Source organism: Budorcas taxicolor, chromosome 6 (genome assembly GCF_023091745.1).
Source record: "Budorcas taxicolor isolate Tak-1 chromosome 6, Takin1.1, whole genome shotgun sequence".
NCBI classification, from domain to species: Eukaryota; Metazoa; Chordata; class Mammalia; order Artiodactyla; family Bovidae; genus Budorcas; species Budorcas taxicolor.
Window position 1 is genome coordinate 85055732 of NC_068915.1, and position 72089 is coordinate 85127820.

Genomic DNA, 72089 nt, shown 5'->3' on the forward strand with positions numbered 1-72089 from the left:
GATATTTAAGAAATATTCAACCTGATCAGTATGGAAATAGGATTTATCATTATGTTCCTGAGGCCTCACCAGCATCTCAACTGGTTGAACTGAAAGCAATGAATAAAGGACAGCACTAAACTTTAATTGTAACAATTTCCATGTTTTTATTCATTTGTCGTATCTTTGTAAAAAATAGATTATTTTAAACCTTCATTCGGAATGAAGTGAGTCTTTGATCTTTGTCTTGATAAGTTGAAGACTGGATAAGAACCCAGATGAACAGAAAAGAAATCTTTTCTAATCAGTGACTGGATTATTCAGATGGACTCTGTCAAGTTTTCCATCCCAATTATTTAAAAAAAGCAGAAGAAACTACTCTCTCTTTTTCTTCTTTGCTGTCTTACCAAACTTCCAACAACAAAACAGGCAACATTTAGTGACCAGGAACGCAACAGTTGCCGCACAAGCTAGCAGGAAGCCAATCACATCCAAAGAGTGGTGCTGGAACCAGGTGAGGTCATGGAAAGCTGGTCGAAGGTGCTTGGCTCCTTTGTGGCGCATGACAAACTCAACCCAGAAGACTGCTCGGTTCAGGGGTTTTACAGGTTGATCATGGTGAATTCTTGATAACTTCATAGCATTCTCTTTATAGCTAAAATTGAATATATATAAATAACAACCTGTAGAGTTTGTTAAGGACATGATATACCTAAAACAGATATATATTATTAAAAATACATTGCATAATTAATTATATAAGTTGTGTCATAATTAATATCACCAAGAATATAAAAAGTTTAAGAAAATTTGTTTCCTCTTGAGATATTTCTAGATATGATGGTCCATTGGCTGGTATATGTTGGATGCTTTAGAGTCTCAGCAATTATTGGAGGTAGGAGAGAAAATAATTTCCAATTGAAAATAGCATTCTCAAAGTACACAAATAAGAATGGATTAATAGAATACGTAGCTTGAGAATACAGAATTTTGATCTAACTTGCTGAGTGTGGTATTGGGAACATAATAGTGTAGGAAGCAGCATGGAAGGGAAGGTCTATGAAAAAGGAATCCTTTCCTCACTCCTTCACTCTTCCCCAGGTTTGGTCTGGAGTGTCAGTATTAATGAGACTTCAGAAGTAACAGGAAATGATTTCAGTATGTGATCTTCATGGTCCTGACATTTCAGATGAAAGCAAGAAAGCTTCATGTGATCCTCTAGGCAAGAAATAGGGTCTGAGACTGAATAGATGCCGGCATTTTTGCCTCAGGCTAAAGAGGGCTGTGTGTTGAAAAGCAGAAACATTACTCTGCCAACAAAGGTCTGAATAGTCAAGGCTATGGTCTTGCTAGTGGTCCCATACCATTGTGAGAGCTGGACCATAAAGAAGTCAGAATGCCAAATAACTGATTCCTTCAACTGTGGTGCTAGAGAAGACTCCTGAAAGTCCCCTGGACAGCAAGGAGGTCAAACCAGACAATCATAAGGGAGATCAACCCTGAATATTTACTGGAAGGAATATACTGATGTTGAAGCTGAAGCTCCAGTATTTTGGTCGTCTGATGAGAATAGACAACTCAATGGGAAAGTCCATAGTGCTGGGAAATACTGAGGGAAGAAAGAGAAGAGGGCATCAGAGGATGAGACGGTTGGATGGCATCACTGAAAATGAACATGAACTTGGGCAAACTCTGGGAGATAGTGAGGGACAGGGAGGCCTGGTGTGCTGCATTTCATGGAGTTACAAAGAGTAGACATAACTGAGAAACTGTACAACAACAACAGAGGGCTGCACCTGCAGTGGTGAGATGGAAGGATGGCAATAGCTAGAACACTAACTCTTCTAACTTCTATCAAGGAACAGAAGACCGAACCATGGTTTTGGCTTAAGGCTTTGAATGGCTGACTTAGAAGCAAGATTTCCTTGGGTTTGTGAAGGAGGGAGGTTATTCTCCCACACCAAAGTGCAATCATCATTGATAAAGAATACAGAACATTAAATAGTAGAAAATCATGGGAAAGCATGCAAAAACTATTGAGGATGAGAACTATAAACCTGAAAAAAGTAAACAAAGCTCTGTTGCCCTTTGGTTTAAAGAACCAAGGCAGGCTTTTTTTAATACACAAGAATTTAAGGAATAAGTACCTCTGAATACATCTCAGGAAAACAAACAATAGCAACAGAAATTCCAAAACAGACACAGAAAGTATTGATCAGATAAAAAGTCAAAAAACTACTCTATTAAAACACAAGTTGGAAAAAATAAAAAAAATAAAAAAATAAAACACAAGTTGGTTCATTAAATCCATATAAATATGAAATTAATGCTAAATGATATTGGAAATTGTGGCCTTGGGCAAGATGCATATGTTGTAAGCTTTGACAACATTGTACTGATAATATAGCAAAGAAATCTAAGATGTGATGTTTAAGAGACACTGATGGAACCCACAGCCTGTTTTACAGAGTGAAGTAAGTCAGAAGGAGAAAAACAAATATCATATATTAATATTGTAACCTAGGGAAAAAAAAAACTGTACTCATAACCCCATTAGTAAGGTAGGAATATAAATGCAGATGTAGAGGACAGACTTGTGTACACAGCAAGGGATGGGACACAGTTGGACAAATTGGGGAAGTAGCACTGACTTATAGATACTATCATGTGTAGAGTAGATAGCCATTAGAATTTGCTGTATAACACAGAGAGCTCAGCCTGGTACTCTGGGGCTTCCTAGGTGGTTCAGTGCTAAAGAATCTCCCTGCCAATGCAGGAAAGCAGGAGATCCACGTTTGATCCCTGGATCAATGAGATCCTCTGGAGAAGCAAATGACAATGCATGCCAGTATTAATCCCTGGTAAGTCCTATCAACAGAGGAGACTAGCAGGCTACAGTCCATGGGGTCGAAAAGACTTGAATATACCCAAGAGATTGCCACAAAACACAAAAGAGTGGGATGGGGTGGAGGTAAGAGGAAGACTCAAAAGGAGGGGATTATATATATATATACTTATGGAGGATTCACATTGTTGTACTGGAGAAGGGAATGGCAAACCACTTCAGCATTCTGCCTTGAGAATCTCATGAACAGTATGAAAAGGCAAAAAGATATGACACCAAAAGATGCACCATCCAGGTCAGTAGGTGTCCAAAATGTTACTGGAGAAGAGCAGAGAAATAGCCCTAGAAAGAATGAAGAATCTGGCCCAAAGCGGAAACTACGCCCATTTATGGATGTCTCTGGTGGTGAAAGTAAAGTCTGACGCTATAAAGAGCAATATAGCATAGGAACCTGGAATGTTAGATCCATGAATGAAGGCAAATTGGAAGTGGTCAGACAGGAGATGGCAAGAGTGAATATCGACATTCTAGGAATCAGCGAACTAAAATGGACTGGAATGTGAAAATTTAATTCAGATGACCATTACATCTAATACTATGGGCAAGAATCCCTTAGAAGAAACGGAGTAGCCCTCACAGTCAGTAAAAGCGTCCAAAATGCAGCACTTGGGAGCAATCTCAAAAATGACAGAATGATCTCTATTCCTTTCCAAGGCAAACCACTCAACATCACAGCAATCCAAATCTTTGCCCCAGCCACTAATGCTGAAGAGACTGAAGTTGAATGGCTCTGTGAAAACCTACAAGACTTTCTAGGACTAACACCAAAGAAAGATGTCCGTTTCATCATAGGGGATTGGAATGCAAAAATAGGAAGTCAAGAAACACCTGGAGTAACAGGTAACTTTGGCCTTGGGGTACAAAATGAAGCATGGCAAAGGCTAACATTTTTGTCAAGAACACGCACTGGTCATAGCAAACACCACCCTCCTCCAACAACACAAGAAATGACTATGCGTGGTCAATGTGTAAAGATAGTCAATCCCAGAATCAGATTGATTATATTCTTTGAAGCTGAGGGTGAAGAAACTATACAGTTCAGTTCAGTTCAGTTCAGTTCAGTCGCTCAGTCGTGTCCGACTCTTTGCGACCCCACAAATCGCAGCACGCCAGGCCTCCCTGTCCATCACCAAGCCTCAGAGTTCACTCAAACTCACGTCCATCGAGTCAGTGATGCCATCCAGCCATCTCATCCTCGGTCGTCCCCTTCTCCTCCTTCCCTCAATCCCTCCCAGCATCAGAGTCTTTTCCAATGAGTCAACTCTTTGCATGAGGTGGCCAAAGTACTGGAGTTTCAGCTTTAGCATCATTCCTTCCAAAGAAATCCCAGGGCTGATCTCCTTCAGAATGGACTGGTTGGATCTCCTTGCAGTCCAAGGGACTCTCAAGAGTCTTCTCCAACACCACAGTTCAAAAGCATCAATTCTTTGGTGCTCTGCCTTAGTCAGCAAAAACAAGACTAGGAGCTGACTCTGGTCAGATCATGAACTCCTTATTGACAAATTCAGATTTACATTAAATAAGGAGGGAAAAGCAGTAGACCACTCAGATATGACCTAAATCAAATCCCTTACAATTATACATTGGAAGTGACCAATGAATTCAAGGGATTAGATCAGATAGACAGAGTGCATGAAGAACTATAGACAGAGGTTTATGACATTGTACAGGAGGCCATGATCAAAACCAACCCCAAGAAAAAGAACTGTAGAAGGGAAAATGGTTGTCTGAGGAAGCCTTACAAATAGCTGAGAAAAGAAGAGAAGCAAAACAAGTACATCAAGAGAAATGCCAGGCTGGATGAAGTCAAAGGTGGAATCAAGGTTGCCAGGAGAAATATCAAGAGCCTCAGATATGCAAGTGACTCTGCCCTTATGGAAGAAAGCAAAGAGGAACTGAAGAGCCTCTTGATGAAGGTGAAAGAAAGTGAAAAAGCTGGCTTGAAACTCAACATTGGAAAACACTAAGAATATGGTATCCTGTCCCATCACTTTGTGACAAATAGATGTGGAAACAGTGACAGACTTTATTTTCTTGGGCTCCAAAATCACACTGGAGAGCAATTGCAGTCATGAAATTAAAAGGCTCTTGCTCCTTGGAAGAAAAACTATGACAAACACAGACAGCATATTAAAAAGCAGAGACATTACTTTGCTGACAAATATCCCTATAGTCAAGGCTATGGTTTTTCCAGCAATCATGTGAGAGTTGGACGATAAAGAAGGCTGAGCATTGAAGAATTGATGCTTTCTAATTCTGGTGCTGAAGAAGACTTGAGAGTCCCTTGGACAGTAAGGAGATCAAACCAGTCAATCCTAAAGGAAATCAACCCTGAATTTCATGGAAGGACTGATGCTAAAGCTGAAGCTTCAATACTTTGGCCACTTGATGCGAAGAGCTGACTCACTGCAAAAGAACTTACTGCTGTCAGGTTGAAGGGAGAAAGAAAATTGGGCAGCGGAGGATGAGATGGTTAGATAGCATCACCACCTCAATGGACATGTATTTGAGCAAACTCCAGGAGATAGTTGAGGACAAGGTAGCCTGGCATGCTGTAGTCAATGGGGTCACAGAGTCAGCCACAATTTAGTGACTGAACAACAACAACAACAATTCTAATAAGTGTGAGGTGGCAAAGGTGAGGTTTTTATTTGCATTTTATGATGCTTAGTGGTGTCAAGCCCCTTTTCATGTACCTGCTGGCCGTTATACATCTTTTTGGGGCCAATATCCATTCAGTAACTCCATTCATTTTTTTAAAAATTTTGCTATTAAGTAATATGAGTTACTTATATCTTTTGTATATTAGTTTCTTATCAGATGTGTTATTTTCAAAATGTTCTCCAATTTTGTATGTTGCTTTTCGTTTTGTAGGTCATTTCTTTTGCTGTACAGAAGCTTTTGAGCTTAATATAGCCTCACTTTTGTTTTGCATTGGTTCCTTGTATTGTTGGTGTCATATCCCAAAATTTGTTGCCAATACCCTTGTCAAGAAACTTTTCCTCCTGTTTGATCATAGGAGTTCTATGGTTTCAGGTCTTATGTTTAAGTCTTTAGTCCATTTCTAGTCATCTTTTGTAAGTAACATAATATACAGCTCCAAATTCTATTCTCCTGTATATAATTATCTAGTTTCCTTAGCACTACTCATTGAAGGGATAATGCTTTTCCTATTGAGTATTCTTCACTTTTTGAAAAATATTATTCAGCTTTATATATGAAGGTTTGTTTCAGGGCTCTCAGTCCTGTCCATTGGTCTGTATGTCTATTTTTATGACAATATCATCTGTTTAAAATTACTATAACTTTATAGTACAGTTTGAAATAAAAAGTGGGATGCCTTCAATGTCATAATTTCTTGGGACTGCTTTGGCTGTTTGAGATCTCTTGTGGCTTCATACAAATTTAGAATTTGTTTTTCTATTTCTGTGTCCCAGAAGGCCTTAGAAATTGATCACTCAGTTCATTCTTCTTTTTCTACCAAGGGACTCTTTCTAGCTGAGAGTTGTCTCTTGGTGCTGAGCAATGCTGGCTTGAGGATGATGCTGGTAAAATAAAGCTGTCATCATTTTGTTCTTGTGTGATTTATCTCAGGCTCTTTTGTTTTGGTTGTTGTTCTACTGTGTTGCTAAAATTTCATACATGGACTTTAGAGCACTCCCAGAAACTATTTTGTTCATAGATAGTGTCTAATTGTTATTTCCTACTGGGGAACAAGAAGGCTAGGGTCTTCTCTGCCTCCATTTGGATCTCTCAATTTTGCTTCATTCTCTTTCTCTAGTTTTAATTTAAAATATACCAACATAAAATATGTTAAATTAACAATTATAACTATTTTTACAAATATATTTCTATTACTTTCTATTTATAAATGAGCACAAGCAAATAGCAGAAGTTTCTAAACTGGTATTGGTTATAACTACATGAGGAAAGCTGAGTAGTTATGTTTTTATGATTTTGTTACATTTCCTAAATTCTTTAGAGTGATAATATCTGCAATTTTTAAGAAATAAAAAGTACTATTGTTAATTAAAAAGTTTATATCTTTTCAACAGTAGATAATTTTCTTTAAATAAATGTAGTATTTCTTTGAGGTTGTAATCTATCACTCAGTAGTGGTAGGTGACAAAATAATTTCCCAAAATTTAAGAAGTATAAAATAATCTTATTTGATATTAGCTATGCACTGGTTATTATATAAAAGTTATCAATTTATAATTGTATAAAACTGATTATTCCTTCAAAAACAAGAGGCTCCTTAAAAATGTATATATTCTCTACTCACAAAGGGTTGTTAATAACTGCTTTCAAAGCATTAAGCAGATCTTCACTTGTCATTCTTTGCAAGTCTACTTCAACAGCTGCCCCTTTGGCTTTCATACGAACAACATTATCATGCTGATCACCAAACACAGGAATTCCAACCATAGGAACCCCATGGTAAATAGCTTCATAGATTCCATTGGTTCCACAGTGAGTGATAAAAGCCCTGGTTTTGGGATGTCCTAAAAATTAAAACAACAAAAAAAAGAAACATTATTATTCTAAATTGTAAGAGAGTCAGAAACAGAAAATCATGACACCTACATAAGCCAATTCTATTAAGTAACATCTATATAATTATGTGCCATGAGAACACATATAAATCCTTATAGGCTCTGAAGAAAGTAGCAATTAATTACTCCAGGCTAAGTATAATTAGTGATTCCAGCAATTAAGTCATTCCACAGACAACTGAGAAGTTTCCTGCAGAATATATGATGGAGAGTACTTGCCATTTGACAAATTATTGCAGGAAGAATATATCAATAAAAACGAATGGAAGGACTGTAGAAACCAAATATTTTTGAAGATGGGAAAAGGAAGGTGAGATGTGCAGGATTTCAACATGAGAACGTTGGCATAACAGGCTAGAAAGATAGGTTACATCAAGTTTATGATGTTCTCTGTTAAGAAAATAGGATTTGCGCTTGACTTTATACTAATATGCAGCCATTTATGTTATATATGAAATATAGGTGAAATGGCTTGCCAGATTTTTTTTTTCCTGTAGAGAAGAAAGGTAGGAGAAAATGGATGAAGAGCGTCAGGAGTGTGTTACAATATTCTATATGAAAGTTAATGAGAACCTGATCTAAAAGTACTTTCTCTTACATTGATCCTGAGGAGGGAGAGATTAATCATAAATTAAAGATTTATAAACTTGATATTTATGCTAAAGTTTGACAAAGATCCTTGACCAAGATCTAGTTAGGTTCCTCTGAACTCTTCTCAACTAGAATTTGATTTTGTGGCTCCACTATCTCTGCATTGCCCAATTTTAGCAAGCATTTACTAGGTCAGTTGAACTCTTTGTAATTTTTCATCCAATGAACTTCCATTATGTTCTTTGGGGAAAAATTCCCCTTTCCTTTCTGTATACAGAGTTGTGTCCAAACTCTCTGTCTTATTGTAAAAGTCCATTGCACTAATAACTATATTTATCATGATGGTCTTGAATAAAGTGTGCCTTAATTTTTAAAATGTGTCATGAATAATCCTTTTTTACACAAACTCCTGAAGAAATGTGAAAAACACATTAAAATTTCTTTTTTTTCTTATTTTAAATATAAATTTGTAAGATATCTGTTACTGAATAGTAATTCAGATTAAACGTCATTCAGCTCTGTTTATTTTTCTTCTCTTTGGTCTTACCAAGAAGATCATTTTGTGGAATCCATTTATATAGTCGGGTATTGGCTCCTAGTGTTTTTGGTTTCTTTCCTGTGTATCGCCACAGAACCTATTAAGATGAATGTCTTTATTAGAAGATTTTTAGAATCACATCCTCTCAGAAGTTAACCTATGATTAATCAGATTTGATGCCTCTAGGCATCACACATGAGTGTTTATAAACCATTACACTACCAACAGTACAACCATGTTTTCAAAGGCTTGCAATGATCCTAGTCAACAGCCTTTCATCTTCGGGTTAATTCTAACTTAACCGGATGAAGAAAAATGATGAAGATGTAGATGAAGAAAAATGACAATCTGCATCTGAAAGAACTACATATTGGTGTTACTAGACCACTCTGGTAAAGAAGATTTTTGAAACAAAGATTTCAGAGGCAAAGGGGAGGGATGTTATTTACTCTTTTGAGCTTATTTTTTTACATACTTACCAGTAACATAGACGCATACAGTAAAATATTCATAATTATATTTATTATTTTAAAGTATTGTTAGTCTAGAGTTTGATGACACTAAAAACATCTACAATGTTGTGTAACCATCAACTATATGGCATGGCATCCAGTTGCACAGTCGTGTCTGACTCTTTGAGACCCCATGGACTGCAGCCTGCCAGGCTCCTCTGTCCATGGGGATTCTCCAGGTAAGATTACTGGAGTGGGTTGCCATGCCTTGCTCCAGGGCATCTTCCTGACCCATTGGATAGGACTCAGGTCTCCCACATTGCAAGAGGATTATTTACCAACTAAGGCACCAGGGAAGAAAGCTGAGTGCCAAAGAACTGATGCTTTTGAACTGCGGTGTTGGAGAAGACTCTTGAGAATCCCTTGGACTGCAAGAAGATCCAACCAGTCCATCCTAAAGGAGTTCAGTCCTGGGTATTCTATGGAGGAACTGATGCTAAAGCTGCAACTCCAGTACTTTGGCCACCTCATGCAAACAGTTGACTCATTGGAAAAATCTCTGATGCTGGGAGAGATTGGGGGCAGGAGGAGAAGGGGACGACAGAGGATGAGATGGCTGGATGGCATCACCGACTCGATGGACATGAGTTTGAGTGAACTCCGGGAGTTGGTGATGGACAGGGAGGCCTGGCGTGCTGCAATTCATGGGGTCGCAAAGAGTCAGGCACGACTGAGTGACTGAATTGAACTGAAGGCACCAGGGAAGTCCAATCAGCTCTATGTTTACCTCAAATATTTTCATCATCTATAACATCAACTCTGTATCATTAAATAACTCCCTATAGCTCTCATTCCTTAGCCCCTGATAATCTCTGCCCTACTTTCCATCTCTGTAAAATTGGACTACTCTAGGTAACAGGGACAAGTGGAAGCATACATTATTTGTATACATAAATCATACAGTATTTGTCTTCTGACTTATCATTTTATTTCAGGGTTCACACTTGTTTCAACATATCATAACTTCCTTTCTTTTTAAGGTTGAATAATACTTCACTATATACACATATGTATACATATATATGTGTGTGTGTGTGTATATATATATATATATATATATATATATATATATATGAATGTATGTAAATAAATTGCAAAGCAGAAATACAGGAACAGGTATAGAAAACAGGTGTATGGATACCAAGGGGGAAGGCAGGTGGGATGAAATGGGAGATAGGGATTGATATATATACACTACTGATACCATGTTTAAAGTAGATAACTAATGAGAACCTGCTGTAAAGTACAGGGAACTCTACTCAATGCTCTGGAGTGATGTATATCTGAAGGAAATCCACCAAAATGTGATATATGTATACATATAGCTGATTCACTTTGCTGTATAGTAGAAACTAATACAACATTGTAAAGTAACTATACTTAAACAGAACTAAAAACTATTAACCCTCCAAAAATATTTAAAAAATAAATAAACAAAACAAATTCTTTATCCATCATTTTTCTGACCTGAAAATTGTTGCTCTGACTTGTTCAGTTGCTCAGTTGTGTCCAACTCTTTACAACCACATGGATTGCAGCATGCCAGGCTTCCTGTCCTTTACCATTTCCCAGAGTTTGCTAAAACTAATGTCAATTGAGACAGTGAAGCCCTCCAGCCATCTCATCCTCTGTTTCCCCCTTCTTATCCAGCCTTCAATCGTTTCCAGCATCAGGGTCTTTTCTAATGAGTCAGCTCTTCACATCAGATGGCCAAAATATTGGAACTTCAGCTTCAGCATCATCCTTGCAATGAATATTCAGGACTGATTTCCTTTAGGATTGACTGGTTTGATCCCCTTGCAATCCAAGGGACTCTCAAGAGTCTTCTCCAACACCACAGTTCCAAAGCATCAGTTTGTCAATGCTCAGCTTTCTTTATGGTCCAACTCTGACATCCATACATGACCCCTAGAAACACCATAGCTTCGACTATAGGGACCTTTGTCAGTAATGTATCTTCTTTTAATGTGCTGTCTATGTTTGTTATAGCTTTTCCTCCAAGGAGCAGGAATCTTTTCATTTCATGGCTGCAGTCAATATCAGCAATGATTTTGGAGCCCAAGAAAATAATGTCTGTCACTGTTTCCATTTTTTCCCCATCCATTTGCCATGAAGCAATGGGACTGAATGCCACGATCTTTGTTTTTTGAATGTTGAGTTTTAAGCCAGCTTTTTCACTCTCCTCTTTCAACTTCATCAAGAGGTTCTTTAGTTCTTCTTCACTTTCTGCCATAAGGGTGGTGTCATCTGCATATCTGAAGTTATTGATATTTCTCCCAGCAGTCTTGATTCCAGCTTGTGCTTCTTCCAGCCCAGTGTTTCTCATGATGTACCCTGTGTATAATTTAAATAACCAAGGTAACAATATGCAGCCTTGACATACTCCTTTCCCAATTTTGAATCAGTCCATTGTTCCAGGTCTGGTTCTAACTGCTGTTGCTTGACTTGCATACAGGTTTCTCAGGAGGCAGGTAAAGTGATCTGGTATTCCCACCTCTTGTAGAGTTTTCCACAGTTTGTTGTAATCCACACAAAGGTTTTAGCATAGTCAATAAAGCAGAAGTAGATATTTTTCTGGAATTCTCTTGGTTTTTCTAGGATCCAAGGGATGTTAGCATTTTGATCTCTGGTTCCTCTTCCTTTTTAAAATCCAGCTTGAATATCTGAAAGTTTTTGGTTCACATACTGTTTAAGCCTATCTTGGAGATTTTGAGCATGACCTTGCTATTATGTGAAATGAGTGCAATTGTGTGGTAGCTTGAACAATCTTTGGCATTGCCTTTCTTTGGGATTGGAATGAAAACTGACCTTTTCCATTCCTGTGTTCAGTGATGAGTTTTCCATATTTGCTGGCATATTGAGTGCAGCACTTTAACAGCATCGTATTTTAGTATTAGAAATAGCTTAGCTGGAATTCCATCACTTGACTAACTTTGTTCATAGTGATGTTTCTTAAGGGCCACTTGACTTTGCACTCCAAGATGTCTGGTTCTAGAAGAGTGATCACATCATCATGATTATCTGACTCATTAAGTTACTATGCCTGCTGCTGCTGCTGCTGCTGCTACTAAGTCACTTCAGTCATGTCCAATTCTGTGTGACTCCATAGATGGCAGCCCACCAGGCTCCACCTACAAATATGTGTTTTAATCACTGATTTCTATTCCTTTCAATATACAGCCAAGAGAGAATGTCTAGTTCATATGATTCTATGTTTAACTTTCTAAGAAACCACAAAAATGTTTTTCGCAGCAGATGCATCATTTTTACTCCTAGTGGCAGTCCACCAAGTCCTATTTCTCTAAATTCTCACCAACATGTTATTTTCCTTTTTACCCTTCTTTTTCTGATAATAGATATCCTATTGAATGAATTATTAATTTTATATGCTTTTGATTTTCATTTCCATTATGATGAATGATGTTGAGCTTCTTTTCATATACCTTTTGACCATTTGTATATTCCTTGAAGAAATCTATTCAAGTACTTTTCCATTTTTCAATTAGATTTTGTTCTTGTTGTTGTTGGGCTCTACCAGTTCTTTTATGTATTGTGCACATTAATTCCTTACCAGATACATAATTTTAAAAGATTTTCTTGATAGGGATTGTGTTGAATCTATAGATTGCTTTTGGCACTATACTCATTTTCACTATATTGATTCTTCTGATCCATGAATTTGGTATATTTCTCCATCAATTAGTGTCCTCTTTGATTTCTTTCACCAGTGTGTCATAGTTTTCTACATATAGGTCTTTAGTTTCCTTAGGTAGATATATTCCTAAGTATTTTATTCTTTTCATTGCCATGGTGAATGCAATTGTTTCCTTAATTTCTCTTTCTATTTTCTCATCACTAGTGTATAGGAATGCAAGGGATTTCTGTGTGTTGATTTTATATCCTGCAACTTTACTATATTCATTGATTAGCTCTAGTAATTTTCTGGTGGAGTCTTTAGGGTTTTCTATGTAGAGGATCATGTCATCTGCAAACAGTGAGAGTTTTAATTCTTCTTTTCCAATTTGGATTCCTTTTATTTCTTTTTCTGCTCTAAATGCTGTGGCCAAAACTTCCAAAACTATGTTGAATAGTAGTGGTGAAAGTGGGCACCCTTGTCTTGTTCCTGACTTTAGGGGAAATGCTTTCAATTTTTTGCCATTGAGGATAATGTTTGCTATGGGTTTGTCATATATAGCTTTTATTATTTTGAGATACGTTCCTTCTATTCCTGTTTTCTGGAAACTTTTTATCATAAATGGATGTTGACTTTTGTCAAAGGCTTTCTCTGCATCTACTGAGATAATCATATGGTTTTTATTTTTCAAATATGTAATATGATGTGTTAGGTGGCAAGAATACACAGAAGAACTGTACAGAAGAGATCTTCACAACCAAGATAATCACGATGGTGTGATCACTCACCTAGAGCCAAATATCCTGGAATGTGAAGTCAAGTGGGCCTTAGAAAGCATCACTACAAACAAAGCTAGCAGAGGTGATGGAATTCCAGTTGAGCTGTTTCAAATCCTGAAAGATGATGCTGTGAAAGTGCTGCACTCAATATGCCAGCAAATTTGGAAAACTCACCAGTGGCCACAGGACTGGAAAATGTCCATTTTCATTCCAGTTCCAAAGAAAGGCAATGCCAAAGAATGCTCAAACTACTGCACAATTGCACTCATCTCACATGCTAGAAAGTAATGCTCAAAATTCTCCAAGCCAGGCTTCAGCAACACGTGAACTGTGGACTTTCTCATGTTCAAGCTGGTTTTAGAAAAGGCAGAATAACCAGAGACCAAATTGCCAACATCCGCTGGATCATGGAAAAAGCAAGAGAGTTCCAGAAAAGCATCTATTTCTGCTTTATTGACTATGCCAAAGCCTTTGACTGTGTGGATCACAATAAACTGTGGGAAATACTTCAAGAGATGGGAATACCAGACGACCTAACCTGCCTCTTGAGAAATCTGTATGGAGGTTAGGAAGCAACAGTTAGAACTGGACATGGAACAACAGACTGGTTCCAAAGAGGAAAAGGTGTACGACAAGGCTGTATATTGTCACCCTGCTTATTTAACTTATATGCAGAATACATAGTGAGAAACGCTGGACTGGAAGAAGCACAAGCTGGAATCAAGATTGCCTGGAGAAATATCAGTAACCTCAGATATGCAGATGACACCACCCTTATGGCAGAAAGTGAAGAGGAGCTAAAAAGCCTCTTGATAAAAGTGAAAGAGGAGAGTGAAAATGTTGGCTTAAAGCTCAACATTCAGAAAACGAAGATCATGGCATCTGGTCCCATCACTTCATGGGAAATAGATGGGGAAACAGTGGAAACAGTGTCAGACATTATTTTTGGGGGCTCCAAAATCACTGCAGATGGTGACTGCAGCCTTGAAATTAAAAGACGCTTACTCCTTGGAAGAAAAGTTATGACCAACCTAGATAGCATATTGAAAAGCAGAGACATTTTTTTGCCAACAAAGGTCCGTCTAGTCTAGGCTATGGTTTTTGCAGTGATCATGTATGGATGTGAGAGTTGGACTGTGAAGAAGGCTGAGTGCTGAAGAATTGATGCTTTTGAACTGTGGTGTTGGAGAAGACTCTTGAGAGTCCCTTGGACTGCAAGGAGATCCAACCAGTCCATTCTGAAGGAGATCAGCTCTGGGATTTCTTTGGAAGGAATGATGCTAAAGTTGAAACTCCAGTACTTTGGCCACCTCATGGGAAGACTTGACTCATTGGAAAAGACTCTGATGCTGGGAGGGATTGGGGGCAGTAGGAGAAGGGGACGACAGAGGATGAGATGGCTGGATGGCATCACTGACTTGATTGACGTGAGTCCGAGTGAACTCTGGGAGTTGGTGATGGACAGGGAGGCATGGCGTGCTGCGATTCACGGGGTCACAAAGAGTCGGACACAACTGAGTGACTGAACTGAATTACATTGATTCATTTGTGGATATTGAAAAATCCTTGCATCCCTGGGATAAAGCCCACTTGGTCATTGTGTATGATCTTTTAATGCGTTGTTGGATTCTCATTGCTAGAATTTTGTTAAGGATTTTTGCATCTATGTTCATCATTGATATTGGCTTGTAGTTTTTTTTTTGTGTGTGGTATCTTTGTCAGGTTTTGGTATTAGGGTGATGGTGGCCTCATAGAATGAATTTGGAAGTTTACCTTCCTCTGTAATTTTCTGGAAGAGTTTGAGTAGGATAGGTGTTAGCTCTTCTCTAAATTTTTGGTAGAATTCAGCTGAGAAGCCTTCTGGACCTGGGCTTTTGTTTGCTGGAAGATTTCTGACTGTGATCCAAAAGTCTACAAGCAATAAATGCTGGAGAGGGTGTGGACAAAAGGGAACCCTCTTACACTGTTGGTGGGAATGCAAACTAGTACAGCCACTATGGAGAACAGTGTGGAGATTCCTTAAAAAATTGCAAATAGAACTGCTGGGTATACACACCGAGGAAACCAGAATTGAAAGAGACACGTGTACCCCAATGTTCATTGCAGCACTGTCCTAGATGTCCATCAGCAGATGAATGGATAAGAAAGCTGTGGTATGTATACACAATGGAGTATTACTCAGCCATTAAAAAGAATGCATTTGAATCAGTTCTAATGAGGTAGATATATTAATATTCTAATGTTATACCTTAAAGAATTATAAAATGAAGGCAAACCAAGCTCAAAGCTTGTAGAAGGAACATACACATTAATAATTACCTTAAATGTAAATAGATTAAAAGCTCTAACCAAAAGACATAAACTGACAATTAATAAAGAAAACCACACTCATATATATGCTGTGTACAAGAGACTTACTTTAGACCTAGGGACACATACTGACTGAAAGTGAGGAGATGAAAAAAGATATTCCATGCAAATGTAAAGCAAAAGAAAATTGAAGTAGTGGTACTTGTATCACACAAAATAGACTTTACTACAAGGACTGTTACAATAGAAAATAAAGGGCACTACATAATAATCAATGGATCAGTGTAAGAAGAAGTAATAGTAGTTGTAAATGTATATGCACCCAACACAGGAGACAAATGCTAACAGCCTTTTATAAAAGGAGAACTCAACAGTAATACAATAATAGTGGGGCACTTACACCAATGGGCAGATCATCCAGACAGAAAATCAATAAGGAAGCACAATCCTTAAATAATATATTAGATCAAATAGACTTAATTGGTATTTATAGGACATTCCATCTGAAAGCAGCAGAATACAGTTTCTTCTCAAGTGGACACAGAACATTCTCCAGGATGAATCACATCTTGGGTCACAAAGCAACTTTTAGTAAATTTAAAATAATTGAAATTGTATCAAGCATCTTTTCTGATTACAAAGCAATGAGATTAGAAATCAATTGGGAAAGGGGGAAAATGCAAGAAAACATTGTACATGGAGGCTAAACAGTATGTTACTAAACAAACAGTGGATCACTGAGGAAATTTTTTAAGATCTAAGGATTAATGATGACAATATCGATATCATATCATATAACAATATCAAAAACATATAAGACACGGTAAAAACAGTTCTAAGAAGGGAAGTTTTAGCAATAAAATATTACCTCGAAAAATCTCAAGTAAATATCCTAACCTTAACCTGAGGCAACTAGAGAAAGAAGAATAAACAAAATCAAAGTTAGTAGAACGAAGTCATAATGATCAAAGCAGTAATAAGTGAAACAGAGACAAAGAAAACAGTAGCAAAGATCAATGAAACTAAAATCTGGTTCTTTGAGAAAATAAGCAAAACTGCAAAACTTTAGCCAAACTCATCAAACAAAAAAGGAAGAGGGGTCAAATCAATAAAATGAGAAATGAGAAAGAAGTTACCATGCACAATACAGAACTACAAAGGATATTAAGAGAGTACTAAAAGCAACTGTTTATCAATAAAATACATGGAAGATTGCATGACATGGAAGAGATGGACAAAGTCTTAGAAATGAACAATCTCCCAAGACTGAACCAGAAAAAAAAAAAAAAAGGAAATATAAACAAACAAATCACAAGTACTGAAATTGAAACTGTGGTTAAAAATCCTCCAACAAACAAAAGTCAGAATCCTGATGACTTCACAGGCAAATTCTGTCAAAATTTAAAGAATTAATACCTATCTTTCTGAAACTCTTCCAAAAATTGCAGAGAAAGGAATATTCTGAATCTCATTATATGAGTCGACCATCATCCTGATATCAAAAACAGACAAAGATATCACAAAAAAAGAATATTATAGGCCAATATCAGTGATAAACATAGATGCCAAAATCTTCAACAAAACACTAGCAATCTGGACCCAACAATACATAAAAAGGATTGTACACTATAATCAAGTGGGATTTATTCCAGAGATGCAAGGATTGTCCAGTATACACAAATCAATCAATGTGATACACAACATTAGCAAAGTGGAGAAGGCAATGGCAACCCACTCCAGTACTCTTGCCTGGAAAATCCCATGGATGGAGGAGCCTGGTAGGCTGTAGTCCATGGGGTCGCTACGAGTCAGACACGACTGAGCGACTTCACTTTCAATTTTCACTTTCCTGCATTGGAGAAGGAAATGGCAACCCACTCCAGTGTTCTTGCCTGGAGAATCCCAGGGAGAGAGGAACCTGGTGGGCTGCCATCTATGGGGTCACACAGAGTCGGACACGACTGAGGTGACTTAGCAGCAGCAAAGTGAAAGTCTCTCAGTCATGTCTGACTCTTTGCGACCCCGTGGACTCTACAATCCATGGAATTCTCCAGGACAGAATTCTGGAGTGGTTAGCCTTTCCCTTATCCAAGGGATCTTCCCAACCCAGGGATCAAACCCGGGTCTCCTGCATTGTAACCAGATTCTCTACTAGCTGAGCCACAAAGGAAGCCCAAGAATACTGGAGTCGGTATCCTATCTCTTCTCCAGCAGATCTTCCTGACCTAGTAATTGAACTGGGGTCTCCTGCATTGCAGTTGGTTTCTTTACCAACTGAGCTATCGGGGAAACACATTAACAAACTGAGTAGTAAAGCCATATGATCATCTCAGTTGATCCAGGAAAATCTTTTGACAAAATTCAACACATGTTTATGATAAAAAAAAAAAAAAAGCTCTGTAGAAAGTGAGCCTAGAGGAAAGTTACATCAACAAAATAAAGGCCATATATGACTAACCTGTGGCAAACATTATTCTCAATGATGAAAAATAAAGCATTTCTTCTAAGACCAGAAACACGACAAGGATGTTCCCTCTTGCCACTTTTATTCAACATAGTTTTGGAGAGAGAGAGTTTTTGGTGCCTCTAGCCCTTCCTTAATGCCACTCCTAAGCATTGTATTTTAATGCAATTAAAAATGCAATAATTTTATGAAGTTTTTTTAGATTAAATGTTTAAATGGATGTTACTTCTACAAAGCAATTTTTGAAAGCAATTGGAATATAAATATAAGAATTGTCATAATTATTTGAAACACGATTGTTGTAATGGTATGTTTTATCTAAAGCTAGGGAAAAGGTGTCACTCAGTTATAACCTAGAATGATGTTAATATAAAATTGCAGTTTGCTGGAACATTGTAAAGTATATTCTTAGATCTGTTACTGGATTATTAAAGCTTTAACTGTTTAAGAGTCATTATTTAGGATTTCATTTAGGATTATTTTTAAGATTCATTATTTAGGATTATTAGAAGAAACATTGCTGCTTCTGCTGCTAAGTCTCCTCAGTCGTGTCCGACTCTGTGCGACCCCATAGATGGCAGCCCACCAGGTTCCTCTGTCCCTGGGATTCTCCAGGCAAAAACACTGGAGTGGGTTGCCATTTCCTTCTCCAATGCAGGAAAGTGAAAAGTGAAAATGAAGTCGCTCAGTCGTGTCCGACTCTTAGCGACCCCGTGGACTGCAGCCTACCAGGCTCCTCCATCCATGGGATTTTCCAGGCAAGAGTACTGGAGTGGGGTGCCATTGCCTTCTCCAAGAAGAAACATTACTTAGGTTTAATTTTAGAATATATGCTCTTATATCCAAGTTTCATTAAGACAATGTTTAAAATCATTAATTATAAGAAAATATAGTCCCAAGACATGCTGTGAATCAAACCTATTATTTTGAATAGCTTTTCCTTTATTCTCTGTCATGTTATTTGTAACTTGTTTATATGCTTCAGATTTAAAAGATATACATAAAAACAGCCAAAGATGTTAAATTACATGAATGACTTAAAACCTAGGCTCAAAGCTGACTGATGCTTTAACAGCAGCATATGATTAATTTCAGATCATTATTTAAAGAAAATAATGCAATAGAATTTTCTGTTAATAATGCCAGGTTTAAAGCAAGATAGCAATCAAATACCCCCTTTTATCATTTGTACTTTTTCTTTAGCGCTCACTTAAGTTGAGACTAACAATATCAATAGCCTTTCCTGCATTTTAAAAGTATACTTTACCGTGATCATGGATTTTAAAATAACTATCCCTGAAATAAATATTATCTGACCTTCTGTGGAATCTGGGCAAGGGCTGATGCGATCATATTAGACTTTTCTTCTGAGAGGTTTTTGATCATTGACCCCAGAGTAAACACCATGACTCCATCTCTTCCAGAGCTTTGAACAAACTCTTCAAACTCCTGTGAAGAAAACAGTCTTTGAAATATAAAAGTTTGCAGTTATAATAGATGTCACACTCTTTTTACAATGTGTCTGAATTATTAGAACAATTACATAATTTCATTATATAAACCATTTCAGTGTATAATAGATGGCTTGAAATCCTTATTCAGCTCAGTTGCTCAGTTGTGTCTGACTCTTTGCTACCCAATGAATTGCAGCATGCCAGGTCTCCCTGTTCATCACCAACTCCCGGAGTTAACCCAAACTCATGTCCATCGAGTCAGTGATGCCGTCTAGCCATCTCATCCTTATTAGGTGAATTAAAAATTATTGTTACTAAAGGCTCATTTAGTAAAGCATATTTGAGGCATGTGTGTGTCTTTGTGCATGTCTGCTTGTGCTTACAAATTATTGACTGCCTGTTATCTTTTGCCATTTGCTGAGCTCTTTACATGTATCATTTAACTTAGATATATGGTGATTTTACGAGATATTTATACATTTAGAAATGGGAAATCTATCTCAGTAAGGTTAAGTAATTTGTCCAAGTCTACACAGAAGTAGCTGGCAAAGCAAATTTCTACCTTTAAGTTAAATAGTTTCAGTGCTGTACTTTATATTTAGCCTTAGATCCTAATAAGATTATCTTTCATTTTTTCTGATGAATCACTGTCAGTACAATGATACAGTTTTTATAAATTTACTTTTCTCTGCTTTCTAAATTTCTATTTTCTTTTATTTTGATTATATATATATATATATATGTTTCCACATACACAATTAGGAATGAGGTAGCCATGTAACATCTGACCAGACAAGTAATGCCAAAATTCCTATAAAACATACTCTGAGGATGATAGGAATATATTAGAAATATATAATTTTGAATTAAAAATAAAAACAGTATATTCAATCATACTAAAATAAAAATAAATCTTTTCATCCTGTGTTGAAATACTAGCAAAACTAAGCCAATTAAATAAAATAAGAAAAAAATGTGTGAGGCTTGAAATGGAAAGACAGGAAAGAAATTTATATTAAGAGATTTCTTACATGGTTATGGAAGCTGGCAAGTTTAATCTGCAGAACAGCACATTAGGCTGGAGACTCAGAGAAGAGCCACTGCTGTAGTTTAAGTCTGAAGGTGGCCTACGGGCAGAATTCAGTCTTTTGTTCTAGTCATATCTGAAACTAATTGGATGAGGCTTACCCACATAATGAAGAATAATTTCTTTATTCAGGTCCACATACTTAAAAGTTGATTTCATCTAAAAAGAGCTTCTCAGTAAATTCTAGAAAATGTTTGTCTAAATAGCTGGGTACCTAGCCAGGCAGGTGAACAGATAAAATTAACTATTACACTATGTTTACAGATGATTTGACTTAAGATATAATGTTATCTTTATGTTCAATTGTAGCATAGTATTAGAGGAGGAAATGGCAACCCATTCGAGTATTATTGCCTGGAGACTCCCAGGGACAGGGGAGCCTGGTGGGCTGCCATCTATGGGGTCACACAGATTCAGAGATGACTTAGGCGACTTAGAAAAAAAAAATAGCATAGAATTTGTAAGATACTAGGAAATATTTTGATGGCATCACTGACTCGATGGACGTGAGTCTGAGTGAACCACGAGAGTTGGTGATGGACAGGGAGGCCTGGCATGCTGCGATTCATGGGGTCGCAAAGAGTCGGACACGTCTGAGCGACTGAACTGAACTGAACTGAGGAAATATTTTAAAATTTATATATAATACATTTTCATGTGTAATGAATGGACGTTGAACAAGAAAAGAAAATATTGAGGACTACTTCAATCAGATAGTTATACATAATCCAAAATAAAGGCTACTCATCTTCTTACTGTAGTGTATAGTCTAAGAAAATAATGACCATTAAATTCTATGTCTGTTTTCTCTGTTTGGGGATCAAATATTGTTAACAACAACAACAACAAAAAAAAAACAGAAATCATCTTAAGAGATAAATACTCATAGCTGGGTAGTGAAGAGCCCCTGGAGAAGGGAATGTCTATTCCACTCCAGTATTCTTACCTGGAAAATTCCATGAACAAAAGAGCCTGTTGGGTTACAGTCCATGGGGTCGCAAAGAGTTGGATATGACTGAGTGACTAACACTTCACACTTCATTCATGTAGGACAATAATAAGCACATTTAATTACCTTAGGTAGGGGCTTTGCAGGCTTGCAGTGCAGTCCTCCAACAAATTCAGTATTAGGCAAGTAAGGTTGAGGAAATTCAAAATCCCAGTAATTTCGAAACAACCACATGTCAGCTTTCCCCATAATCTCACATAGTGTGGTAGGTTTTCCTGAATAAACATGAAGGATAGTAGAGGGAAAGGAATCTGATATGTTAAATGAGAGATATATCTCCACCTAATTTTCTAAGTAAATTCTTAAAGATCAATACTGAGCCTATGCAACCCAACGTAAATCAATTGGCCTTTTCCCCTGAAGAGTACATGATAGTCAATATGAAAAAGTAAGCATAGATTTAAGTATGTAACAAAATGAAAAGCCTGTTGCTTTCTCTCCGTCAATGGAGTCTTTTGTTTTGAGCTAAGCCTGAACCCATTCATGTGCTTCTACTAAGTACAAGAAGCAGGCAGCAATCCTCAGCCTTCTGAGATAGAGTCTCACCTTCTCTTCTGGAATTCCAATTCATCTCATCATCATTGCTCCAATAGCCTCTGATTATGTTGAAAAATAACTTGTGCTTTACCCATCTTTTTTCTACTGTTCTCAAGTGTGCTATCACAACTAATTACATTCTGAGTACTTTTAATACAATTCTTAAAGTTATTGTCTCCTTTGCTATAGTTAGTGAAAGTTATTATTTTACAAGATTTTATCCTCATTGGTGAAGATATTTCACTGTATAATAATCTGGTGGTGAAATAGTTTCTATTTTATAATGAAGCTTACCCAGAATTTTGGTGTCTTTTTTTTTTTTTAATTTTATTTTTACTTTATTTTACTTTACAATACCGTATTGGTTTTGCCATACATTGACATGAATCAGCCATGGGTGTATACGAGCTCCCAATCCTGAATCCCCCTCCCACCTCCCACCCCATATTCTCTCTCTGGATCATCCCCGTGCACCAGCCCTAAGCATCCTGTATCCTGTATCGAACATAGGCTGGTGCTTCATTTCTTACATGATAGTATACATGTTTCAATGCCATTCTCCCAAATCATCCCACCCTCTCCCTCTCCCTCAGAGTTCAAAAGTCCTTTCTATACATCTGTGTCTCTTTTGCTGTCTCGCATACAGGGTCATCATTACCATCTTTCTAAATTCCATATATATGTGTCAGAATACTGTATTGGTGTTTTTCTTTCTGGCTTACTTCACTCTGTATAATCGGCTCCAGTTTCATCCATCTCATCAGAACTGATTCAAATGTATTCTTTTTAATGGCTGAGTAATACTCCATTGTGTATATGTACCACAGCTTTCTTATCCATTCATCTGCTGATGGACATCTAGGTTGTTTCCATGTCCTGGCTATTATAAACAGTGCTGCGATGATCATAGGGGTACATGTGTCTCTTTCAATTCTGGTTTCTTCGGTGTGTATGCCCAGCAGTGGGATTGCTGGGTCATAAGGCAGTTTTTTTTTTTCTATTTGCAGTTTTTTAAGGAATCTCCACACCGTTCTCCATAGTGGATGTACTTGTTTGCATTCCCACCAACAGTGTAGGAGGGTTCCCTTTTCTCCACACCCTCTCCAGCATTTATTGCTTGTAGACTTTTGGATTGCAGCCATTCTGACTGGCATGAGATGGTACCTCATTGTGGTTTTGATTTGCATTTCTCTGACAATGAGTGATGTTGAGCATCTTTTCATGTGTTTGTTAGCCATCCGTATGTCTTCTTTGGAGAAATGTCTATTTAGTTCTTTGGCCCATTTTTTGATTGGGTCATTTATTTTTCTGGAGTTGAGCTGCATAAGTTGCTTGTATATTTTTGAGATTAGTTGTTTGTCAGTTGCTTCATTTGCTATTGTTTTCTCCCATTCAGAAAGCTGTCTTTTCACCTTGCTTCTAGTTTCCTTTGTTGTGCAGAAGCTTTTAATTTTAATTAGGTCCCATTTATTTATTTTTGCTTTTATTTCCAGTATTCTGGGAGGTGGATCATAGAGGATCCTGCTGTGATTTATGTCAGAGAGTGTTTTGCCTATGTTCTCCTCTAGGAGTTTTATAGTTTCTGGTCTTACATTTAGATCTTTAATCCATTTTGAGTTTATTTTTGTGTGTGGTGTTAGAAAGTGATCTAATTTCATTCTTTTACAAGTGGTTGACCAGTTTTCCCAGCACCACTTGTTAAAGAGATTGTCTTTTCTCCATTGTATATTCTTGCCTCCTTTGTCAAAGATAAGGTGTCCATAGGTGTGTGGATTTATCTCTGGGCTTTCTATTTTGTTCCATTGATCTATATTTCTGTCTTTGTGCCAGTACCATACTGTCTTGATGACTGTGGCTTGGTAGTAGAGCCTGAAATATGTGTTCCATGTCACTGATAGAAGGAAACCATAGCTATCTGGTTTCTCACCACATGACTTTTTGAATAGTCTCCTTGATGTTCTAAGTGTGCTAAAGTTTTTATTAGAAAATATAAGGTATTTGAACTCCTAGGATGATGCATCTGCATAACAGATCAAAGCAAATCTCAGTAAATGAGAGATTTTATTCTGGTAATGACAATATCCAGTTTCATACTGAGTACATATCTTTTGGAAAATGTACATAAGTTTTACTTTGTAATTTATTTTTTTAATTTACTTTTGAGCTAAAATACATTGAAGTTAATTGCTCACTGGGAATATTTCTGTCTAGTAGAAAATATCATCTCCCAAATTACAATTTTATTGCTCTATAGGATATTTTTTGACCATTGTTTTGTCTAACCTAGGACTTTTATTCTAAAATTCTTTATCCTCTGAAAGGTTTATAAACAGCTTCTGAATTTTTTGTAATGAATGCTGTCTTTCTTGTTTTTATTTCTCATCAATTATTTGAACATATCTATAACATGTTTTCGGAGAAGCCAATGGCACCCCACTACAGTACTCTTGCCTGGACTATCCCATGGGTGGAAGAGCTTCGCAGGCTGCAGTCCATCGGGTTGCTAAGAGTCGGACACGACTGAGCGGCTTCACTTTCACTTTTCACTTTCCTGCATTGGAGAAGGAAATGGCAACCTACTCTAGTGTTCTTGCCTGGAGAATCCCAGGGATGGGGGAGCCTGGTGGGCTGCCGTCCGTGTCTCACAGAGTTGGACACGACTGAAATGACTTAGCAGCAGCAACAACAGCATGACATGTTTTAATGAATAATTTTATAAATTATGTGTTATATTTTTAAAGTTTGAAAAACATACTTGCAATACATAACATAATGAAGATTTTAAATTCTGAATAGCTAAATTATATCTATATCTTAGAGCATTTTAACATTTATGAGAGTAAAAGAAATGTGGTTCTTCTATTTATCAAGTTTTTACTCTTCTCAGATTATTGATATAGTCCACCAAATATATATATATATATATATTCTAAGTTGCTAATAACTATGTAAAAATCAGGGACAGAGTAATACCCTATCAATAAGGCATCACTCAAAAAGATGTTCCTAAACTGAGTGTCAGACTGCTGGGACCAGAAGTAAACAAACTAGTTCAACCAAGTTGTAGATCAATTAAGGCTTAATCCATGATCAGAAAATGTAATCTAGATGAAATTTTAAGTTATTTTTTTCTTAGTGTTGCCTTTTGTAGCTTGAACTCTCAACATGGATGTGTGATGCTTTCTGCCCACATTTTATAGGGCCATGTCTAGAGATATAAGCACGTGTTTTTGTCACAAAATGCCCAGAAGAAGTTTCAGTGCAACATGCTGACCTTGATTAGGTCATATGACTTTTTTTTAACATATTGCATATTGTCAGGCAGCACAGTTCATTAGAAGCACTCATATTGTTTTTGAGTTGTTGAATAATTTCTCAGAGGAAATATTGAATAGATACTCAAAAAAGGAAGTGGCTATATAAAATAAGAGATCATAGCTATAATTTTTTTTAACTTTTTAGGAATAAACACAATTTTTAGTAATGATAGGGTATTAAAGATACATCTGTTAAAATCAGTAACAAGAAAAATAATAAAAGTTCATATGAAAATGAAAAAGTTCCAAATGGACAAATCATTCCTGAGAAATAAAAAGCTGTAGGCATCACACACTCTAATTTTAAAGAATATTATAAAGCTATAGTAATCAAAGCAATACATAGGTTTAAAAATAGTCACCAGGTCCATTAGAACAGAAGCAAAGGCCCAAAGATAAACTGATGCATATGTAGTCAACTAGTATTTCACAAGGAAGCCAAAAATATTCAATGAACTCACTCTACTACAAAATTATATTAAAATAGATCAGGCTTAAATATAAGACCTAAAACCACAAAATTCCTCAAAGAAAACAAGGGAAAATAATTTTTGACATTCATCATGGCAGTGAATTTAAATATGACACCTAAAATATAAGTAACAAAATTAAAAATGAACAAGTGGAACTACTTACAACTAGAAGTTACTGCACACTGCACAGAAAAAAAATGATCAACAAAAAAGAAGGCAGCCTATGAACAGAGAAAAAAATATTTGCAAACCATAAGTCTGTATATGTGTTGTTATTGTTATTCAGTCATGCACTCATGTATGACCCTTGGTGACACCATCAACTGCAGCACTCCAGGCTTCCCAGCCGTTCACCATCTCCTGGAACTGACTCAAACTCATGTCCACTATATTTGGTTGGTGATGCCATCCAACCATTTCACCTTCTATGGTTCCCATTTCCTCTTGCCTGCAATCTTTCCCAGAATCAGGGTCTTTTCTAATGAGTCAGCTCTTCGTATTAGGTGACCAAAGTATTGGAGCTTCAATTTCAGCATCAGTCCTTTCAATAAATATTCAGGATTGATTTCCTTTAGAATTGACAGGTTGGATCTCCTTGCAGTCTAAGGGACTCTCAAGACTCTTCTCCAACACCACAATTCAAAAGCATCAATTCTTTGGCACTCAGCCCCCTTAATGGTCCAACTCTTACATCCATACATAACTACTCGAAAAACCATAACTTTGACTATATGGACCTTTGTTGCCAAAGCAATGTCTCTGCTTTTTAATATGCTGTCTAAGTTGGTCATAGTTTTTCTTTTAATTTCATGGCAGCTGCCACCATCTGCAGTGATTTTGGAGCCCTGCAAATGACAGCTCCAAAGAAAATATGATCTCTCACTGTTTCAATTTTTTGCCCATCTATTTCTATGAAGTGATGGGACCTGATGCCATGATCTTCGTTTTTGAATGTTGAGTTTTAAGCCAGCTTTTTCATTCTCCTGTTTCACCTTCAGCAAGTGACTTTAGTTCCTGTTCGATTTCTATCATAAGGGTCCTGTCCGATTTCTGCCATAAGGGTCCTGTCATCTGCATTTCTGAGGTTATTGATATTTCTCCCAGAAATCTTGATTCCAGCTTGTGTTTCATCCAGCCTGGCATTTCACATGATGTACTCTGCTGCTGCTGCTAAGTCACTTCAGTTGTGTCCGACTCTGTGCAACCCCATAGACGGCAGCCCACCAGGTTCCCCCATTCCTGGGATTCTCCAGGCAAGAACACTGGAGTGGGTTGCCATTTCCTCCTCTAATACAGGAAAGTGAAAAGTGAAAGTGAAGTCTCTCATTCGTGTCCGACCCTCAACGACCCCATGGACTGCAGCCTTCCAGGCTCCTCCATCCATAGGATTTTCCAGGCAAGAGTACTGGAGTGGGGTGCCATTGCCTTCTCTGTAATGTACTCTGCATGTAAGCTAATTAAGCAAGGTGACAATATACAGTCTTGACAGACTCCTTTCCCAATTTGGAACCAGTCCGTTGTTCCATGTCCAGTTCTAACCGTTGCTTCTTGACCTGCATACAGTATTTTCAGGAGGTAGGTAAGATGGGCTAGTGTTCACTTTCTTGAAGAATTTTCCAGTTTGTTGTGATCCACACAGTTAAAGGCTTTGGTATAGTCAATAAAACAGTTATAGATGTTTTTCTGGAATTCTCTTACTTTTCTAGGATCCAGCAGATTTTAGCAATTTCTGCTGGATCTCTAGTTCCTCTGCCTTTTCTAAATCCAGCTTGAACATCTAGAAGTTCTTGGTTCACATACTGTTGAAGTCTAGCTTGGAGAATGTTCAGCACTACTGTCCTAGCCTATGAAATGAGTGCAAAGTGAGCAGTAGTTTGAACATTCTTCAACAGTGCCTTTCTTTGGGTTTTGAATGAAAACTGACCTTTCCCAGGCTGTGGCCACTGCTGAGTTTTCCAAATTTGCTGGCATACTGAGTGCAGCACTGTCACAGCATCATCATCTTTCAGGATTTGAAAGAGTTCAACTGGAATTCCACCACCTCCACTAGCTTTGCTCATAGCGATGCTTCCTAAGGCCCACTTGACTTTTCATCCCAGTATGTCTGGCTCTCTGTGAGTGATCACACAGTAGAGATTATCTAGGTCATAGAGATCATTTTTGTATAGTTCTTTTGTGTACCCTTGCCACTTCTTCTTAATATCTTCTGCTTCTGTTAGGTCCATACCATTTCTGTCCTTCTTTGTGCCCATTTTTGCATGAAACATTCCCTTGTTATCTCTAATTTTCTTAAAGATATCTCCCATTCTATTGTTGTCCTCTGTTTCTTTGTATAGATCACTTAGTAGGAGTTTCTTATCTCTCACTTGTATTCCTTGGAACTATGTATTCAGATAGGTATATCTTTCATTTTCTCCTTTGCCTTTTGCTTATCTTTTCTCAGCTAGGTGTTACCATCTAAAATATAGGGAGAACGCATAAAATTCAATACCACAAAAAAAAAAATAATTCCTTAAAAAATTAGCTGAAGACCTGAATAAACAATTTTTGAAGAAAAGATTCAAATAGTTAATAATAATATGAAATAATGCTCAATGTTACTAGTCACCAAGAAAATTCAAAGCAAAGCTACAAGGAAGTAACATCTCGTACCTGTTATAATGGTGATCATCAAAATGATAAGAGACAACAAATGTTAGTGAGTAGGTAGTTAAAAGAGACACCTTAACACTGTTAATGCAAATGTAAATCAATATAGCCAATATGGAAGATGTGATGGTGATTCCTCAAAATTTAAAAATAAAGCTAACATATGATCCAAAATTTCTACTTCTGGATATAACATAAAAAAAGAATAAAGCAAAACAAACAAACAAAAAACAGATCACTGCACTCTCAGGCTCATTGAAGCATTGTTTACAATAGCCAGAAACATGGAAACAACTTAGGTGTTTATAAATAGGTGAATGTATAAAGAAAACATGATGACAGATGGAGTGGAATGTTATTAAGTCATGAGTAACAAGGAAAACTTGCCATTTGCCTCAACATGGATGGACCTTGAGGATATGATGTTAAGTGAAGTAAGATAGGCAAATATATCACTTATATATGGATTCTAAAGAGAAAACAAAACAAAAACTACAACAAGCTATAGACACTGAGAAGATTGGTGATTGCCAGATGCTAGGGTTGGGTCATGGTCACAATAGGTAGGTGAAGGTGGTCAAATGGTTCAAAGTTCCAGTTCTAAAGTAAGTAATTAGGGAGTGTAATTTACAATCTGGTGACTCTAGTCACTAGTACTGTATTACATTTGAAAGGTACTAAGAAAATAGGCTTCCCTGGTGGCTCAGAGGTTAAAGTGTCTGCCTGCAATGTGGGAGACCTGGGTTCGATTCCTGGGTTGGGAAGATCCCCTGGAGAAAGAAATGTCAACCCACTCCAGTATTCTTGCCTGGAGAATCCCATGTATGGAGAAGCCTGGTGGGCTACAGTCCATGGGGTTGCAAACAGTCGAACACAACTGAGTGACTTAACTTCCAAGAAAGTAGATATTAAGAGTTCTCAAGTAAAAACCATTTGTATTTATGTGTAGTGATGGATATTATCCAGAGTTATTGTGGTGATTATTTCACAGTATGTACAAATATCTAATCATTTTGTTGTAAACCTCTTTTGAAACAAAATTATTTTAAAGCAAGACAGAAAAATTTTGCATAAAAATTTATCTGCCAGTTGAGGCACTCCTTGTTTTAGTCTTCAGTGTGCGTCTGCATTATACATTAACTAGATCCCCTTAGAAGACACAGGAAAGTTGCTTACAAAAAAGAAAAATTTTCCTCCTTGCACCAGCAAGGTAACTCTTTAGGCGGTAACATTCCATCCTTAACCTCTTCAGGGGTCACAATGATCCACTACTCATTTTTTAGGACGACATAAACTGGCAATCAAATGTTGTGATGTATAACCCTTTCTCTCAAAAACTTATATGACAATTCTTTAACTTCTAATGGGCAGAACATTCCTCAGAGATTCCTGACAGATTTTCTCCAGGGTTATAATCCTCAGATTGGCTCAAATAAAATTTTCCGTTTCTTTCATAGGTTGACTATTGATTAACATTTTTGTCGCCAACTGCAACTAATACAATGTTGCTGCTGCTGCTGCTGCTGCTGCTGCTAAGTCGCTTCAGTTGTGTCCGACTCTGTGCTACCCCATAGACGGCAGCCCACCAGGCTCCCCCGTCCCTGGGATTCTCCAGGCAAGAACACTGGAGTGGGTTGCCATTTCCTTTTCCAATGCATGAAAGTGAAGTCGCTCAGTCGTGTCTGACTCTTAGCGACCCCATGCACTGCAGCCCACCAGGCTCCTCCGTCCATGGGATTTTCCAGGCAAGAGTACTGGAGTGGGGTTACATGCTAATAATAACTCAAAAAAAATCTATCTGAAAGTGAAAGTCGCTCAGTCGTGTCTGACTCTTTGTGACCCCATGGACTTATAGCCCATGGAATTCTCCAGGCCAGAATACTGGAGTGGGTATCCTTTCCCTTCCCCAGGGGATCTCAAAAAAATCTAAGAAAATATAAGAAAGATTCTGCTTTCTCAAGGGTAATTTATCCCTTATGCAAAACTTCCTTAACATAACATAATCACCTTAACATTAAAAAAAAAATATTCAAAAGGAAAATAGAAGGGATAAATGGACTTGATAAAATAGAGAAAAATTTTGTACTCAGGGTCAAAAGTCACTAGTTGACCTCTAATGCAATTTTAAATAGAACAACAAGAACAAAACACTGAGGTGAGTTAAAATAAAAAAGTTAGAAATATGATCCTTCGAAAAAAAAAAAAAACTTCTTGTTTTAACACTTTAGAAGACAAGAGAAAATGAAACCAAACTACATTATTTATTTTCTATTTTCAGGTTTGCTTGCATTGCAAACCTGGCCACCAAGTAATCATTACTTCATAGAAAACAAATATAAAGCCTTAGAAGCTGCAAGTTAATCAGAAAGAAAGTAGTCTGCTTAAGAGCAGAAGTGAAAAACAGAAAACAAATCCAAGGTTAGAGAAATCAAGAACACTGTCTGATTTGGGTTCTCCAGACACTCCAAAATATTATGCATGAGTATAGAGAATATTTCTTCTTGGATATATTATCAGTATTTAATCATATAACACAAAACCATAAAAAAGCATGTTATTTCTTTTAAAATTCAAACCAGTGTAGCCACAGAAGCTTGGATCTTCTTCACCTAAAATACTTTTTGTAAGTTTTCATACAGTCAGATAAATATTTACATTTTTCATAGTATATAAGAATACTTACTATATACACATTTCTCTTACCTAGGACCTTGCTGTAATATTCATCCCATTCTGGAAATACATAATATGAATATATTATGTCACTCACTGTATACAGTAACCAGTTCTCCAGCCTCTGTATAAAAGTCATGTTGTCTGTCAGTCTTGATGTGACACCAGGAACATATGAAGAAGGCATAGGAAGCCCAGCACACAGTCTTTCAATGACATTCCCAGAGAAAAACCGAAAAGTGTATATAAATGGAATATTCAGGAGTTCAGCCACCAATTCCCCACAAAATCTTAAAGGGTCAGCAATACATACATCAAACTTGGCTGCCTGTAGCCTGCTGAGTAACTCCTTGTTAGTGACAGCACTGTCACACACTCTTTTGTTTGTTAATAAAAATTTTCTGCCTATGTTTGCCAGTTTTATTTGCATTTCCCACCATGAGAACTTTGACATGTCAAAAGAAGCTTCATAGATAATGGTACTGAGCTCTTCCATCGAAGTTTCTTTAGTTACCGAAAGTTGGAGGATCTCCACATTATAGGGAACCTTGGTATGATCAATCAGAAGACTTGGTGAAGGTATCAAGACAGTTATCTCATGCCCACGATGGTGAAGCTCTTCTAGAATAACTTGTAAATTAATCCAATGACTAAAATCTGCAGGCCATACAAGAACTTTGCCTGTCCTCCCAGAGTCAAGGAGACATAGCTGCAGCATGAAAAGGATGCAGAAGCCTTGCACAGTCTTCATGGCTACTTCTTGCCTTAATTAAATCTGGGCTTAAGTCAAGTGCATGAAACTCACAATCCAAAGATCTCTCCTTAACTTTCTCGATCAGTTCATAGTAGGTTGGGCTGAACTTTGAATTGTGTACTTTGTATTATGAATTAAAATGAAAAACAACAGCTTTGATGGGAAAAAAAAAAAACAAACAAACCTCTATAAACTCAACCCCTCAGTCAAAGGCATCAATCTTCAATGTTCAGCTTTCGTTATAGTCCAGCTCTCACACCCATACATGACTACTGGAAAACCAATAGCTCTGACTAGATGGACTTATGTTTTGCAAAGTAATGTCTCTGTTTTCTAATATGCTCTCTAGGTTGATCATAGCTTTTCTTTCAAGGAGTAATCATCTTTTAATTTCATGGCTGCAGTCACCATCTGCAGTGATTTTGGAGCCCAAAAAAATAAAGTCTGTCACTGTTTCCATTGTCTCCCTATCTATTTGCCATGAAGTGATGGGACCGGATGCCATGATCTTTGTTTTTGAATGTTGAGTTTTAAGCCAACTTTTTCACTCTCCTCTTTCACTTTCATCAAGAGGCTCTTCAGTTCCTCTTCGCTTTTGGCCATAAAGGTGGTGTCATCTGCATATCTGAGGTTACTGATATTTCTCCCAGAAATCTTGATTTCATCTTGTGCTTCTTCCAGCCCAGCATTTCACATAAGCAGGGTGACAATATACAACTTTCATGTACTCCTTTCCCAATTTGGAGCCAGTCCATTGTTCCCTGTCTGTCTGTAACTGTTACTTCTTGACCTGCATACAGATTTCTCAGGAGGCCAGTAAGGTGGTAAGGTGGTCTGGTATTTTCCACAGTTTCTTGTGATCCACAAAGTCAAAGGCTTTGGAGTAGTCGGTAAAGCGGATGTTTTTCGGGAACTCTCCTGCCTTTTCTATGATCCAACGGATTTGAGCAATTTGACCTCTGGTTCCTCTGTGTTTTCTAAATCATCTTGAACATCAGGAAGCTCTCACTTCACGTACTATTGAAGCCTCACTCAGAGAATGTTGAGCAATACTTTGCTAGCTTGTGAGCTGAGTACAGTTGGGTGGTAGATTGTACATTCTATGGCATTGCCTTTCTTTGGGATTAGAATGAAAACTGACCTTTTCCAGTCTGGTGACCACTGCTAAGTTTTCCATATTTGCTGGCATATTGAGTGCTGCACATTAACAGCATCGTCTTTTAGAATTTGAAATAGCTCAGCTGGAATTCCATCACCTCCACTAGTTGTGTTCATAGTGATGCTTCCTAAGGCCCACTTAACTTCACACTCTAGGTTGTCAGGTTCTAGGTGAGTGATCACACCATCGAAGTTATCTGAGTCATTGAGATCTTTTTTTTTTGTATAGTTCTTCTGTGTATTCTTGCCACTTTTTCTTAATATCATCTGCTTCTGTTAGGTCCATACCATTTCTGTCCTTTATCGTGCCCATTTTTACATGAAATATTCTTTTGGTATCTCTAATTTTCTTGAAGAGGTCTCTAGTCTTTCCCAATCTATTGTTTTCCTGTTTCTTTGCATTGATCACTTAGGAAACAAAGCTTTCTTTTCTTTCCTTGCTATTCTTTGGAATTCTGCATTCAGTTGGATATATCTTTCCTTTTCTCCTTTGCCTGTCAATTCCCTTTTTTTCTCATCTATTTGTAAGGTCTCCTCAGAAAACCATTTTGCTTTTTTGCATTTCTTTTTCTTGGAGATGATCTTGATCACTGTCTCCTGTACAATATCATGAACCTCCATCAAAAGTTCTTCAGGCACTCTGTCTATCAGATCTAATCCCATTAATCTATTTGTCACTTCCACTGTATAATCATAAAGGATTTGGTTTAGGTCATACCTGAATGGTGTAGCAGTTTTCCCTACTTTCTTCAATTTAAGTCTAAATTTGGCAATAAGGAGTTGGTGTTCTGAGCCACAATCAGCTTCCAGTCTTGTTTGTGCTGACTGTATAGAGCCTCACAATATTCTCCAGGAAAAAATATAATCAATCTGATTTTGGCATTGTCCACCTGGTGATGTCCATATGTAGCACTGCCTCTTGTGTTGTTGGAAGAATGTGTATGCTATGACCAGTGTGTTCTCTTGCAAAACTCTGCTAGCCTTTGCTGCTTCATTTTGTACCTCAAGGCTAAACTTTTCTGTTACTCCAGGTATTTCTTGATTTTTTATTTTGCATTCCAACCCCCTCTGATGAAAAGGACATCTTTTTTCAGTGTTAGTTCTAGAAGGTCTTGTAGGTCTTCTTAGAACTATTCAACTTCAGCTTCTTTGGCATTAGTGGTTGGGGCATAAGACTTGGATTACTGTGATATTGAATGGTTTGCCTTGGAAATGAACAGAGATCATTTTGTCATGTTTGAGATTGCACCCAAGTATGTATTTCAGACTGTGATATTGAATGGTTTGCCTTGGAAATGAACAGAGATCATTTTGTCATGTTTGAGATTGCACCCAAGTATGTATTTCAGACTATTCTGTTGACAATGAGGGCTATTCCATTTTTTCTAAGTGATTCTTGCCCACAGTAGTAGATATAATGGTCTTCTGAGTCAAAATCTCCTATTCTAGTCCATTTAGTTCACAGATTCCAAAAATGTCTATGTTCATTATTGCCATTTCCTATTTGACCACTTCCAATTTGCCTTGCTTTATGGACCTAACATTCCAGGTTCCTTGCAATATTTTTCCTTACTGCAATATTGTTCTTTACAGCATCACAGTTGACTTCTACCACTGGTCACATCCACAGCTGGGCGATGTTTTTGCTTTGGCTCCATCTCTTCATTCTTTCTGGAGTTATTCCTCTACTCTTCTTCAGTAGCATATTGGGTACATATTGACTTGGGGAGTTTATCTTTCAGTGTCATATCTTTTTTCCTTTTCATACTCTCATGGGGTTCTCAAGGCAAGAATACTGAAGTGGTTTTCCATTCTCTTCTCCAGTGGACCATGTTTTGTCAGAACTCTCCACCATGACTCATCCATCTTGGGTGTCCCTATATGGCACAGCTCATAGTTTCATTAAGTTCTACAAGGCTGTGGTTCTTGTGATCAGTTTGGTTAGTTTTCTGTGAGTGTAGTTTTCATTCTGTCTGTCCTCTGATGGGGCTTCCCTGGTAGCTCAGCTGGTAAATAATTTGCCTGCAAAGTGGGAGACCTGGGTTTGATCTCTAGGTTGGAAGATACCCTGGAGAAGGGAAAGGCTACCCACTCCAGTATTCTTGCCTGGATAATTACATGGACTGTATAGTTCACGGGATCACAAAGAGTAAGACACAACTGAGTGAAGAACTATGTTTGATCCCTGGGTTGGAAGATAACCTGGAGAAGCAAAAGGCTACCGACTCCAATATTCTGTCCTGGAGAATCCCATGGATTGTATAGCCCATAGGATCGCAAAGAGTCAGACAGGACTGAGTGAATTTCACTTTCACTTGCCCTCTGATGAATAAGGATAAGAGGTTTATGGAAGCTTATCATTTTTTAGGACTACATAAACTGGCAATACAATGTTCTGATATACAACCCACTCATATATAACCCTTTCCCTCAAAAACTTATATGACAGTTCTTTAACTTCTAATGGGCAGACCATTCTTCAGAGTTTCTTGCCAGATTTTCTCTAGGATTATAATCCTCAGACTGGCATTGATAAAATTTTCCATTTTTTTCCTAGGTTGACTATTGATTAAATTTTTGTCATCATCTGAAACTAATGCATTAGGGCCTAGAGGAGCTATCCCACATTGAAGGTCAGGAACAGCGGTGGTAAGGAGATACACCTCATCCAAGGTAAGGAGCAGTGGCTGTGCTTTGCTGGAGCAGCTGTGAAGAGAGACCCCATGCCCAAGGTAAGAAAAACCCAAGTAAGATGGTAGGTGTTGCAAGAAGGCACCAGAGGGCAGACACACTGAAACCATACTCACAGAAAACTAGTCACTCTAATCAAACTAGGACCACAGCCTTGTCTATTTCAATGAAACCAAGCCATGCCTGCGGGGCAACCCAAGATGGGCGGGTCATGGCGGAGAAGTCTGACAGAACTCGGTCCACTGGAGAAGGGAATGGCAAGCCACTTCAGTATTCTTGCCTTGAAAACCCCATGAACAGTATGAAAAGGCAAAATGGACACTAAAAGAGGAACTCCCCAGGTCATTAGGTGCCCGATATGCTACTGGAGATCAGTGGAGAAATAACTCCAGAAAGAATGAAGGGATGGAGCCAAAGCAAAAACAATACCCAGCTGTGGATGTGACTGGTGATACAAGCAAGATCCAATGCTGTAAAGAGCAATATTGCATAGGAAGCTGGAATGTCAGGTCCATGAATCAAGGCAAATTGGAAATGGTCAAACAAGAGATGGCAAGGGTGAACGTCGACATTCTAGGAATCAGCAAACAAAAATGGACTGGAATGGGTGAATTTAACTCAGATGACCATTATATCTACTACTGCGGGCAGGAATCCCTCAGAAGAAACGGAGTAGCCATCATGGTCAGCAAAAGAGTACAAAATGCAGTACTTGGATGCAATCTCAAAAATGACAGAATGATCTCTGTTCATCTCCAAGGCAAACCATTCAATATCACAGTAATCCAAGTCTATGCCCCAACCAGTAATGCTGAAGAAGCTGAAGCTGAACGGTTTTATGACGACCTACAAGACCTTTTAGAACTAACACCCAAAAAAGATGTCCTTTTCATTATAGGGGACTGGAATGCTAAAGTAGGAAGTCAAGAAACACCTGGAGTAACAGGCAAATTTGGCCTTGGAATGCAGAATGAAGCAGGCAAAGACTAACAGAGTTTTGCCAAGAAAATGCACTGGTCATAGCAAACACCCTCTTCCAACAACACAAGAGAAGACTCTACACATGGACATCACCAGATGGTCAACACCAAAATCAGATTGATTATATTCTATGCAGCCAAAGATGGAGAAGCTCTAACAGTCAACACAAACAAAACCAGGAGCTGACTGTGGCTCAGATCATGAACTCCTTATTGTCAAATTCAGGCTTAAATTGAAGAAAGTAGGGAAAATTGCTAGACCATTCAGATATGACCTAAATCAAATCCCTTATGATTATACAGTGGAAGTGAGAAATAGATTTAAGGGCCTAGATCTGATAAATAGAGTGCCTAATGAACTATGGAATGAGGTTCCTGACATTGTACAGGAGACAGGGATCAAGACCATCCCCATGGAAAAGAATTGCAAAAAAGCAAAATGGCTGTCTAGGGAGGCCTTACAAATAGCTATGAGAAGAAGAGAAGTGAAAAGCAAAGGAGAAAAGGAAAGATATAAGCATCTGAATGCAGAGTTCCAAAGAATAGCAAGAAGAGATAAGAAAGCCTTCTTCAGCAATCAATGCAAAGAAATAGAGGAAAGGAACAGAATGCAAAAGACTAGAGATCTCTTCAAGAAAATTAGAGATACCAAGGAAACATTTCATGCAAAGATGGGCTCGATAAAGGACAGAAATGGTATGGACCTAACAGAAGCAGAAGATATTAAGAAGAGGTGGCAAGAATACACGGAAGTACAGTACAAAAAAGATCTTCATGACCCAGATAATCATGATGATGTGATCACTCATCTAGAGCCAGACATCTTGGAATGTGAAGTCAAGTGGGCCTTGGAAAGCATCACTACAACAAAGCTAGTGGAAGTGATGGAATTCCAGTTGAGCTGTTTCAAATCCTGAAAGATGATGCTGTGAAAGTGCTGCACTCAATATGCCAGCAAATTTGGAAAACTCAGCAGTGGCCACAGGACTGGAAAAGGTCAGTTTTCATTCCAATCCCAAAGAAAGCCAATGCCAAAGAATGCTCAAACTACTGCACAATTGCACTCATTCACCTGCTAGTAAAGTAATGCTCAAAATTCTCCAAGCCAGGCTTCAGCAATACCTGAACCGTGAACTCCCTGATGTTCAAGCTGGTTTTACAAAAGGCAGAGGAACCAGAGATCAAATTGCCAACATCTGCTGGATCATGGAAAAAGCAAGAGAGTTCCAGAAAAAACATCTATTTCTGCTTTATTGACTATGCCAAAGCCTTTGACTTTGTGGATCACAATAAAGTGTGGAAAATTCTGAAAGAGATGAGAATACCAGACCACCTGACCTGCCTCTTGAGAAACCTGTATGCAGGTCAGGAAGCAGCAGTTAGAACTGGACATGGAACAACAGACTGGTTCCAAATAGGAAAAGGAGTCTGTCAAGGCTGTATATTGTCACCCTGCTTATTTAACTTATATGCAGAGTACATCATGAGAAACGCTGGGCTGGAAGAAGCACAAGCTGGAATCAAGATTGCTGGGAGAAATATCAATAACCTCAGATATGCAGGTGACACCATGCTTATGGCAGAAAGTGAAGAGGAACTAAAAAGCCTCTTGATGAAAGTGAAAGAGGAGAGCTAAAAAAGTTGGCTTAAAGCTCAACATTCAGAAAACGAAGATCATGGCATTCGGTCCCATCACTTCATGGCAAATAGATGGGGAAACAGTGGGAACAGTGTCAGACTTTATTTTTGGGGGCTCCAAAATCACTGCAGATGGTGACTGCAGCCATGAAATTAAAAGACGCTTACTCCTTGGAAGAAGAGTTATGACCAACCTAGATAGCATATTCAAAAGCAGAGACATTACTGTGCTGACTAAGGTCCATCTAGTAAAGGCTATGGTTTTTCTTGTGGTCATGTATGGATGTGAGAGTTGGACTGTGAAGAAGGCTAGCACTGAAGAATTGGTGCTTTTGAACTGTGGTGTTGGAGAAGACTCTTGAGAGTCCCTTGGACTGCAAGGAGATCCAACCAGTTCATTCTGAAAGAGATTAACCCTGGGATTTCTTTGGAAGGAATGATGCTAAAGCGGAAACTCCAGTACTTTGGCCACCTCATGTGAAGAGTTGACTCATTGGAAAAGACTCTGATGCTGGGAGGGATTGGGGGCAGGAGATGTTGATGACCGAGGGTGAGATGGTTGGATGGCATCACAGACTCGATGGACATGAGTCTGAGTGAACTCCGGGAGTTGGGGATGGACAGGGAGGCCTGGCGTGCTGCGTTTCATGGGGTAGCAAAGAGTCGGACACGACTGAGCGACTGAACTGAACTGAACTGAACTGAACTCTTTTCCTCTATTTCTTTGCATTGATCGCTGAACAAGTCTTTCTTATCTCTTCTTGCTATTCTTTGTAACTCTGCATTCAGATGCTTATATCTTTACTTTTCTCCTTTGCTTTTTTCCTCTCTTCTTTTCACAGCTATTTGTAAGGCCTCCCCAGACAGCCATTTTGCTTTTTTGCAGTTCTTTTCCATGGGAATGGTCTTGATCCCTGTCTCCTCTACAATGTCACGAACCTCATTCCATAGTTCATTAGGCACTCTATTTATCAGATCTAGGCCCTTAAATCTATTTCTCACTTCCACTGTATAATCATAAGGGATTTGATTTAGGTCTTACTTGCATGGTCTAGCGGTTTTCCTTACTTTCTTCAATTTAAGCCTGAATTTGACAATAAGGAGTTCATGATCTGAGCCACAGTCAGCTCCTGGTCTTGTTTTTGCTGACTGTATAGAACTTCTCCATCTTTGTCTGCAAAGAACACAATCAATCTGATTTTGGTGTTGACCATCTGGTGATGTCCATGTGTAGAGTCTTCTCTTGTGTTGTTGGAAGAGGGTGTTTGCTATGACCAGTGCATTTTCTTGGCAAAACTCTGTTAGTCTTTGCCTGCTTCATTCTGCATTCCAAGGCCAAATTTGCCTATTACTCCAGGTGTTTCTTGATTTCCTACTTTAGCATTCCAGTCCCCTATAATGAAAAGGACATCTTTTGGGGGTGTTAGTTCTAAAAGGTCTTGTAGGTTGTCATAAAACCGTTCAGCTTCAGCTTCTTCAGCATTACTGGTTGGGGCATAGACTTGGATTACTGTGATATTGAATGGTTTGCCTTGGAGATGAACAGAGATCATTCTGTCATTTTTGAGACTGCATCCAAGTACTGCATTTCGTACTCTTTTGTTGACCATGATGGCTACTCCATTTCTTCTGAGGGATTCCTGCCCGCAGTAGTAGATATAATGGTCATCTGAGTTAATTTCACCCATTCCAGTCCATTTTTGTTTGCTGATTCCTAGAATGTCGACATTCACCCTTGCCATCTCTTGTTTGACCATTTCCAATTTGCCTTGATTCATGGACCTGACATTCCAGCTTCCTATGCAATATTGCTCTTTACAGCATCGGATCTTGCTTGTATCACCAGTCACATCCACAGCTGGATATTGTTTTTGCTTTGGCTCCATCCCTTCATTCTTTCTGGAGTTATTTCTCCACTGATCTCCAGTAGCATATTGGGCACCTAATGACCTGGGGAGTTCCTCTTTTAGTGTCCATTTTGCCTTTTCATACTGTTCATGGGGTTCTCAAGGCAAGAATATTGAAGTGGTTTGCCATTACCCTTTCCTAAAGGAAACCAATTCTGAATATTCATTGGAAAGCCTGATGCTAAAGCTGAAACTGCAATACTCTGGCCATCTGATGTAAAGAACTGACTCATTAGAAAAGACCCTGATGCTGGGAAAGATTGAAGGCAAAAGGCAAAGAGGGCAGAAAGGATGAACTGTTTAGATAGCATCACTGACTCAGTGGACATGAATTTGAGCAAACTTTTGGAGATAGTGAAGGACAGGGAAGCCTGGCACGCTGCAGTCCATGGGGTCGCAGAGTCAGACATGACTTACCAACTGAATAGTAAAAATTATTACATCAAAAGACATTATCTTATTGCCAGAGTAAATCATTTAACAGTATGGAAAGTTATCACTTTTATTACATGAATCAGATTTTAAGACAAAATGCATTAGTGCTTCCAATTTTTATATTTTATATCTTAAAGTATAATAACTACTTAACTATTTCAAATTTCACAAAGTTAATTTTTTTATTCTAGATTTCTTTATAATTAATGTCTCATCTAAGGAAAAAATGTATATTTATCTTGTACTTACTAGAGCCGCTACTCCTGCTAAAAAAAAAAAAAAAAAAAAGACAAATGCCCAAATGACTTACATTTGTTCTAAGATAGTTTTATATTTTTTCTAAAATAATTATATTTTTGATAGACTTAAATTTGCCCTATGAAAGTAATTTTAGGTCTATCTTGCCTGAGTTATAAACATCAAAGTTCATAGTAAATTATTACTGACTTTGTTAATATTAGAGAAGGGAATGGCGATCCACTCCAGTATTCTTGCCTGGAGACCTCGTGGACAGAGGGGTTTGGCATGCCACAGTCCATGGGGGTTGCAAAGAGCTGGACATGACTAAGTGACTAACACTTTGTTAATATATATTACATTGAATAATTTTTACCTCATTAGCAAATTATTGGCTAGCATACTGAAGACAGTCTTTTTGGTAATGAAAGAAAGATAATTTTTTTAATGGAGAATTTGGTGGAATTTCAAAACAAAATCATTGTCAGAACTCCCTAAAATTGACCTTGTATAGTAAGAGAAGAAGGACTCAGATGCTTTTTTTTTTAAAGATATATATTTTTATTAAAATTTAACATGTCTCTTCATGTTTACTGCATATGTCAGGATAACACTAGTTAATAAGAAGCCTAGTACTTGTGCCTGGTATAAAGATCACAGTCCAGTTTATGAGAAGACCAAGGAAAGTGATGGGATTAAAGAAAAGGAAGAAATGTAAAATCATTTCTGACTAAATGGAATTTCTGATTAGATGGAGAAATTATCCCCATGGCAAATAGTGTTTCAGAGAAATGCATTTTCCTCCAAAGAATCTGCAGTGTGGCTCTAAAAAATTTACTTATTTCTGAATGTGTTTATTTTAAGCAAAATTAATGTAGAGCAGATTTTTTAAATTAAGCTATTTTAAAAGAGTAGTTATTAAATTCCAGTCATTTACTTTTGTTTCATCATGGCATCAACCATGCTAACATAAGAGAGTCAACTAGTTCTGAGAAAACATGAAGTTTTGCAATACAGATTAAGTACTATCATTATTAGTATCTAAATGAAAGGCGATCTTTAAATCAAAGACAAAAATTAGTGTTTTGTATTACAAGAGGGATAAAGTCTGATGTGTCATATGAAAAGAAATTGATAGCGTAAAATATGCTTTATGGCATCTGGTGGCTCAAATGGTAAAGAATCTGCCTGCAATGCAGGAGACCCAGGTTTGATCCCTGGGTAGAGGTGACCCTTGAGTAGGGAATGGCAACCCACTCCAGTAATCTTGCCTGGAGAATTCTATGAACTTGCAGACTACAGTCCATGGTGTCGCAAAGAGTTAGACAGGACCGAGACACTAAACAAACCCTGAAATCCTAACAGTTTCCTGATATTCTTGATTCGAAGGGAAGCTCTGACTAGAGTGCCCTGCACAACTCCTTGTGTAGTTCCTTTAGAGAATAAGAAATAACGATTACCTACTGGACCCAAAATCATGTGAGATATTTAGGAAATATGCAATATGATTAGTACTGAAAATAGAGTTAATCACTATGTCCCCAAAACCTCAAAAGGCCTCTCAAATCATTGAACTGAAAACGATGAATGAAGTAAAACAGTGTCTTTAATGATTACAACTTCCATGCAGTTGTTTATCCTCTCTTTGTAAATACATCATTTTAAAACTTAATTGCAAATTATGTGTCACATATTTGAGTGAAGCCTTTGATCTTTGACTTGATAAGAAATGAATACAAACCCAGGAGAGTAAGAAAGGGATCTATTCAAAACAGTGGCTGAATTAATTCAGATGGACCCTATCAAGGTTTCCCGCTCAATTGTAAAAAAAAGAAAAAAGAGAAAGAAAAAGACTACTCTCTTTCTACTTTGCAGTTTTACCAAACTTCTAGCAACAAAACAGGCAACATTTAGTGACCAGAAATATAATAGTTGCCACACATGCTAACAGGAAGCCAATCACATCCAAACAATGGTGCTGGTACCAGGTGAGGTCATGGGCCACTGGCTGAAGGTGTTTGGCTCCTTTGTGGTGCCTGATAAACTTAATCTAGAAGACTGCTCATTCCAAGGGCTTCATAGGCTGATCATGGTGAATTCTTGATAACTCCATAGCATTTTCTTTTTAGCTAAAGAATGAATATATAGTCACTTGAAAAATTTCTTAAGAACACAATATATCTAGATATATCTAAATATATTATATATTTAGGTAGACATATCTAAAATTGTTATATATTATTAAAAGTACATTACATAATTCTTAATACATTATGTCATAAAAAATCATCAAGGATTGTGTGCTCAGGCATGTCTGACTCTTTGCAACCCCATGGACTGTAACCCACCAGATTCTTCTGTCCATGGAGTTTTCCAGGCAAGAATACTGGAGTGGGTTGCCATTTCCTTCTCCAGTGAATCTTCTGGACCCAGAGTTCAAACCCCTGCATCCTGCATCTTTTGCATTGGCAGTCAGATTCTTTTACCACTATGCCACCTGGGAAGCCCAGAATGCAGAATGCATTGAGAGTTTCTTTCCTCGTGTGGTATTTTAGATGTGGTGGTCTGTCAACTAGAATTTGTTGGATGTTTCATAGTCTTAGTAATGATTGGAGGTAAGGGAGAAAATAATAATTTTTAAACAGAAATAGTATTTTGACAGTTCAGAAATAGGAATGTAGAATATGTAGTTTGAGAATACAGAACTTTGATCTTGTTCACTGATGGTGGCATTGGGAACTTGATAGTAGCAGGAAGCCACATCAAGGGCAGGTCTATGAGAAAGAAATCTTTCCCCCTGCCACTTCTTCCATCTCTAGGTTTGGTCTGGAGTGTTAGTTTTAAGAAGAAGCAAGTCTTTAACAGTATCAGGAAATGGTTTCAGTCTGTGATCTTTGTGGCCCTGAATGCCAGATATTTTAAAAAAAAAAGAAAAAAAAAAAAACCCTATGGGCAAGAAGTAGGACATGAGAGTGAGGTAGATGCTGGAATCTTGGCTTCAAGCAACCAAGGGCTACAAGTGCAAAGATGAGATGGAACAATGGTGAGAACACTAACCGGTTTAACTTCTGTCAAGAAACAGAAGATCAGAAGTTTGGGTTTAGGTTTTGTAATGGCTGACTTAGATGAACTATTTCCTTGGATCTGTAAAGGAGATGAAGAAGGGAAGCTATTCTCCCACACTGAAGTGCAGTCACTATTGATGGAGACCATAGAACATTAAAGTATAAAAAATAGTGGAACAGCATGTAGAAAGTTCTGAGAATGAGACTTTTGAACCAAAAGAAAAATTATACAGAGTCCTCTTGCCCTTCGAACTGTGCTTTTAAACTGTGGTGTTGAAGAAGACTCTTGAGAGTCCCTTGAACTTCAAGGAGATCAAACCAGTCCATCCTAAAGGAAATCAGTCCTGAATATTCACTGGAAGGACTGATACTGAAGCTGAAATTCTAATACTTTGGCCACCTGATGTGAAGAATGGACCCACTGGAAAAGACCCTGATGCTGGGAAAGATTCAAGGCAGGAGAAGAAGGTGATGACAGAGGATGAGATGGTTGGATGGCATCACCAACTTGATGGACGTGAATTTGAGCAAGCTCCAATAGTTGGTGATGGATAAGGAAGCCTGGCATGCTGCAGTGCATGGGGTCTCAAAGAGTCAGACACAACTGAGCAACTGAACTGAACTGAACTGTTGCCCTTTGATTAAAAAAATATACATACAGACAGGCCTTTCTTAATTCACAAGAATTTAAGGAATAAGTAACTTTGATATATCTCAGGAAAACAAGGAAACAACCGCAACAAAAGTTCCAAGACAAAGAAGCAAAATATTTGTCAGATTAAAAAGTAATAAAAACAGAATCTTTCAAGAATAGAAACATGCAAATTAATAAATAAATAAACTGTAAATTTCATAATTATAACCATATAAATACTAAACTAATGCTAAACAGTATTGAATATGTGGTCATGGACAAGAGGCACATGTTGTAAACTTTGATAATGTTGTATTGATAATATAGCTTGCAGAAATTAATATGTGGTGTTTAAGAAATACAAAATGGAAGTTGAGGATTGACTTCAAATAAAAAGTCATTCTATACTGACCAAACTTTGGAAGCATTTACAAGATAATTATTCTAATCCCTATTGTCAAAATTTGTTCATAGATTTATACTAAATTTTTAGTAATAATTTATCTGATATTCAAAAGTTATTCTTCCAAAGCCTGGAAATTCTTTTAATTTTAATGTTTTTTTCCCACATAATTTATTTATTTGATGTTTGTGAGAAAGAATAACATAATAAATATAATTATTCATAGTTAAATTCCTAACTTATTTACTCACTTATGATCACAGCTAAACTTTGTTGTACAAAGTGCCCCACAAGTTATTCATTGAAGCGAGTTTCAATTTATCAAAAATTTGTAATTTCATCGAATATCTCTTCACCTCTCCAACTCCTAGTTTCTAGTAACCACCACACTTCTGTTTCTGTGTGTTTTATACACAAATATAATGATATCTCACAATATTTTTTCTTCCTTGATTTATTTCATTTAGCATGATGTCATGTGATCACAAATGGCAAGATTTCCTATTTTTTTATTGCTAATAATATCCTTTTATGTACATAAACTACATATCCTTTATCCTTTTATTCACTGACAGACATTTAGGTTGTTTTCATATCCTGGCTATTGTGAACAATGTTGATGAACACGGGAGAGTGAATATCTCTTTCATATCTTTTCTGTTTCCTTTAGATAAAAATAGGCTTCCGAAGTGGTGCAGGGGTAATGAATCCACCTTGCAGTACAGGAGATGCAAGAGATGTGCATTCAATCTCTGGGTCGGTAAGATCCTCTGGAGTAGGAAATGACAACCCATTCCACTATTCTAGCATGGAAAATTCCATGGACAGAGGAGCCTGGTGGGCTACAGTCCGTGGAATTTCAAAGAGTCAGACATGAATGAGCATGCATCCTGGCTGGCTGGCTTAGACGTATAGGCAGAAGAAGGCTTCCTGGATAGTATAGTAGTTCTGTTTTTAAGCAGTAGTTCTATTTGTAATTTTTGAGGAAAATCCATACTGTTTTTCCATAGTCTACTGTGTTCCATCAAGAGTGAACTAGAGTTCCCCTTTCCTCACATTCTTACCAACACTTATTCTATTTTGTCTTTTGATGCCAGCCATTCTAACCGGTGTGAGGCCATGCCTTATTAGAAACTTGATCTGCATTTCCTGATGCAACAATACAAGAGAAAACTCTACACATGGACATCACCAGGTTGTCAATACTGAAAACAGATTGATCATATTCTTTGCAGCCAAAAATGGAGAAGCTCTAAACAGTCCTCAAAAACAAGATTGGGAGCTGACTGTGGCTCAGATCATAAACTCCTTATTGCCAAATTCAGACTTAAATTGAAGAAAGTAGTGGAAACCCCTAGACCATTCAGGTATGATCTAAAAAAAATCCCTTGTGATTATACAGTGGAAGTAACAAATAAATTCAAGGGATTAGATCTGATAGACAGAGTACCTGAAGAACTATGGATGGAGGCTTGTGACATTGTACAGGAGGCAGTGATCAAGACCATACCCATCAGTTCAGTTTAGTTCAGTTGCACAGTTCTGTCCGACTCTTTGCGACCCCAAGAATTGCAGCGCGCCAGGCCTCCCTGTCCATCACCAACTCCTGGAGTTCACTCAGACTCACGTCCATCAAGTCAGTATTGCCATACAGCCATCTCATCCTCTGTCGTCCCCTTCTCCTCCTGCCCCCAATCCCTCCCAACATCAGAGACTTTTCCAATGAGTCAACTCTTAGCATGAGGTGGCCAAAGTACTGGAGTTTCAGCTTTAGCATCATTCCTTCCAAAGAACACCCAGGGCTGATCTCCTTCAGAATGGACTGGTTGGATCTCGTTGCAGTCCAAGGGACTCTCAAGAGTTTTCTCCAACACAACAGTTCAAAACCATCAATTCTTCGGTGCTCAGCCTTCTTCACAGTCCAACTCTCACATGAATACATGATCACAGGAAAAACCATAGCCTTGACTAGATGAACCTTTGTTGGCAGAGTAATGTCTCTGCTTTTGAATATGCTATCTAGGTTGGTCATAACTTTCCTTCCAAGGAGTAAGTGTCTTTTACTTTCATGGTTGCAATCACCATCTGCAGTGATTTTGGAGCGAAAAAAAATACCCATGGGGGGAAGAAAATGGCAAAATGGTTGTCTGAGGAGTCCTTAGATAGCTATGAAAAGAAGAGAAGCGAAAGGCAAAGAACAAAAGGAAAGATATACCCATTTGAATGCAGAATTCCAAAGAATAGCAAGGAGAGATAAAAAAAAAAGCCTTCCTCAGCAATCAATGCAAAGAAATAGAGGAAAACTAAAGAATGCAAAAGACTAGAGATCTCTTCAAGAAAATTAAATTTTTCATGCAAAGATGGGCACAATAAAGGACAGAAATTATACGGACCTAACAGAAACAAGATATTAAGAAGAGGTGGCAAGAATACACAGAAGACCTATACAAAAAAGATCTCCAGGACCCAGATAACCACGATGATGTGATCACTCACCTAGAGCCAGATATCCTGGAATGTGAAGTCAAGTGGGCCTTAGGAAGCATCACTACAAACAAAGCTAGTGGAGGTGATGGAATTCCAGTTGAGCTATTTCATATCCTGAAAGATGATGCTGTGAAAGTGCTGTACTCAATATGCCAGCACATTGGAAAAAATCAGTAGTGGTCACAGGACTGGAGAAGATCAGTTTTCATTCCAATCCCAAAGAAAGGCAATGCCAAAGAATACTCAAGCTACCACACAATTGCACTCATCTCACACACTAGCAAAGTAATGCTTGGAATTCTCCAAATTAAGCTTCAACAGTATGTGAACTATGAACTTCCAGATGTTCAAACTGGACTTAGAAAAGGCAGAGGAACCAGAGATCAAATTGTCAACATCCATTGGATCATCAGAAAAGCAAGTGAATTCCAGAAAAACATCCACTTCTGCTTTATTGACTATGTCAAAGCCTTTGACTGTATGGATCACTACAAACTGTGGAAAATTCTTCAAGAGATGGGGATAACAGACCACCTGACCTGCCTACTGAGAAATCTGTATGTAGGTCAAGAAGCAACAGTTAGAACTGGACATGGAACAACAGACTGTTTCCAAATCAGGAAAGGAGTACATCAAGGCTGTATATTGTCACCCTCCTTATTTAACTTATATACATCATGAGAAATGCTGTACTGGATGAAGTACAAGCTGGAATTAAGATTTATGGGAGAAATATTAATAACCTCAGATACACAGATGACACCGCCCTTATGGCAGAAACTAAAGAAGAACTAAAGAGCCTCTTGATGAAAGTGAAAGAGGAGAGTGAAAAAGTTGACTTAAAGCTCAACATTCAGAAAACGAAGATCATGGCATCTGGTCCCATCACTTCATGGCAAATAGATGGGGAAAAAAATGGAAACAGTGACAGACGTTATTTTCCTGGGCTCCAAAATCACTGCAGATAGTGACTGCAGCCATGAAACTGAAAGATGCTTGTTCCTTGGAAGAAAAGTTATGACCAACATAGACAGCATATTAGAAAGCAGAGACATTATTTTGCAACATTGTCCATCTAGTCAAAGCTATGATTTTTCCAGTGGTCATGTATGGATGTGAGAGTTGGACTGTAAAGAAAGCTGACTGCTGAAGAATTGATGCTTTTGAACTGTGGTGTTGGAGAAGACTCTTGAGAGTCCCTTGGACTGCAAGCAGACCCAACCAGTCCATCCTAAAGGAAATCAGTCCTGAGTGTTCATTGGGAGGACTGATGATGAAGCTGAAACTCCAATACTTTGGCCAACTGATGTGAAGAAGTGACTCATTGGAAAAGACCCTGATGCTGGGAAAGATTGAAGCTAGGAAAAGAAGGGGACAACAGAAGATCAGATGATTGGAGATGGCCTCACCAACTCAATGGACATGAGTTTGAGTAAACTCCAGGAGTTAGTGATGGACAGGGAGGCCTGGCATGCTGCCGTCCATGGGGTAGCAAAGAGTTAGACACAACTGAGGGACTGAAATGAACTGAACTGAACTTATGCTTAGTGACATCAAGCCCCTTTTCATACTCTTGTTAGCCATTTGTGTGTCTTCTTTAGTCAAGATTTTTTCCCCTATGTTTTCTTCTGGGAGTTTCATAGTTTAAACTTATGTTTAAGTATTTAATGTATTTCTAGCCAGTGTTTGTAAGTGATGGAATATAGGGGCTCAAATTTCATTCTCCTTCATATTATTATCAATTTATCCCAGTACCATTTAATGAAGAGACAACCATTTTCCTATTGACTATTTTGGTTCTCTTTTCAAATTACTGTTTGGTATGTGAGGGTTTATTTCAGTGTTCTCATTCCTCTCCATTGGTAGATGCATCTGTTTCTATGCTAGTACCATACTTTTAAAATTAAAAGACACTTACTCCTTGGAAGAAAAGTTATGACCAACCTGGATAGCATATTCAAAAGCAGAGACATTACTCTGCCAACAAAGGTTCATCTAGTCAAAGCTATGGTTTTTCCAGTGGTCATGTATGGATGTGAGAGTTGGACTGTGAAGAAGGCTGAGTGCTGAAGAATTGATGCTTTTGAACTGTGGTGTTGGAGAAGACTCTTGAGAGTCCCTTGGACTGCAAGGAGATCCAACCAGTCCATTCTGAAGGAGATCAGCCCTGGGTGTTCTTTGGAAGGAATGATGCTAAAGCTGAAATTCCAGTACTTTGGCCACCTCATGCTAAGAGTTGGCTCATTGGAAAAGACTCTGATGTTGGAAGGGATTGGGGGCAGGAGGAGAAAGGGACGACAGAGGATGAGTTGGCTGGATGGCATCACAGAATCGATGGACGTGAGTCTGAGTGAACTCCGGGAGTTGGTGATGGAAAGGGAGGCCTGGTGTGCTGTGATTCATGGGGTCGCAAAGAGTCGGACAAGACTGAGCAACTGAACTGAACTGAGCTGATTCCCTTATAGAGACATCATGATAATTGTAACTTGTGTATATGCCAAAAATTCAAAGCAAAACACAACAAACAATAAACACCAAAAAACAAGGTTAGATTATATGGAAGCCTTAAGCCTAGGCACAAAACTGACCGTTTCTTCAATAACAATGAATTATAATTTTTACCTCATTATTTAAAGAAAATTTTGTAATATATTTTCCTGTAAGTGATGCCAGGCTTAAAGCAAGAAAAAAATCAAATATCCTTAATATTTTTTTTCTCTACAGTTCACTTAAATTGATGTTAATAATACCAATAAATTTTCCTACATCTTTAAGCACAATTTAAGGATATCTTCATGAATTTTAAAATAGCTGCCACTCAAGAAATAAAATTATCTGACCTTCTGTGGAATCTGGGCAAAGACTGATGCAACCATATTAAACTTTTCTTCTGAGCGGTTTTTGACCATTGACTCCAGAGTAAACACCACGACCCCATCTTTTCCAGAACTTTGTATAAACTCTTTGAACTCCTGTGAGGAGAAGAGTCTTTGTAATATGAAAGTTTACAATTACAAGAATAAGACAGTTGCACACTTTTCTTAATGTTTCTGAATTATTAGAACAATTCTGTCTCTTCATATGTTAACCATTTCAGAGTATAAAGTTTGACCTGAAATCATTGGTTATTAAGCAAATTAAAAATGATTTAAATTGGAGGTTCCCTCTCCAATTTATATGTGTGTTTACAAATTACTGATCATGTGTTTTCTGCCATGTGTTGAGCTCTTTACATGTATCATTTAAATCTAAGAGAAATGTATATATTTATAGATGAGTAATCTATTTCAATAAGGTTAAGTAATTTCTCTAAGTTTATACAGCTCTAGCTGACTGAGCCAAATTTCTAAGTAAGCTTGTTAATTGTAAAGTCAATTATTATATTTAGCATTCTCTTTTCTCTTCCAGCACCCTCTCCACAATGCTCCAAATGAAGATCGTTTGATTCCTGCTTTAAGTTAAATAGTTCTGGTGCTTCACTTCATATTTAGCCTTGGATGCTAATATCATTTTCATTCATTTTTCTGCTGAAACATAGTCAGCAAAATGATATTATTTTGGTACATTCATCTTGTTCTGTTTGTTTGTTTGTTTGTTTGTTTTAATTAGCAGTTTTCTTTTAGCTGTATTTTCTTTGTATAAGCTTCCAAGAATACATTTAGAAATGAGGTAGCCATATAAACTTCCTGACCAGATAAGAGATGTAGAAATACCTGTGATGCATACTATGAAGATAACAATAATATAACAGAAATATATGACTTTATATTCAAAATAGAAATAGCATATCTAGCCATGCTGAAGTAAAAAGAAATCTTTCTATCCTTGTTGAACTGCTAACAAAACTAATCCAATCAATTAAGAGAAGGAAAAAAAATGTGTAAAACTTGAAATGGAAAGACAGGGAAGAGATTTATTTCAAGGGGTTGACTCACATGACTGTGGAGGCTAGCAAGATTAATCTGCAGAACAGCCCATCACATCAGGAGACTCAGAGAAGAGCCACGGCTGCAGTTCGGGTCTGAAGGCTGCCCACTGGCAGAATTCTTTTTTGCTTGGGGGAGTTCAGTCTTTCATTCCATTCAAGTCTTCAACTAATTGGATGAGCCTTGGCCATTATAATGTAGGGCAATTTGTTACTCATGGTCCACATATTTAAATGTTAATGTCATCCAAAAATGCCCTCACAGAAACTTCCAAAGTCATGTTTGGCTAAATACCTGGGGACCTGGCCCAGGCAAGTTGACACATAAAATTAACCATTACACTATATTTATAGATGGATTGACATAATCTGTAAATTCATCAATGTAATATCACTTTACCTCTATGGAACCGACCTGTATTAGAAAATAGATTAATAGTCAAGGTTTAGACAAGATCTGGAAGATGTAGTCCCCTACGTACTCCTGCTGAAAAAATAAATTTTTATAGATATCCAGTGAAATTAAATGCACAACAAAATTAAGAATGCAATGGCAATCCACTCCAGTACTCTTGCCTGGAAAATCCCATGGACAGAGGAGCCTGGTGGGCTGCAGTCCATGGGGTCACTAAGAGTCAGACATGACTGAGCAATTTCACTTTCACTTTTCACTTTCATACATTGGAGAAGGAAATGTCAACCCACTCCAGTGTTCTTGCCTGGAGAATCCCAGGGATGGGGGAGCCTGATGGGCTGCCATCTATGGGGTCGTACAGAGTCGGACACGACTGAATTGAGTTAGGAGCAACAGTGACCCATGACACTACCATTTCACTATTGGATATAAATCTCAGATATATGCAAAGGTTTGCAATTTTTCCTCCCAATATTCCTTACTGTATCATAGAGATGGGGACACCTAACTGTCCTTTGTGGGGAATAAATAAAATATGGTAAATATATATACCAAGTATCTCTGCAACAGTCAGAAATAATGAAATATATTTACAAATAGAAACTTGGATACATATGAAAAAAATTCCATAGACTAATAAGGTTGAGAAAATGTGAATTATAGCTACCTTGTGGCTCAGCTGGTAAAAAATCTGCCTGCAATGTGGGAGACATGGGTTCAATCCCTGGGTTGGGAAGATCCCCTGAAAAAGGGAAAGGCTACCCACTCCAGTATTCAGGCCTGGAGAATTCCATGGACTGGATAGTCCATGGGGTCACAAAGAGTACGACATGACTGAGGAACTTTCACTTCACTATCATTTATATAATTTGAAAATTCAAAAAATTTCTACAGATAGTTTGAGGATCCACAGTTTTCTATATAAATTGCAATGATATAAATATTAACTAAATTTGACTGGGTGCTCACTGGTTGAAGAGTAATGGAAGAAAAGAAGATAAAGAACGAATACAAGAAATGTAAATCAGAAGAGATGCCTGCCGTGGGCCTAATTATGGAGTAGAATGACTTGAGAGTATGATTAATACATCCTATTGCCCTGAGAACCATGAAAAGCAAAGAAAAACAAATTATCTAATTCCACAAACTTAAGTTTTGGCATCCAAAATCAAAATGACATCTTTTATGACGGCTTTCCTGGTGGTTCATATGGTAAAGAATCTGCCTGCAATGCAGGAGGCTTGGGTTTGATCCCTGGGTTGGAAAGATCCCCTGGAGAAGGGGATGGCTACCCACTCCAATATTCTTGCCTGGAGAATCCCATGGACAGAGAAGCCTGGTGGGCTACAGTGCATGGGGTGGCAAAGAGCTGGGCACAATTGAGCGACTAACACACATGATGTTGTCATGGGAGGGATATTTCTCAGTCCTCTCTCCAACCTTTTCATATGTCTTTCTTACCAGGAAGAGATGAGCTTTGCTGTGGATCCCTAGTTGGGTCCCCTTCTCTAGAGGATTATTGTAGTGCTTTAAGAACACACATACTTGGATAAGTGTGGCTGTCCCTCTACTTCTTCAATATATGGACCCAAAGGTTAAGAAGAAAAGATCCTGGGACTTAGTTTCTTTTTCTTTTTTTTCCTTTTACTGTTTACAGAGATCTCATTAATAGCTTCCCTGGTTGCTCAGTGATAAAGAATTTGCCTCCCAAGCAGGTGATGCTGGTTCAATTGAAGGGAATGGCAACCCACTCCTGGAGAATCCCATGGACAGAGGAAACTGGTGGGGTACAATCTATGGGGTCACAAAGAGTCAGACACCACTGAGACTCTGAGCACAAAGGAGCATTAATGTGACATAGCTGCCTGACTATTGGTAAGATTTTGGCTCAAGGGAAGAAAGAGTTGTATACAGTTGAATTTAACCAAATATTTCAGGTTAATTTACCAATGGCCACTGCATAGGGATTGACACAAATGTAGAGACATTACTTTGCCAACAAAGGTCCATCTAGTCAAAGCTATGGTTTTTCCAGTAGTCATGTATGGATGTGAGAGTTGGACTGTAAAGAAAGCTGAGTGCCAAAGAATTGATGCTTTTGAACCGTGGTGTTGGAGAAGACTCTGAAGAGTGAGTCCCTTGGACAGCCAAGAGATCCAATCAGTCCATACTAAAGGAGATCAGTCCTGGGTGTTCACTGGAAGGACTACTGTTGAAGCTGAAACTACAATACTTTGGCCACCTGGTGTGAAGAACTGACTCATTGGAAAAGACCCTGATGCTGGGAGGGATTGAAGGCAGGAGAAGAAGGAGATGACAGAGGATGAGGTGGTTAGATGGCATCACCAACTCTATCCACCTTCTCCAGGGGATCTTCCCAACCCAGGGATCAAACCCAGATCTCCTGCATTGGAGGCAGATTCTTTACCATGTGAAACACCAACACTATGGAGTTTCGAGTAAACTCCAGGAATTGGTGATGGACAGGGAAGCTTGGCAAGATGCAGTCCATGGGATCACAGAGTCAGACACTACTGAGTGAACTCAGCTGAACTGATTCTCAGCTTATCTCCCTTATTTAAATCTTGCTCCATTCTGAATAATTTAGTAGGCCATATTTATGCAAGGGTAAGTTGTATCATGTTGCTGCTTAAAAATTATACATTGATCCTTCACTGACCTTAGATTTTTTTTATTATTATTATTTTATTTTTATTTTTACTTTATTTTACTTTACAATACTGTATTGGTTTTGCCATACATTGACATGAATCCACCATGGGTGTATATGAGTTCCCAAACATGAACCCCCCTCCCACCTCCCTCCCCATAACATCTCTCTGGGTCATCCCCGTGCACCAGCCCCACGCATCCTGTATCCTGCATCAGACATAGACTGGCGATTTGTTTCTTACATGATAGTATACATGTTTCAATGCCATTCTCCCAAATCATCCCACCCTCTCCCTCTCCCTCTGAGTCCAAAAGTCCGCTCTAACAAGTGGTGCTGGGAAAACTGGTCAACCACTTGTAAAAGAATGAAACTAGATCACTTTCTAACACTGCACACAAAAATAAACTCAAAATGGATTAAAGATCTAAATGTAAGACCAGAAACTATAAAATGACCTTAGATTTTAAAGAGTACTTAGTATTGCTCATTTGATTTTTTTATGACCTATCCTCTAATCATCTCTCCAGCCTAATTTCTCTCTATTCAAACCCAACAAGTCATCATTATTGAATTTCTACCAGGATTTTGAGTGGACCATTCCATCTCTATTTGCTCTTTTCTATAATTATTATACTATCCTTATTATGTCCATTTTTAGACTAAGTTATGCAAAATAACTTTCAACTTCAAAATCTCAGTAGCCTAAAACAACACATTGTTTCTTTCTCATGTCATATGTCCATCTATTGAGCTGCACCTCTTGCTATATTCTTTAATCAGGACTCAGGTAGACAGAGTAGCCACTCTGGAACACACCCCTTTGACATCACAGAGGAAAAGAGAACTCTGGGGTAAGTGCTCCTGACAGTTGAGTGCTGGACCTGGAAGGGATTCATGCAACTTCAGTTCACTGTTATTGCCCAGAGAGTATTGGACAATTCCACTAAACTCAGAGGCTAGGACCATTATTTTTGGCAAATATCTGGTATATTTGATAAGCATCAGTAAGGATTACCATGATAACATGGCAAATACTTAAGGGTAACATAATATTAATAGTCTAAGGTGGATAATTCCCATTAACTCTTATATCTAGTTTTTCAGTTTGAGAGTCAAATACTAAAAATGATAGACTTGAAATCATTCCAGGAGGTAAATACTCAGAGAAGTATAAAGAAGCACATTTAATTTTACCTTAGGCAAGGGATTTGCAGGCTTGCAATGCAGTCCTGCAACAAATTCAACATTAGGTAAGTAAGGGTATGGAAATTCACAATCCCAGTAAGTTCGAATCAGCCACATTTCAACTTTTCCCATAACCTTATGTAATGTGGTAGGTTTTCCTGGACAAAATGAAAGAGAGGAAAAGCAGTCTCATATGTTAAGTGGGACATGTTTTGCCAAAGAATTTTCTAAGAAAAATATTTAAAGAACCAATATTAGTTCTATGCAACCCATGAGAAATCAATAAGCCTTCCCCCCTCAAGAGTACACAATACTGAGATTATGATAACTAAACATGGATTTAGGTATGAAATAACGCCAAAAACCTGTTTCCTTCTCTCTGCCAACAGACTCTCTCTGTTTCTGCTAAGCCTGAGCCCAGCTGCATGCTCAGAATCAGCATGTGCTCCTAGTTTTTGTTCATTCACCCAGAGGTTCTATGGTAGTCTCCTCTTCTGGAATTCCAATTTATCTCATCCTCACTGCTCCAAAAGTGGCTGATATCTTTTAAAAACAGCATTTGTAATTTATCCATCTTTTCTTCTGGTGTTTGGTACTGTTCTTCCATAACTAAATACATCCTATCAGGAATGAAAATCCTGTAATAAAAATTTGAAAGTAATGACCTTCTTTCCTATACATAATTATAATTCCTGTCTCACAAGACTTTGTTCTCTTTGGTGAAGATAGAGCACTGCATAATAATTTGATGGTGTAATATTTGCCATTTTGACATATTTAGCTGATAAACATTACCAAAGGGTGACTTTTGAACTGAAGTGGAGACCAAGTGAACATGAACTCAAATTAGTGACTCTGCATTGAGTTATCTTCCTTAGTTTGGAAACAGAGCTTCATTTCTGAACTATATTTAATTACTGTGGCATAAGAACCTTACCCCGAAGAAGGCAATGGCACCCTACTCTGGTACTCTTGCCTGGAAAATCCCATGGACAGAGGAGCCTGGCAGGCAGCAGTCCATGGGGTTGCTAAGCGTCTGCACAACTGAGCAGCTTCACTTCCACTTTTCACTTTCATGCATTGGAGAAGGAAATGGCAATCCACTCCAGTGTTCTTGCCTGGAGAATCCCAGGGATGGGGGAGCCTGGAGGGCTGCCGTCTATGGGGTCACACAGAGTTGGACACGACTTAAGCGACTTAGCAGCAGCAGCGGCAGCAAGAACCTTACCCAGAGTTTGGTGTCCTTTTGAAATATGTGCTCCATATCACTGATAGGAGGAACCCATATCTATCTGTTTTCTCACCACACAGCTTTTTGAATATTTTCTTGATGTTCTAAGTGTGATGAAGTTTTGATCAGAAAATATAAGGATTTTTTTATCTGATCAGAACAATCTTTTTATGTAAAAGATCACAAACAAATCTCAGTAATTTAGGGGCTCACTCTGTTAATGACACAGGTATTAAAAATCCAGTTTCAGATCCAAGACAGACCCCATACTGGAGCCTTACTGGTGTTAACCAGGGGTATAATCTTATTCACTTTGTGTGAAGTTTCTCTCTCATGCTTTATTTTAATGACAGCTTTACTGAGATGTATTTTATATGCCATACAATTCTTCTTTTTAAATAAACAATTGAGTAGTTTTTAGTACATTTGTAACATTATGAAAACATCACCACTGGCACATTGCTAAAAGAATCTGGCTGCCAATGCAAGAAACTCAAGAGATATGGGTTCCATCCCTGAGTCAGGAAGATCCCCTGGAGTAGGAAATGGCAACCCCCTCCAGTATTTTTGACTGGAAAATTCCATAGAAGAGGAGCCTGGCAAGCTATAGTCCATGGGGTCACAAAGAGTGGGACATGACTGAGCACACATGTGCATGCATATACACCACCGTTAAATTCAAAAGCAAACTTATTACTCACAAAAGAAATCCTGTATCCATTGGCCATCATTCTCCATTTCTAAAACAGTAACCTATTTTTTTCTTTACTTGCCTGTTCCAAAATAATTTTATTTCCTTTAATATAAATGAATTCATACATTATCATGTCTCTTTCATTGCCTTCTTTCACCTAGCATAATGTTTTTCAAGGTTCACCTGCATGGTAGTATGTATCGGTACTTCATTACTTTTTGTTGCTGCAAGATTTTTGTTGAGATATACTTCATTTTGTTTATTCATTCACTGGCTGGTGAACTTTTGGGCTGTTTTTATGTTTGTCTACTATGAATAATGCTGATATGAGCATTCATGTATATGTTTCCTATATACATATGTCATCATTTTTAAACCTAGGAGTAGAATTGCAGGGTCATATGATTGTTTCACTAACCTTCATATTATCAGATGACATCTTTTGCCTGTTAATTCTCCACTCCTAATTTAGTAATCTAGAACGGTAAAGAACCCACCTGCCAATACAGGTTAGATGTTTAGAGATGTGGGTTCAATCCCTGGGTCAGGAAGATCCCCTGGAGGAAAGCACTGGCAACCCCCTTCAGTATTCTTGCCTGGTGAATGCCATGGACAGAGCAGCCTAGCAGGCTGCATTCCTTACAGTCCCACAGAGTCAGACACGACTGAAGCAACTTAGCATGCACGCACACACACATGCACTTAATGCATCTTACTGAAATGAATCTGATATTGTAGGAGAAATAAAAAAGCAGTTTGTTTGAATAAGGAGATTGTGAGACAATATCTCAAATCTGGAAAAGCATTTCGGAATTTCCAAAAGCAATGCTACATTTGATGTAATGCTAGAGCATTTGCTGAATATTAAATGATTAAAGAATTATTTACATCCTTTAAGAAAAGTGTAGGAAAGTGTGCCTATGCTTTGTTTTGTTATTTATTTTTGATTTATTGTGGACTTTTGTGTTCTGATACTGTGAAGTTAAAAACTTGAGTTATATTTCTGTCTGTTAAAAAATCATCTATTAAATTATGATTCTGTTACCCCTTTAGACATTGACCATTTTTGTATCTAACCTAACAGTTCTTTTTCTCCCAAAATGTTTATAAATATTTCCTCAATATATATTTTGAAACAGATACCACCTTACTCATTTCCTTTTCAATTATTTGAATATATCTGTGACATGATTCAGTTTATAATTGTATAAAACCAATACAGTATTGTAAAGTAAAATAAAGTAAAAAAAAATAAATAATTAAAATTTATGAGAGTCGAAGAAAGGTTTTTCTTCTATTTACCAAGCCTTTCTTATTCTTTCTCAGATTATCGATATATTCCCCGAAAGAATGTTCTAGTATGCCAAGAGTTAGGAATAAATCAGAGACAGAGTTATATCCTATCACTATTCCTTACTATAAAAGAGTTTTCAAAACTGAGTACAAAGTTGCTGGAACCGGAATTAGGCAAATAGCTTCAGTCCAGCTGTAGATCAGTTACTGCTTGATCCGTGACTCAGAAAATGTCACCAGATTTTCAGTTTTCTTTTCCCACTTTTGCCTTTTGCAGCTTGGAATCTCACTTTGTAGCAGTTTTGTCCACATTTTTTAGGGTTGATTCTAGAGATACAAGCACCTGTTTCTGTCGCAGAGTGCCCAGAAAAAGCCTCCATGCAACACGTCGACCTTGATTAGGTCATATACCTTTTTAGAATCTGTGGCATATTTCTGGGCAGCATACTTCAGTAGAAGCACTCATATTGTTTGTGAGTTGTATAAAAAATAACTTCTCAGAAGAAATTTTGAACAGATATTCTTGAGAAAAATGAAGTGGCTACATAAAACAAGAGATCACAAGTGTAAGGAAAACAGTTAATTATTTAGGAATAAGCTTAATATTTAGTAATGATAGGGTTTTAGAGATATTGATACTTCTGTTAAAAAACAGCAACAAAGAAAACACTTTTAAAATTCATGTGGAACTACAAGACTTCAAATAGTCAAAGCAATCATGATAAAAAAGAACAAAGACGGAGGCATCACAGTTTCTGATTTTAAGCAATACTTTAGAGCTGTACCAGTCAAAATGATATGATACTGGCATAAAAGCAGACCCACTGATCAATGGAACAGACTCAAGAGCCCATAAATAAGCCCATACATATATGGCCAACTAACATTTCACAAAGCAGCCAAAAATATTCAGAGGAGGAAGACAGTCTTAAATAATTATTGCTGAAAAAACTGGATATTTACATGCAAAAGAATGAAACTAGACCCCAATTTTACTTCATTAGAAAAATTAACTTGCAATGGAATAAGAAGAATATAAATGGAAGTCCTGAAACCATAAAATTCTTAGAAGGAAATATAGGGGGAAACCTTCAGACATGGATCTTGGCAATGATTTTTTAATATGACAACAAAATCATGTGATAAAATTAAAAATTAAAAAGTACAGACTAATTCACATTATAAAGCTTTTGAACAGCAAAAGAAATGATTAACAAAATGAAAAAGCAACCTATGAAATGAGAGAAAACACTTGCAAACCATGTATCACATTTGTTGTTACTATATAAAATGTCTAAGGAAGACAAATAATTCAACAATGGGAAAACCAAATAATTCAATTAAAAAATGAACAAAGTACATGAATAGACATTTTTCCAAAGAGGATACTCAAATAGTCAACAAGTACATAAAAGTGTCCTCAACATCACTAATTACTAGAGAAATGTAACTCAAAACCACAATGAGATATCAACTTTCACCTATTAGAATAGCTACCATTAAAAAGAGAACAGATAACAAATACTGGTGGGGATGTGGAGAAAAGAGAACCCTTGTGCTCTGTTAGTGGGAATGTAAATTGGTAAATCTACAATGGAAAACAGTACGGTTGTTCCTCAAAAACTTCAAAATAAAACTAATACGAGGCACTCCCATGTCACTTGTATCATTATTGACAATACCCATAATATGGAAACAATCTGTTTTTCAGTAAGTGAACAGACAAAGAAAATATGAAAAAAAAGAATATTATTAAGTCATGAGAAAAAGGAACAATCTGCCACTTGCTTAACCAAGAATGGAACTTGAAGGAAATATGGTAAGTAAAGTAACTCAGAGAAAGACAACTATTGTTTGATATTATTTAAATATGAAATCTAAAAAGAAAGTGAAACAAACAAAAAAAAATTAAGTCACAGAGAACAGACTGGTGGTTGCCATATCCTACAGATAAAGGATAGACACAAAGGTGAAGGTGGACAAAAAATACAAACTTCAGTTTTCAAATAAAGAAGTCCTGGGGATCTAATGTACAGCTTGGTAACTATAGTTAATAACTGTGGTTGTTTTTTAGTCACTAAATACTGTCTGATTCTTTTGCCACCCATGAAGTGTAACCTATTAGTCTCCTCTCTTCATGGGATTTTCTAGGCAAGAATACTGAAGTGGGTTGCCATTTCCTTTTCCAGGGGGTCTTCCTGACCTAGGGATCAGATGTACTGGCAGGCAGACTCTTTACTACTGAGCCAACAGGGAAGCCCATCATTGTTAATACTGTATTGTATATTTGAAATGTGCTAAGAGAATAAGTCTAAAGTTCTCATCTCAAAGGAGAAGAGAATTTTAACTATGTGTGGTGATGAATGTTAACTAAAGTTACCTTAGTAATCATTTCAAAATATGTACAAATATAAAATCATTATGTTGTATACCTGTGATGAAAAAATATAGTTTTCAAGCAGGACAAGAAAAATTTAACATAAAAAGTTCTCTGCCATTTGAGCCAACACCCTGCTTCCCTTTAGTATACATTTTGCATCTCCATTGTACATTACCAAGATCTCCCTAGAAGATACAGGAATGTCTACTCACAATAAAACAAAAACAAACAAAAATTATGATTTCCTCCTGGCACCAGCAAAGTAACTCCTTAGGAGATAGCATTCCTTCCTTAATCTCTCAAGAGGTCACAGTGACCCACCACTCACTTTATTGGCCTCTGTAAACTGTCAGTATATTACTCTGATGTAAAACCCTTTATCTCAAAAACGTATAACTGTTCTCTGACTTCTAATTGGTGAAATGTTCTCCAGAGCTTTCTGAAAGACTCTCTCCTGGGTTATAATCCTCACATTGGCTCAAATAAAATTTTCCACTTGTTTCTTAGGCTAATTATTGGCTAATTTCTTCATCCACACCTGAAACTAATACAATATTATATGTTAATTATATTTTTTAAAAATCTAACTAAATAATGCAACTAGGATACTGCCTTCTCTAAGAAAATTATTATACTGTGCAAAATCATGCTTAGCACAATTAAATAAATTAAATAAATGCTGCTTTAAAAATCAATTATGAAAAATGAAAAACAAAGGGGCACACAAACTTACTGAAATAGAGAAAATCCTTTTGTTGGAGTCAAAGCTCACTAATTGACTTTAATGTATTTATGAACAGAACAATAACAACAGGATGACAATTAGATAAATTTCAACATCTAGAGACATGGTCCTTTAGAGAAAAATCTTCCATGTTTCTCTTTAGGGATACAAGAGTAGAGAAACCAAGATTTATATATTTATTTTCCAGTTTCACGCTCACCACATTCCAAGCCCAGGAATCAGCCAACCAAGTGTTGATAGGATGCAAATAAAAAGCTTGAAAAAAGAGAAGATTAATCAGAAAAAAAAAGGATATATAAAAATAGAAGCAAAAAAAGAGAGAAATAGTCCAGGGTTATGGAACTTACACTGTCAGATTTGAGTTGTCCAGATACTTGAAAAAATTAGTAACATCAAACAGGATATATGGGAAAATAAATAGAATATCTTTTCTGTGATACATATTTTCAATACACAATGATCTGAAACAAAACAAAAAAAACCAAAAGCTTAAAAAAAGGAAAAATTAAAGAAAAAGTTATTATTTTCACTCAAAACAGTTAAGCAACAGAATCTCATATCTCACTTAAAACTTTTCAAAGGTTTCATACAGTCAGATAGACATTCACATTATACGTATGAAATAAGAATCATTATTGCATGCAAATTTCTCTTACCTAAAAACTTGCTGTAATACTCATTCCATTCTGGAAATCAATAATGCGCAGATATCACCTCACTCATGGTATACAATAACCATTTCTCCAGCCTCTGTATAAAAGTCATACTATCTGTCAGTCTTGATGTGACATCAGGAATATATGAAGAAAGCATAAGAAGCCCAGCACACAATCTCTCAATGACTTTTTCATAGGAAAACTGCAAAGAATATATAAATGGAATATTGATGAGTTCAGCCACTAATTCTCCACAAAGGCTTAAAGGGTCAGCAATACAGATATCAAACTTAGCTGTCTGTAGCCTGCTGAGTAGTTCCTTCTTTGTGACAGCATTATCACATTCTCTTTTGGCTGTTGCTAAAAAAATTTTGATCATTTTTATCAGTTTTACTTGCCTGTCCCATCATGAAAGTTTTTGCAGTTCAAAAGAAAGTGTGTAGAGACCAGCACTGAGTTCTTCCATGAAACTTTCTTTACTTATTGGAAGTTGAAGAATCTCCACGTTAAATGGAATCTTGAATGATCAAACAGAAAACTTGTTGAAGGTACCAGGATGGTTATCTCATGCCCATGAAAATGGAGTTCATCCAGAATAACTTTTAAATTAATCCAGTGACTAAAATCCATGGGCCATACAAGTACCTTCCCAGTAGTCCTTCCTTTCAGGGTCACAGAACGATAAATGTAGCATGAAAAGGACACAGAAGCCTTTTGCAGTTTTCATGACATTAACTGTGCTCAAACAAAATCTGGGTTTAAATCAAGTTCATGAAACTCACAATCCAAAGGTCTCTCTGAGATTCACAGTCAATTTATAGATGGTTGGGATAAACTTTGAGTTGTGTACTTTGCATTAAAGATTAAAAGGAAATACAACTGTTTTGATGGAAAGAAAAATATCAATAAAGTCAATAAAATGAGTTACAAAGAAACCCCTCAAAATGAGAGTTTCCAAACTTATTTTCAGTTCAGTTCAGTTCAGTCACTCAGTAGTGTCCGACTCTTTGTGACCCCATGAATAGCAGCACGCCAAGCCTCCCTGTCCATCACCAACTCCCAGAATCCACCCAAACCCATGTCCATCGAGTTGATGATGCCATCCAACCATCTCATCCTCTGTCGTCCCCTTCTCCTCCTGCCCTCAGTCTTTCCCAGCATCAAGGTCTTTTCCAATGACTCTTCAGTTGATATCAAAAAAATAAAACGGATGTGAAGTTAAACATAAATTCATAATAATTTCTAAATAATGTTAAGAAAATCCATCATCATCTCATGTGTATTCAATGAAGACTAGAGTGTTTTGGCAAATAAATAAATAAATGGTGACTAGATGGGGAAATAATGGAAATAGGAAGAGACTTTATTTTGAGGGGCTCCAACATCACTGAAGATGGTGACTGCTGCCATGAAATTAAAAGACAATTGCTCCTTGGAAGAAAAGCTATGACAACATAGAGAGTATATTAAAAAGCACAGGAAATACTTTGGTCAACATTATTTTAGACAACAAAGGTTCATCTAATCAAAGCTATGGTCTTTCCAGTGGTCATGTATGAATGTGAGAGTTGGACTATAAAGAAGGCTGAGTGCCAAAGAATTGATGCTTTTGAACTGTGATGTTGAAGAATACTCTTGAGAATCCCTTGGACTGCAAGGAGATCCAACCAGTCCATTCTAAAGGAGATCAGTCCTGAATGTTCATTGAAAGGACTGATGCTCAAGCTGAAACTCCAATACTTTGGCTACCAGATGCAAAGAACTGACTCACTGGAAAAGACCCTGATGCTGCGAAAGACTGAAGGCGAAGGAAGAAGGGGACAACAAAGGATGAAATGATTGGATGGCCTCACCGACTCACTGGACATGAGTTTGAGCAAGCTCTGGGAGTTGGTGATGGACAGAGAAGCCTGGCATGCTGCAGTCCATGGGGTCACTAAGAGTTGGACACAACTGAGCAACTGAACTGAACTGAGAATTTTTTTTTTTTTGATATTTTGGATATTTTTCTCTGCTTTTATTTGAATGTTTGTTTGAACAGGATAGTCTCTGTAGTGTTTTCCTTACTGATAAATCTGCTAAATATTCAGATAAGAATGAGGCCATCACTTACTGCCAGATGGAGTGACTATGCACACTTTGAGACGTTAAGGCAGAGAGATTTAGATCCAAATGTTCTGATGCTGAATTCAGTGCTCTCCTGCTAAATCACATTTGACTTTAAGAGAAACAGAGAAATATATCTTTTCACTATTAGTGCAGCTTATTTAAGCTCTGGTTCTCATCAGACTAATGTTATGTTGAGAAGAGATACTTTATTAATAGAGTGAAGAAAGGAAGTCATGAAGAACATAACTTGATAATATTATCCTTCTATCCAGCAAATCTAATTGCATTATCTTTGCCTTCTTGTTCTAAAATAAATTTTATAATGTAAAATTCCATTTTTTTTGCTTGAATTTTTGCAACTTGAACTCACTACACTCTGTAGAAATGAATCCAATGATATTTAGGAACATTTGCTTAAAAAGTTTATTTTCCTCAAGTAATTAAACAATAGAAATATATAATTATACCATTGTTATAAGAATAGTTGTTTCTTAAAAAAACATAATTGTGTAATTATCCAACTCTTTACTATTCTATACATTCTTCTCCAAAATTATAAGTCAATCTATTTACGTTTGTAGACTTCACCATTATAGTCATTTATATATCTAATCTGGAATTACTACAGAAACCTTATGGTCTCACTGCTTCAAATCCTGCACACATGCAACTCACATTCCATAGAGAAATTTTGCTGCAGTTTAAGTTGTGTCTGACTCTCTGGGACCCCATAGACTGTAGCCCACAAGATTCCTCTATCCATGGGATTATTCCAGCAAGAATATTAGAATGGGTTGCCACTTCCTCCCCCAGAGGATCTTCTTGACCCAGGATTGAACCAGCGTCTACTGAATCTCCTGCTTAGCAGGCAAATTCTTTACCACTGAGTCACCTGGGAAGCTAGAGAAACTTCACTGATTTTTTTTTTAATTCTCTTTCACAAATTATCTTACTTGAGTCCAATGTTTTAATAACTATATCTTTTATATAGATATTAAAATCTATGCTCTTTGAAATGGCCCACAAAATGCTGACTTGATTTCTAATCTTATTCCTTCTCCATTGATATCAGCTTTCTTTGAGGTTTTCATGGTAAGAATTTCTTCTCTGGAATGACATCAGCAAGACTGCTGAATAGGAGATCTCTACTGTCATCCCCATAGAACAATGATTTTGGTAGTTACCTCAGGATGAGCATAACTTTCTGGGAATCTGAAAGCCCAATGGAGAAATTTCAGCCCACCATGGGAGCAAATAATCCCAAGAATGTATGCATTGAAGAGGGTAAGCTGAACAGTTTTGCTTTTTCTGTCACTTCTTCCCCAATTATCATGGTTCAGTGCCACAAAAGATCCATGTAAAATGTAATTTCTCCCACATGGAAAAAGTGAAATTGTATGAGTCAGTACATGGTGTCCCAACAATATGGAATGCCTCTTTTTTTTTTAACCTTGCCAAGATTACTGAATGATCTGCAAAGCTAAGGGGTTACAAGAGGCTGGTACCATTGCTGAGTCTTAGAATTCCTCAAAGCAATGCCACTAACCACTTTGTGGTTCTTCCTACTAAACAATTTGCAGACTCCATCAGGTGGACTTCCCACCATCTCCTTGGACACCTCATCTTCAGACCAGTCTGAGTGGCCACAGGCTTTCCCAGTGCTTCATCTCTTTCACTCACACCACTCTGCTCTTCCTCCCTAACCCACAGAATCATCTCCTCTGTGCACTGCCATGGACAGCAAGAGTTAGCAAATGCAAAAGTCTGGCCCATATCTGTAGTACTGGGAGAATACTCACAACCTTGAACATTTCAGGACACTATACTTAAGAGGACAAATGGGAAACTCTCAACATGAGGCTGGTATTGTGGGATCAAACAGAGATACACAACTTAAATAAATCCCCCACAAGAGGGAGAAATCAATGTGGAAGAGACATTGGGAGGTCGTCTGTGGGGTCACAAAGAGTTGGACGTGACTAAGCAACTAACACTGCACTGTTACTACTATTTAATACAGTTAATATAAAATTTTCAAGGCATATTCACAAAAATAGGAAAAACACTCCTAATATGTGTATGGAGCCATAAAACACCCTGAATCACCAAAACAATCCCCCAAAGAAAGACAAAGCTGAAGATATTACACTTCCTGATTTCAAGTTATGTTACAAAGAAATAGAATCATGAACTGAAATGACACTGGCATAAAATATGGGCAAAGACCACTGGAACAGAGTTGAAAGTTAAAAAAAATACTGTAAGAAATATGGGCAACTAATATTCAACATGAGTTCCAATAGCAGTAGATGGAGAATGGACAATCCTTGCAATACACAAAGTAGGAAAACAAGATTACCATGCCCAGAAGAGTGAAACTGGACCTCTACCAAATGCCACTCACAAACTTAGCATGAAATGTATAAAGAATTAGACATAAAAACAAAAACCTAAACCATTCCTAGAAGAATAAATAGGGAACATGTTCCTTGATATTGGTCTTGGCAGCAGTTTTTTGGATTGACCCCAAAAGCACAGCAGTAAGAACAAAAGTAAACAAGTGGGATAACATCAAAATATTAAGCTGTGCACAGCAAAAAAAAATAAATAAATAAATAAAGGAAAAAAAGAAGGAAAGAAAAGGCAACTGACAGATGATATCAGCAAGCCACATACCTGTTAAGGCATTAATATCCCCAAAATATAAAGAACTCATATGTCAAACCCAATCTCCCAATTTACTTTGCTGTACCGCAGAAATGGTGGCTCAGTGGTAAAAAAAATCCGCTTGCCAAGCAGGAGACAAAATTTCAGTTCCTGGATTGGGATAATTCCTTGGAGAAGGACATGGCAACCCACTTCAGTATTCTTGCCTGGAGAATTCCAAGGACAGAGGAGCCTGGAAAGCTACAGTTCATTGGGTCGCAAAGAGTCAGACATGACTGAGCAATTAAACAACAATGACAGCAGAAATTAACATAACATTGTAAATCAACTATGCTGCTGCTAAGTCGCTTCAGTCATGTCCTACTCTGTGCGACCCCATAGACGGCAGCCCACCAGGCTCCTCCATCCCTGGGATTCCATACTCCAATAAAATTTAATTAAAAAAAAAAAACTCATGCAATTAATAGTAAAATAATGTGATTTAAAACTGATCAGACACACTGAATAGTTTTTCCAAAGAAAACATATATATGTCCCTGCATAATTGAAATGTATTTCTAACCCTCACAGAAATGCAAATCATAGCCACTTTGATATATCAGCTAACAGTGTTAGAACCAGTTCAGTTCAACAACTCAGTCATGTCAACTCTTTTTGACCTCCTGGAATCCAGCATGCCAGGCTTCCCTGTCCATCACCAACTCCAAGAGCTTACTCCAAGTCATGTCTAATGAGTCAATGATGCCATCCAACCATCTCATTCTCTGTCATCCCCTTCTCCTCCCACCTTCAATCTTGCCCAGTATCAGGGTCTTTTCAAATGAGTCAGCTCTTCACATCAGGTGGCCAGAGTATTGGAGTTTCAGCTTCAGCATCCGTCCTTCCAATGAATGTTCAGGACTGATTTTCTCCAGGAAGGACTGGTTGGATCTCCTTGCTGTCCAATGGACTCTCAAGAGTTTTTACCAACACCGCAGTTCACGGGCATCAGTTCTTCAGCACTCAGCCTTCTTTATAGTCCAACTGTCACATTCATACATAACTACTGGAAAAATCATAGTTTTGACTAGAAGGACCTTTGTTGGTAAAGTAATGTCTCCGCTTTTTAATATGCTGTCTAGGTTGGTCATAACTTTTCTGCCAAGGAGTAAGTCTTTTAATTTCATGGCTGCAGTCACCATCTTTAATGATTTTGGAGCACTGAAAAATAAAATCTGTCACTGTTTCCATTGTTTTCCCATCTATTTGCCATGAAGTGATGGGATCAGATGCCATGACCTTAGTTTTCTGAATGTTGAGTTTTAAAAGTATGAAAAGAGTGTAAGATAAGTACTTGTATTTCATGATGTCACATGGTTTGCTGATATTATATACAAGAGAATTGTATGTAAGGGTATAAAAAGGACAACTTCCAGGTAAATAAATGCCAGGAAGTGAGATTGTGATTTTTAGGATCTCAGTCTACTCAGCCAAGTTTAGAGCCAGAATCTAGAACATTAGTAGTAATGGAGTGGGATTTAGAAGCAAAGAACCTAGGGAGGAAACAAAATTGAGAAACAAAAGGTCGGTGGCAATCCAAGCAGAACTGATGTTTCTCTGCTCCATAGACTGCATATTTTTTTAAGCCCCAACTGTACTGCTTTTTAAAATATTATATTTGATATCTTCATAAATATATAGATAATGTTAGATCTGAGATTACAGATGAATCATTATTTTTGCTAAAATATGTTGAATATAGCCAAAACAATACCTCCTTCACCATAAAAGACAGCCATGTTTAGAAATCAAAGCATAGAATTTCATGGATTATTTTTTATTTATGACACATAGAACTTGACATTGTGTTCATATATATATGCACATATGTACAAAATATTTGCATATACCTGTGATAATTTAAAATTTTTATTTTAAATTAAGTCTTGATATGGAAGAAATTTGAGCAGGATTTCCTAACATAATGATGTATGAGATGTAACTAGTTTAAATATAAACTATTCTAGAACATGTTATTATAAAAGACTAGGAAACCCAGATGTTATAAAAAATGCAGGAAAAAAATGCCTATTAAAACTAAACTGGAAAAGTAAAGCATGTTACAAAGGCTTAGCCTCTGCATACCTAAAATTATTAGCATATTGTTTATTTAATAAAATGATGTATAGATGATTTAAATAGGCAAATATTAGTGTTTAAGAGAAGTTCCAGTTTCTATAAAGTAGAATAGATTCACTTATTTATCAGAGTAGCTTTTTTGAAAAAAATTGAGAAATTTCAGAAATAAAGTATCTAAACTTTGAATTACTTAAGCTCCTTTATGTTAACATAATTTTATATTATGCAAGACATCTTGATTTTGGCATAAAATGGTGAAAGATTCAATCATCGTTTTTAAAGAGTATTATTGGTCATAACTTTCCTTCCAAGGAGCAAATGTCTTTTAATTTCATGGCTCCATCACCATCTGCAGTAATTTTAGAGCCCCCCCCCCAAATAAAATTTGACACTGTTTCCACTGTTTCCTCATCTATTTCCCATAAAGTGATGGGACCAGATGCCATGATCTTAGTTTTCTGAATGTTGAGTTTTAAGAGGAGAGTTTGTCATTCTCCTCCTTCACTTTCTTCAAGAGGCTTTTTAGTTCCTCTTCACTTTCTGCCATAACAGTGGAGTCGTCTGCATATCTGAGGTTACTGATATTTCTCCCTGCAGTCGTATTCCAGCTTATGCTTCTTCCAGCCCAGTGTTTCGCATGATGTAATAGAAGTTATATAAGCAGGGTGACAATATACAGCCTTGACATACTCCTTTTCCTATTTGAAACCAGTCTGTTGTTCCAAGTCCAGTTCCAACTGTTGCTTCCTGACCTGCATATAGGTTTCTCAAGAGGCAGGTCAGGTGGACTGGTATTCCGATTTAATTAAGAATTTTCCACAGTTTATTGTGATCCACACAGTCAAAGCTTTGGCATAGTCCAAAGCTTTGGCATAGTCAAAAAGCAGAAATAGATGTTTTTCTGGAACTCTCTTGCTTTTTCGATGATCCGTAAAATGTTGCCAATTTGACCGCTGGTTCCTCTGCCTTTTCTAAAACCAGCTTGAACATCTGGAAGTTCACGGTTCACGTATTGCTGAAGCCTGGCTTGGAGAATTTTGAGCATTACTTTACTAGTGTATGAGATGAGTGCAATTGTGTGGTAGTTCGAGCATTCTTTGGCATTGCCTTTCTTTGGTATTAGAATGGAAACTGACCTTTTCCAGTCCTGTGGCCACTGCTGAGTTTTCCAAATTTGCTGGCCTATTGAGTGCAGTACTTTCACAGCATCATCTTTCGGGATTTGAAATAGTTCAATTGGAATGCCATCACCTCCACTAGCTGTGTTCATAGTGATGCTTTCTAAGGCCCACTTGACTTCACATTCCAGGATGTCTGGTGAGTGATCACACCTTCGTGATTATCTGGGTCGTGAAGATCTTTTTTGTACAGTTTTTCTGTTTATTCTTGCCATGTCTTCTTAATATCTTCTGTTTCTGTTAGATCCATACCATTTTTGTCCTTTTTCAAGTCCATCTTTGCATGAAATGCAACCTTGGTATCTCTATTTTTCTTGAAGAGATCTCTAGTCTTTCCCATTCTGTTGTTTTCCTCGATTTCTTTGCATTGATCACTGAGGAAGGCTTTTTTTTTTATCTCTCCTTGCTATTCTTTGGAACTCTGCATTCAGATGCTTATATCTTTCCTTTTCTCCTTTGCTTTTCACTTCTCTTCTTTTCACAGCCATTTGTAAGCCCTCCTCAGACAGTTATTTTGCTTTTTTGCATTTCTTTTCCATGGGGATGGTCTTAATCTCTATCTCCTATATAATGTCATGAACCTCATTCCATAGTTCATCAGGCGCTCTGTCTATCAGATCTAGTCCTTTAAATCTATTTCTCACTTCCACTGTATAATCATAAGGGATTTGATTTAGGTCATACCTGAATGGTCTAGTGGTTTTCCCCACTTTCTTCAATTTAAGTCTGAATTTGGCAATAAGGAGTTCATGATCTGAGCCACAGTCAGCTCCTGGTCTTGTTTTTGCTGACCATATAGAGCTTCTCCATCTTTAGCTACAAAGAATATAATCAATCTGATTTCAGTGTTGACCATCTGGTGATGTCCATGTGTAGAGTCTTCTCTTGTGTTGTTGGAAGAGAGTGTTTGCTATGACCAGTGTGTTCTGTTAGCAAAACTCTATTAGCCTTTGCCCTGCTTCA

At 37.5% G+C, this 72089-nt stretch overlaps 1 protein-coding gene and 1 pseudogene across 1 annotated transcript; both read right to left on the reverse strand.

Moving 5' to 3' along the window:
- Nucleotides 1-354: 354 nt before the first annotated feature.
- LOC128049413 (UDP-glucuronosyltransferase 2C1-like) lies at nt 355-32218 on the reverse strand. The gene is made up of 6 exons (XM_052641630.1): nt 31498-32218; nt 21885-22033; nt 19586-19717; nt 8579-8666; nt 7170-7389; nt 355-634 (listed from the first exon to the last, which is right to left on the reverse strand). The coding sequence occupies exons 1-6, from the start codon at nt 32216-32218 to the stop codon at nt 355-357; spliced, it is 1590 nt and encodes a 529-aa protein (XP_052497590.1).
- Nucleotides 32219-50687: 18469 nt separating this feature from the next.
- Nucleotides 50688-63781, reverse strand: LOC128049538 (UDP-glucuronosyltransferase 2C1-like; annotated as a pseudogene).
- Between the last annotated feature and the right edge of the window lie 8308 nt (nt 63782-72089).

Coding starts and splice junctions, on each gene's coding strand:
- LOC128049413 (XM_052641630.1), bottom strand. CDS start 32,218: ATGAAGACTGTGCAAGGCTTCTGCATCCTTTTCATGCTGCAGCTATGT. Junction 19,718..21,884: donor CTGCAAAGCCCCTACCTAAG/GTAATTAAATGT, acceptor TTTTCTTCACAG/GAGTTTGAAGAGTTTGTTCA. Junction 8,667..19,585: donor TTGCCCAGATTCCACAGAAG/GTCAGATAATAT, acceptor TCATCTTAATAG/GTTCTGTGGCGATACACAGG.